Source organism: Bufo bufo, chromosome 2 (assembly GCF_905171765.1).
Source record: "Bufo bufo chromosome 2, aBufBuf1.1, whole genome shotgun sequence".
Taxonomy (NCBI): domain Eukaryota; kingdom Metazoa; phylum Chordata; class Amphibia; order Anura; family Bufonidae; genus Bufo; species Bufo bufo.
This window is the reverse complement of record NC_053390.1, coordinates 436,550,983-436,623,071: the sequence shown is the minus strand read 5'-3', so window position 1 is coordinate 436,623,071 and position 72,089 is coordinate 436,550,983. Positions and strand designations below refer to the sequence as shown.

The 72,089-nt window shown below is 43.8% G+C and overlaps 1 protein-coding gene across 2 annotated transcripts; it reads left to right on the top strand.

Moving 5' to 3' along the window:
• Positions 1-34,443: 34,443 nt before the first annotated feature.
• SLC35E1 (solute carrier family 35 member E1) lies at positions 34,444-65,681 on the top strand. Of its 2 annotated transcripts, none has more exons than XM_040417446.1 (6): positions 34,444-34,915; positions 50,416-50,486; positions 50,570-50,707; positions 51,755-51,880; positions 54,017-54,262; positions 64,563-65,681. In XM_040417446.1, the coding sequence occupies exons 1-6, from the start codon at positions 34,561-34,563 to the stop codon at positions 64,788-64,790; spliced, it is 1,164 nt and encodes a 387-aa protein (XP_040273380.1). In that variant the 5' UTR covers positions 34,444-34,560; the 3' UTR covers positions 64,791-65,681. The 2 variants fall into 2 exon arrangements, with proteins under 2 accessions (XP_040273380.1, XP_040273381.1); XM_040417447.1 differs by lacking the exon at positions 34,444-34,915 and adding an exon at positions 34,947-35,060.
• Positions 65,682-72,089: the final 6,408 nt, after the last annotated feature.

The following is a 72,089-nucleotide window of genomic DNA, read 5'->3' as shown; positions in this document are numbered from 1 at the left end:
TGCTCTGAGCGCGGCACACGCCATGTTCTCTTATAAGAGGAGATGCTAGGCCACCCCTGCCTTAGGGGTTGCTCATGACGCAAGATCAAAAGTACACAAGCACAAAGTACAATGTAATAGGGTGTGCTTCTCAACCTCCCTTTAGGAGGATAAATGGCCTAACAATGTACAGCATTACCTCCAACATTATATAGAAATATCAATAGAGGGCTTGTAATGGGTAATAAACAGAAGGTCACTCTGATTATAAAACGGTGTGCAATATAAGAAGAAATGCAGGTTCGGCAGTAGTGCAATAATGAGAAGAAGATACAACATTACCAGGTTACTGTCTACGAGCACCTGGCCTTCACACCATCCACTCCTCCGCTTCTGCAGGATCAGTGAAAAAGAGTACTCCTTCTCCATCCACTGCCCAAAGGAGGGCAGGATAGGCCATGGAGTAGTGTATATTACCCTCTGTAAGGTGGCATTTAACTGAAACAGATCTTCTTTTATGAAGGTCAGCAGAGAAAGCTGGAAATAAAGAAATTGATGCATTCCCATAACTGATTTCTTGCTTCTGCTGTGAGAGATCAAGTTCTTTCCAGTTCAACATTCTGGCAAGGAGCTGACCTAAGAGGAGATATTTTAGCAGGTACCCAATATGCCCTTTCCCTCGGCAAAGGCTAAAGAGAATGCAGCATCAGGGAACAGATCTTTAAACCATTTTTGTAGAAATTCACCTGGGTTGGATTCTTCTGCTCGCTCAGGAAATCGTATGATTCGTATGTATAAACAGAAAATCTGCACTACGCCCAGTAGGTCACACCCATTTTACAGCAGCTGTAGTCCATTCAGGTGTATATAATCACATCTAATAGTCAAAGGTGCTCAGCGGAACGAAGGCCAAACAAAGCATAATAGGTACCAAATGTTAGAACCAGTGGGTGTGGACTCACTGTGGCAACTAACCAATCTGGCTTTGGGCTAAACCTAGGGGCGTTGTCCTGGCGGTCCAGTGGTATTCACCCTTTAACCACTATACAGGGATCTGGACTTCTCTGCAGTGGATAAACCAGGCTGCTACCTACTGAAGTAGCCCTGGTGTAGTTGACAGCTAAGGCAGCAAGGGATCAGGCAAAACTCATGGTCAAACAACTAGCATAAGGTCATGGCAGGCAGGGTTTATGCGTATCTGAGAAACAGTCCAAGGTCAAGGCAGGCGGCAACACGCCAAAATCTTAGATCGGCAATAGGCCAAGACAGGAGATGTAGAGCAAGATCAGTAGTCAGACAGGGATTCAGTACATGAGTAGACAGATGGCAATTAACACCTTCACTTGTTCACTAGAGACTGGAAACCTAAAGCTTAGGCACCCTTCCATTGGGGATGCTGCCTAATATAGCACTAAACCTCCCCCAACTATTAGCTGGGGAACATTTTAGCTGTGCATGTGCGCCCTAAGGAGGACACAAGCAGGCAGAGCCTGCATTAACCAGCAGCATTGCAGTGGCCAGGAGCACCACTGGCAGAAGACCCAGAAAGGCGGCAGTAAGCAGTGTACCATCCATGCCCGCCAAGTGAAGCACGGCAGTGGCAGGCACGGATTGCCAGAGCAACATCAAGTATTTGTACATCCATGGCACTCCCCAATCTAAATTCAATTGCTTTATTGAGCTTGTTACATTGTATCCATAAAAAGTACAACTGAAAGGGGCATAAACCGCAGGCTCCTTCCCCAAAGATCCGGCACTATAATTCATTCATTATTGCGCCAGAGACGAGTCTCCAAATAGTCACACTTCTTTTTTTCTTCAATCTGGAAGTTTTCTCAGCAATTGGAGCAGTGATGTCTTTAAATGCAGATATGTGTGTGTCAGCCTTTTTAACTCTGTCACACATTTTGGAGGTCTTGATGGCAGAGACCTAAGTCAACTTTAATTTCAACAAAGTTCCCAGTAAGGGTACCTGTCCTGCACATGTTTCAGATTACGTATGGTTTTTTTTTCTGTGTGGATTTTCATGTAGAAAAATCACAGAGTAATACAGTACCAGCAGGAGGCGGGGCCTAGCCGTTCATGGAGCAGGACGTGTGAGCGCTGAGCTCCGCCACCAAGCGGCCATACCAGAGGCCCCGAGCTTACAGAACTGCTCCCCACATGGGCAAGGAACAGCCTAAGCAACCCCCACAAAGGGCCCTACCTCCTCCGGACTCCCTGCATCGCGGCACGCTCTGGGGCTTTGTCCTGCGCTCAGGATAGAGTGCGCCTCCACCTTCTCTGCCCGACCTGGCATCTCCGACAGACGCGCTCCCACAGAGCTGCAATGAGAGACGGGAGCAGGCGCTTATAGGTTCCCCTGCAACAGGGGCTCAGCCAGCCCTGATCAGTGTGGCCACAGAAGGCATTCAGCATCCAGCCTCTCCGCCTCCGTCCCAGGCGTGGACCCAGCATCCAAGATGGTGCCTGCATGTGCTGGCGCAACAGCTACTGGAGAGGTGCCCCCACAGTTCAGTGTCCAGAAGAATCACTCTGATCCCCCTCTGCCATTCTCCCCCCGGCTCTCTCTCCCTGCAGAAGGGACCCTCCAGATTTAAATAATACAGTTGCAGTGCTCCCTGCCCCCCTTTCCCTTTCGGAATTTGAAGAAGACATAGGGGCTACCTCCTCCATGCAGCGATATGCTGCCCCCACCCCCGCTCACTCCCTATTCTCTGACCGCGGAACCAGCGGTGGTCCCCCCCACATGGAATGGGCCTCCATACTCACCCAGTTGCCCACTAAAGGGGACTTCCAGGCCCTAGTCACAGAGGTCACTGCAACTTGCCGCTCTGAAATCTCCACGGTATGGAGTGACCTACACTCTATTGCCACCCGGGTGGGGACCCTGGAGAAGGATCACGAAGTTACGCGGTCCTGTGTATCTCAACTCCATACCTCAATGACCTCACAGGCAGTGGGGCTTCGTGACTTGCAGCGCCATTTGGAGGACAACCGAGGGAGGAGGAACAATATTAGGATCCATGGCATCCCGGAACCCCAGGGGGAGGAGGACATACAAGGAACTTTGGATGCGCTCTTCAACAAAATTATGGGGGGCCCCCCGTCCCATTCTACTAAGCTGGTTAGGGCTCATAGAGCTCTTCGGCCCAAAGGATCCACCTCCTAATCCAGGGACATTATTTGCTGCATCCATGACTTCACTCAGAAAGAGGTGATCATGATGAAAGCCAGGGACTTCCGATTTCTGGATTTCCAAGGGACCCAGGTCCAACTTTTCCAGGACTTGTCGTGGATCACACTGCAGAAACGACACTATCTTTGCCCCCTATTGGACACCCTGAGGGACCATAAGACAACAGGAGGCCATAAGAGACGTCGTCTATCCTCGCCCAACGTGCCATCTGCCGATCCTGGAGGAATGTTCCCTTCAGCAAGATCGTCGCTTCCCGAACCCGGAGGAACATCTCCCTATCACTGATGGCCTAGTTAGCGCATCCGGACACTCTACATAGCCTTTCTTTTGGGGACTCAACTGTTATCGCCCGCTCAGGGCATAGAAAGGTATAATGGTGGCGTAGTCGCCGCCTATCGACCAAGATTTGTTTTCTTTTCTTTTTACTGTTCTTGACTTATTGGTCTTGCTCAGGTTACCCCCCCTCTCTCGGGACGTGACTGGTTCGTTCCCCAGACAGCGGGATTCAGTAAGTCCGTCCTGCTGGCGGTTGGCCCAGCGGAATCTGTCCCTTTTCAGACTTTGTTAGACTGTTCACTTCACGGATAGAGTTAATTGTTTGTCTTTGTGAAGTCTTGTGGTGTCTACGTCTTTTCCTATCCCTTATTGTTTTATACCCTTATTTCTCCTCTCCCCCTCCGTGTCTTTCTCTCGTTTCCTCCCGTTTCCTCTTCTCTTACCCCACAGAGAGTAGCCTGGAAGAAGCCTCCCCCAGAGTGATCACCCCCCTGCTCTACTGATACTACCATCGCAGCTGGTAAGACACCTTGTTACTCTACGTTACCCTAATGGTTAGGTGTGTCACCTTGAATGTTAAGGGGCTGGGCTCCAATGCCAATGCTTGGTGCTTCGGGAACTCTGCATCCTAAGGGCAGGCGTGGCCCACTTCGTTCAGAGAGGATCTTTTAGTTTTGCCAAGCAACACTACCCCCATGCTTTCCTAGCTAATCCCAGTCGCCGAAAGGCTGGTGTTGCCATATTGCTGTCGGCCTCTTGCTCCATCTTAGTATCCTCCTCTCACATAGACCCTGCGGGCCGCTATGTCATTCTAGAAGAGATTTACCAAGGTCGCCCTATCGTGCTCTGTAATGTGTATAGCCCCAACTCCTGCCAGCTTCCGTTTCTGCGTCGAGTACTATGTAAACTTCAAGATCTGCCTCCAGCGGCAAGGATCCTGGATGAAGATTTTAATATGCTTTTCTCCGAGAATGCGGATCGATTGTCCCTCCTCTCTACCTCCCCACCCTTGACCCAGTGTCACCAGGCTAGGAATTTTCGCAGCACGATTCGGCGTTTTGCCCTATACGACCTCTGGAAAGTAGATAACCTTTTGAGTCGAATGTTCACCTTCTATTCCCCCCCCCCCCCATAAATTACACACCCGGATAGATTATTTATTTGGCAACGCTCTGACTTTAAAGATGATGTGTGATGTTTCCAATGGACTTATCTCCTGGTCAGATCACGCCCCATCATCCTCACCCTTTCCTCCCAGCCTGTAACACAGTGCACCTGTCACTGGCGCCTAAATGACTCCCTACTGAAATCTCCATCCACCCATGTGGACGTTGAGGGGCACATACGAACGTTCTTCAGCGAAAACATCGGCTCGGTCTTATCCCAGGCCAAGCTTTGGGAAGCCCATAAGGCAGTGTATTGCACTGGCCTCGCAACTTAAAAAACATAGAACACTTCAGGTTCGGGAGCTCACGGCTCAAATTAACTCGCTAAAATCCCGAATGAGCCTTAAGCCAAGCCTTTCCCTCTTCAGGGAGTTAGTGGAGGCCCGCGCAAAACTGAAGGATGCCTCCATACATAATGTGGAACTCATGCTGCTCTTCTCCAAGCAGAGATATTATGAGAAGGGAAAGAAAGCCCACACCATTTGGCCTGTAAGCCTGTAAGACTCTTCCCCCCAAACGTACTCCCCAGGCAGTGAAAGACACAACTGGCTGCCCCCAATACCACCCCGAAGCGATAGCCAGATGCTTTCTTGATTATTACTCTAAATTATATAACCTTGCCAGCAAACACCCGCACACTTCACCGCTACCCCACATACGGGATTACCTATCCTCTTGTAAATTGTTCAGGCTCTCCCCGGAGGCGACTGCCTCCCTGAACAGCCCCATATCAGCTAAGGAACTAGGGGATGTGATTAAAAATCTCCCCCCAGGCAAATCCCCAGGACCTTATGGATTCACAGAACTCTCCCCTCGCCTCTTGGTCTTACGTAACTCGTTTTTGCTAGGTTCCCCAATCCCGTCGTCCATGCTGTCATCCCACATTGTAGTCATCCACAAGACAGGTAAAGATCCCCAGGATTGCGCTAACTATAGACCGATCGCCCTTCTTAACACAGATCTTGAAATCTTTACTCGCATTCTCGCCGCTCGCTTGAATGTGTGGCTCCCCACCCTGGTTCATAAAGATCAGGTGGGGTTTATCCCTTACCGTCAAGGTGGAGATGACACTCGCCGGGTAATTAATTTAATTGACTCGCATTGCGACCCCCACAGTACTTTTTAGTCTTAATGCAGAGAAGGCCTTCGACCGGCTCGACTGGTCCCTCTTATTCTAAACCCTTCGAACCTACAGTATCACGGGACCCTTTTTATAAGCCATTTTAAGCCTCTACTCTTTCCCCTTGGCGCTTATCAAGCTGCCCTTCTGCTCCTCCACTCCGTTTAATATTTCTAATGGAACACGTCAGGGTTGCCCACTCTCACCGCTTATCTTTGCACTATGTATAGAACCCCTGGCAGCACACACACGGCTGAACTCTGACATCCAGGGACTTAAATAACAAGGAATTTAAGATTTCCCTTTATGCGGACGATGTCCTCTTTACCCTGACCAATCCCCATATAACATTTCCTAACCTACAAAAAGCTTTATCAGAATACGGTGCCCTCAAAGTCAATACTTCTAAAACAGAGGCCCTGCCCGTTTCTATACCCACCCGTGACCTTGCACTGCTTTGAAGTAACTTCCCTTACCATTGGTCGGATTCCGCGCTAAAGTACCTGGGGGTTTATATTACCCCTACGTACGCCTCCCTGTATTCCAGTAACTTCCCTCCCCTCTTTCGAGAGCTTAAATCCCTCCTCGCTAAATGGAAACCCCTGTACATATCACTGTTAGACCGCATAGCAGCAGTCAAGATGTCTCTCCTCCCAAAATTGCTCTACAACTTTGAGACCCTCCCAGTGCGGATCCCTATGTCAGAACTACGCCTCCTCCAACAGGCCATTTTCGATTTCATATGGCAAGGTAAACGCCACCGCATCCCCCGCAAGGTCATGTTTGCTGCCACGGACAGAGGCGGCCTATCGGTCCCCAATATCATGCATTATTACAGGGCTTCTCATCTACGTGTCATCCCATTTTGGCCGTCCCAACAGGCATACACTAAATGGGTGGAAGTTGAAAAGCTCTGGCTTTCTCCGATTCATCCGAACACACTACTATGGCAGCAGACTCCTGTTGCCCCCACACTCCCCTTCTGCACATATGGGACACCTGCCACAGCCGATTTGCCTTAGCTTCCCAGCACTCCTCTATGATCTCCTTGCTTTACAACCCAGCTATCCCCTCCAGCTTAACCACCTCTATGGTCCAGGTCTGGTCGTCGTTGGGTCTCTTTTTCTTAGCGGACATTGTAGATGCTGCTACTTTGACACTTAAATCCTTTGCGCAGCTCCAGGAGCAATCAAAAGTACCGATCACTGAGAAACTCCACTATCGGGGGTACGTGGCCTGATGTGGAGCTGAGCGGTCGCACACCGCGCTAGCTCCGGAACCTGCCATGAACAAAAGCGGCTCACAGCAGGGAAAGTGACCGATCATAGCATTGCTACAGAAGGGGGGCGCTGGCTACCCACCAGAAATCAGAAATGGGCTGCGTGAGAAAGAAGGAAGGACCGCCGAGCAGAATCGCGGCATTTAGAGCACCAGGAGAAATCCAAGATGGTGCCCACTCCCCGCGGCGCCCGAAGCTCTGCAGGAAGGTGAGCTCCCTACAACGCACCGCATACACTCCAGAAGGAGAAGTCCTGTAGAATCACTGGATTCTCCTCCCTCAGCAAATCCCTCTCCCTCCAAAAAGGCACAAGATCCAACCACCGCTATATATAAACATATGATGCAAGATACTGCACCGACCTATGAAGCTGGGAACCTTCTCCAGGAGAGAGAGACTCACTTAACCCATTCCTCCCCATTTCCTATTGATAGTGCCCAGTCTGCACCAGTCACTGAAGCCACCCTAAGGTCACTACTATATGACCTAAGGCACTCTATACAGAAAGATATAACTACAGCATTTTATGCTTTACAAAAAGATATCACTCAAATTGGAGAGAGAACATCTCATATTGAGGATAAAAAGGAAGAGTTTACCAACGCCCACAACCAGTTAGTGGATGCACATAATGATGCTGAAGACTAAATATCAGCCTTAAAACTCAAACTAGCAGACCTTGAGGATCGTTCAAGGCGCAACAACTTATGATTCAGAGGAATTATGGAAACCGTCGAACCTGACGCTATAAAGGACTTCCTTACAGATTACTTTGTTGCATTGGTCCCTAAAGCAGAACAAAGAGACCTATTAATTGATAGAGCGCACAGAATCCCCAAACCTAAAAGCGCTCCCAGAGATACGATCGCTAGGCTGCATTTCTGTCACCTCAAAGAAGCAATCCTTAAAGCGGCAAATTCCACACAGGAGCATATATTGATATTTTCTGACCTTTCTGCGGCCACATTGAATAGGCGCAGAGAATTTTCTACCGCTGCAAAAATCCTTAGGGATCATAATATCCAGTATAAATGGGGCTATCCGGTGAAACTTTTAATTTTCTTCTCCAAGCGACACCATGAAGCTGCTCCAGAAATGGTCTCTAGCTACAGTGGATGAAGATAGCACCTCACCCTTGAAGAAGAAACCTCCTACCCTAACTAAAGAGTGGACCTGAAGGAATACCGAACGAGAAAGAACACTCTCACCTTCCTTAAAGGATATATCCTTTTCATTATATAAGGGTCACTAGACTGAATCACCTGTCTATACTATTTGCTGCAGGTCTCATTGGAGATGCTGCATTTCTTTTATCTACCACTACCTCCACAGTTACCTGGATAATTTTGGTATCCGGGTAGTTCTCTTTGAACCAGACTAGTTTAAAAATTGTTTCAGGCACAGTTGTATTGTTCTGTTTAAATTCCCCTAATCCTCTTACCCTTCTTATCTTTTCTGTTTCTCCCCCTTACCTACCCATCTACCTTATTACCTTCTAAGTGACAAGCGAGCTCAATATATTTTGTGCTTGGAGTTGCGGAGCAACTTCCCCATCTTGGTGACGGTGCCGCACTTGCTCTGTAGCTCACTGTACAACACAACGTATTGCTGAACTGTTACTATTTTCACTACCAGGGATAGTTATAAAAATTTCCTCAATTAACGCAAACGGTCTAAATAGCCCTTTTAAGCATTCATTACTTTGGAAAGAAGTTAATTTTCTTAAATGTGACATGATTTGCATTCAAGAGACTTATCTGAATGAATTCGACACTTACAGACTTAAAAATATAAACATATGTAATGTATTTGCATCACCTGCAGTGAACAAGAAAAGAGGGGTAATCATTGCGGTGAAAGATTCCCTTTTTTTCCAATTAATTCAGTGCAAAATAGATGACAATGGAAGCTGTGTTATACTTGTATGCACCATTAACAATACACTTTTCACTTTGGTTTTTCTGTACGCGCCAAACATAAACCAATTAGTATTCATTAAAGAAGTAATGTCCACTGCTCAATCCGTTAAACAAGGTTCTCTGATTATTTGTGGAGACTTTAAATTACCCCCAGTGCCAACTATCGATAAATCTAACCATACAAAATCCCAATCCTCTAAGTAATTTGCACAATACTTATTAGCGGAAGATTTATATGATATTTGGAGATTATTGGACGCATCAGAACGCGATTATACCTTTTATTCACACCCCCATAAACAGTACTCTAGAATTGACTTGATAATTGCTGCCAAATGGACCTTGCAAAATGTCCAATCATCCAACATCGGACCCATTACCTGGTCTGACCACGCACCAATCTCATGTCAAATCTTAGAACGTTTTAACCAACCAGCACATACTCCCTGGAGAATTAACAATTACCACTTATCCTTACCCTCCACACAAGCTCAAATCAGCAAGGCACTTAAAGAATACTTCATGTACAACTACACTCTGGAAATACAACCAACTACAACTTGGTGTGCTCACAAGGCCTAATTAAGAGGCCATCTCATCCGAATTTCATCCTTCTTAAAAAAAACAAAGATGAATGCGTACAGAACAGCTATGCACCTCTATAACTAATTTAGAAATTAAAGATAAGACAAACCCCTCCCAGACCATTAAAAAACAACTTCGAGAACTTCGATATGAGTTATATCAACTCTATCAAAATAACTATGAACATAACTTAAGGAAATCAAAAGCAAAATACTACTCACAAGGCAATAAGGCGAGTAAGATCCTGGCTAATAATATTAAAGCTACACAAAATAGGAAAAAATTACCATTTATTTATAACTCCGGCGAAGAAAAAGTGATTAATCTGCAGGAAATCTCTAATACCTTTGCCGATTATATACAAACTACCGTAGTGCCCCAACCAACCCTGGATCTGATTGACAATTTCTTATCCGCGTATCCGACATTTCACTACCTAAATTGTCCCTAGAACAATTGGTGCAAATAAAAAAAACGATTGAGAGTAAAGAAATTTTGCATATTATCAAATTAACAAAAAACAATAAATAAATCCCCGGGACCTGATGGATTAACTAATGAATATTTTAAAACCTTTGGGGATATGTTATCTCCCCATCTAATTTCCACATTCTCTCATATAATGACTACAGGGAATATACCACCTGAAATGCTTCAAGCCACCATAGTGGCTCTCCCCAAACCGGGCAAATCCCCCGATTATCCAGAAAATTTCCGGACGATCTCTCCTAAATTCTGACCTAAAAATCTATTTTAAATTATTATCAAATAGGTTATCATCCATAGTTCCACACCTTGTTCAACATGACCAAGTAGGATTTATAAAATCGAGACAAACCTTGGATGGCACTAGACATATAATTGATCTCATTCATTTAGCGAAAACAGGACGAACGCCTTCCCTGCTCCTGTCTCTGGACGTGGAGAAGGTGTTCGACGAGTGCATTGGGGGTACTTGGAGGCAGTACTGTCAAAATTTGGAATACTGGGACAGTTTGCCAGGACTGTGGGTGCACTTTATTTTGCACCTTCAGCAAGAGTACTTATTAATGGAATGTTATCCAACCGATAAGGGAACAAGGCAGGGATGTCCCCTATCTCCCATTATATTTGTACTAATAATCGAACCTTTAGCTGAATGTATTAGAAATAACCCACAGATTACAGGCATACAAGTAGGAGAAATAACCCATAAAATTGGATTATTTGCTGATGATATTATCTTGGCATGAACTAACTCAATAACGTCTCTACCTACCGTGATGCAAATTTTAAAGTCCTTTAGCTCAGTGTCTTATTATAGCTTGAACGTAGCTAAATGCCAGGTTCTTAACATCTGATTGAAGGATCCCGATCTCACTTTATTGAAAACCAGTTACCCCTTTAAATGGGACTCTGAATACATTATGTATTTGGGAATCAAGTTAACTTCGTCAACCACCGAACTCCTACCAGTAAATATTAAAATTCTAAAAGAAAAATTTTAATCTGACCTAAATAAAATGAAACACCATGAAATTTCCTGGATGGGAAGGATATCGGTGGTGAAAATGTTCATTATACCTCAGATTCTTTACTTATTTCGCAACCTACCGATTCCTATGCCCATGAAACTGTCACGGCGGACGTGCACAGTATAACAGATAACACACCAACCAGGCTCTGGACGAGAGACAGGGGAAGGGTCACCTCCTAGTTAATCCCTGACCTCTTTCCCTGCACTGCTCAGCCCACAGACAGACCTTAAAGGTAGGTTTGCTGTGTCCTCCAGCCTGTACTGACAGAACCCTGAACTCCCTGAGATGGTGAAGTGGGGAGAAAGGAGCAGCCTGCTCGCACAGAACCTGGGTGGGATAGATGACATAAACAACCAAACAAGAAATGACACTTATCTGCTGAGAGCAGGAACTGACAGCCAACCTTCCCTCCAAACTTCCCAGACCAAAATGAACAGTATAATCCGCTCAGAGCACTTAGCTGGAGACCATTTAAACTAATGACTCTACCCAGTGCACCTGATGCGAGGCGGATCCAGCACGGCATCAAAACAAAAACTAAACTCGTGCTGCAATCCTGGCTGACCTCCGCACATCGTCAGAGTGGGGCATGACAGTACCCCCCCTTCTACGGGTGACCTCCGGACACCCTGGACAAACCTTATCCGGATGGGACCTATGAAAGGCCCTCACCAGTCGGCTGGCATTGACATCTGACGCCGGAACCCACATCCTCTCCTCAGGACTGTATCCCTTCCAGTGCACCAGGTACTGGAGGGAACCCCGCAGAACTCTCGAGTCGAGAATCCTGGAGATCTCGAACTCCAAGTTTCCATCGACTAGAACAGGAGGAGGAGGCAATGGCGATGGTACCACCGGTTTAACATATTTTTTTAGTAAAGACTTGTGGAAGACATCATGGATCCTCCAAGTCTGCGGCAGATCCAGTCGAAACGCCACAGGATTGATCACTGCAGAAATTTTATACGGACCAACAAATCTTGGACCCAGTTTCCAAGATGGCACTCTCAACTTGATATTCCTAGTGGACAACCACACCAGATCACCCACACACAGGTCCGGACCAGTCACACGTCTCCTGTCATTCGTCTATACCTCTCACCCATCCTCTCCAAATTCCCTTGAATCCTCCGCCAGATAGAGGATAAGGCAGAAGAGAATCTCTCCTCCTCTGGCATCCCGGAGGAACCAGACCCAGAAAAGGTACCAAACTGAGGATGGAAACTGTATGCGCCAAAAAATGGCGACTTACCCGTGGACTCCTGCCTACTGTTATTCAATGCAAATTCTGCTAAGGACAAGAATGAGGACCAGTCCTCCTGATTCTCAGCCACAAAGCACCTCAAGTAGGTCTCCAGGTTTTGATTGGTACGCTCCGTCTGACCATTCGACTGTGGATGAAAAGCCGACGAGAAAGAAAGTTGAATGCCAAGTCGAGAGCAGAACACCCTCCAAAACCTGGAGACAAACTGCGTGCCCCTATCAGAGACCACATCCGAAGGAATACCGTGCAATTTCACAATATTATCCACAAAAATCTGCGCAAGAGTCTTAGCGTTAGGCAGACTTGTTAGTGGTATAAAGTGAGCCATTTTACTGAAATGATCGACTACCACCAAAATCACTGTTCTCCCGGAGGAACTCGGTAGGTCCGTAATAAAGTCCATGGACAAATGCGTGCAAGGACGAGATGAAATAGACAATGGAAAAAGTGAACCAGGCGGTCGAGTATGAGCAACCTTAGACTGAGCGCAGGTTTCACAAGCTGTCACGTAATTCTCAATACTCTTACGCAACCCTGGCCACCAGAACCTCCGGGACACCAGATCACAGGTGGACTTACCACCAGGATGTCCAGCGAGAACAGTATCCTGATGTTCCTTGAACACCTTGTATCGTAGGCCCTCAGGAACAAACAACCTCCCTGGGGGACACGAACCAGGAGCCCCCTCCTGAGCTCCCAACACCTCCATCTCCAATTCAGGGTACAGAGCGGAGACCACCACTCCATCCGCCAAAATCGGCGCTGGATCTTCTGAATCACCTCCCCCAGGGAAGCTGCGAGACAAGGCATCTGCCTTGACGTTCTTGACCCCTGGGCGAAAGGTAACCACGAAATTGAACCTGGTAAAAAACAATGACCATCTGGCCTGTTTAGGGTTCAGACGCTTGGCAGATTGCAGGTAAGCCAAATTCTTATGGTCTGTATACACAGTAACGGGGTGAGAAGCCCCCTCTAACCAGTGACGCCATTCTTCAAAGGCCAACTTGATCGCCAACAACTCCCTATCTCCAACATCATAATTCCTCTCGGCGACCGAGAGCTTCCTGGAGAAGAAGGCACACGGGACCCACTTGCCAGGAGAAGGGCCCTGCGAAAGCACCGCCCCAACCCCCACCTCTGATGCATCAACCTCGACCACGAATGGCTGAGATACATCCGGCTGCACCAGAATGGGAGCAGACGCAAAACGCTCCTTAATAGCCGAAAAGGCCTGCAATGCCTCATCCGACCAAACAGAGACATCAGCGCCCTTCTTGGTCATATCAGTAAGAGGTTTGACTAGCGTGGAATAATTCGAAATAAATTTTCTATAATAATTCGTAAACCCCAAAAATCGCATCAAAGCTTTCTGATTCTCCGGTCGGTCCCACTCCAGAACCGCCCGGACCTTTTCAGGGTCCATACGAAAACCAGAATTAGAAAGCATGTATCCCAAGAATGGAAGCTCTTGCACCGCAAACAAACATTTCTCCAATTTGGCGTATAACTTATTCTCCTTAAGGATAGTCAAAACCTGTCTCACATGATCCTGATGGGTCTTCAGATCAGGAGAATAAATTAAAATGTCATCTAGGTAGACTACTACGAACCTCCCCACCAAATGATGAAAAATATCATTGACGAATTGCTGAAATACCGCTGGCGCATTCGTCAACCCAAAAGGCATTACCAGGTTCTCAAAATGACCCTTGTGCGTATTGAAGGCCGTTTTCCACTCATCCCCCTCCTTGATCCTGATCAGATTGTATGCTCCTCTCAAATCCAACTTGCAGAACACCTTGGCTCCAACAATCTGATCAAAAAGATCAGAGATCAAAGGCAGGGGATATGGATCCCGGACTGTAATACGGTTCAGCTCCCAGAAATCCAAACACGGTCTCAGTGATCCAGCTTTCTTCTTCACGAAGAACAAACCTACAGCCACTGGAGACTTAGATGGTCTAATATGACCCTTTGCCAAACTCTCGGCGACATACTTTCGCATGACCTCTCTCTCGGGTTGAGAGAGGTTGTACAGCCGAGACTTAGGCAACTTAGCCCCCGGAATGAGATTCACAGGACAATCATAGTCACGATGAGGGGGCAATTCCTGAGCCCCACCCTCCGAAAAAACGTCCGAAAAATCCGAGAGATACTGAGGCAAGGCCGTAACGGACACTTCAGAAATAGATGTGACAGGGGCGGAGCCTGACCTCGCTTCATGGCGGTTGCATCTGAATAGAGCTCCCGTCACCAAGCTCTCCATAAGCCTGTCTTCAGCACGTTCTGCCTACTATGGTGAAGATTCAGCCTAAAGAATTAGTAGCGAAGATGTCCAGCGTAAGTAAAAACGCTAAACAGGACAAATCTATGGAAAAATACCTGAATAAACCCAGACCTCGCACTGATACAGTGCAGCCTAAGATGGCGCAGGCTGGCGCAAAGCCGCGGGACGGAGAGGCCGGAGGCCTGATGGATAGTTCAGATGCAGAAGAGGATTATAATATTGTCTCTTCAGGGGCGATTGCCGAATCTCCGCTGACTGCAGCTTACCTAGACAAAGCCCTGTGCAAGGCCTTAGCCCCATTGGCTGCGGATCTCTCTCACATTAAAGCTGACATCCGCCATATTGGTGACAGGGTTGAAACCCTGGAACAACGTTGTGAGGATCAACAAATCTTCAATGTCGCGGTCAGACAATCTTTGACCTCATGTCAAACGGCTCTTAACGACTCCATCGCAATGATAGAAGACCAAGAAAATAGGAGTCGTAGGAAGAACTTGCGGATAAGAGGCTACCCAGAGGCCCCCGACAAAGAAAATTTGGTCAGCACTATGAAGGAACTTTTTACCTTTTTAGTAGGTGCCGATCGCGCCACTTCCATAATAGTGGAGCGCGTACATCGATCCCTCAGGTCCAAGCCCTTACCCTCGGAGAATCCGAGAGATATCATCTGTGGACTTCTTAGTTATAGAGATACGGAGGTCTTACTGAAGAAAGCGCGGGATCTCCCTGATATCTTTAGTGGAAGTGCAGAAGTCCAAGTGTTTCAAGATATCTCGCCCGCCACGTTACAAAAGAGAAGGGTGATGAAACCCCTAACTGCGGCACTGAGAGAAGCTGGGATTAACTACCGCTGGTTATTCCCATTCGGTCTCCTGATCACCGCAAGGAATAAGAGATATACCATTCGTACCCCAAGCGATCTGGAGAAAATATGGGAACCCTTGGGCCTAACTCCGATTAAGCTCCCTTCGTGGCTCCCAGTCTCTATAGTACCTGACTCACCTGCTGTCAAGATTCCGTCTAGCTGGTCCACGGTCAGGAGACAAAAGTCCCACAAACAACACTGCTCTTTCCAGCCTGACTCCAACGACTGAGAGGGGGACGGAGGTGACTTACATTCATCTTCTTACAAGTTCCAAGAGTTCCTGGGGACTGTTTTGCTTTACCTGGTTGGACTCTCATTTCTTTTGCATTTATGTGTTAGCTAATCTGCGGAGGTACTGGTGGCCTTAATATTTCTTGCCCATCGTATAGGTTTCTTCATGGATGGAGGTAATTGTGATTGGCCCATGTTTTTATGCTGGCTATAATTTAAACCCGCCTAAGTAGCTATCAGGTTCAGACGTGACAAGCTTATATGGTATAAGACAAGGTAGTTACTTAGCCTCTAACGTTTAAACTAAGGTTGATCTGTTTTAAACGCCTTTCTAAGTGCATTTTACATACACCATGGAGGTGAACTCTCCTTATGCCTAACATAAGCAGGCTTGTGTGTGGAGAGTTTGGGCGGATCAGGCGTCTTTTTTCTCTTTATTGTTTTATCTGCCCCAGCTCCAGCTCCATTGGAGCCTTGTAGATCTACTATTTGTTCATTTTATTGTTCATTATGTTTACTCATGTGTTAACACAACTCTGGATCATTTTTGGGGTGAGCGGGTCGCTAATAGGCGGACTTCCTCCTGAGAAACTATTATGGCCCCGGTGAACTTAACAATAACCTCCCTTAATGTGAAGGGTTGTAACCACCCCGTCAAAAGGAGCCGTATTATGCAGTTGCTCAGGAGGGAGTCAGCAGACATCCTGCTACTGCAGGAGACCCATTTCAAGAAAGGGCGCATCCCTAGTATGAACAAGTCAGGTTATTCCACTTGGTATCACGCCTGTTTTGATAAAGCTTCTAGAGGAGTCAGCATAGGTATACATAAAAACCTACCTTTTGTTATGGCCTCTATTATATCTGATCCGGAGGGGAGATATATTTTATTGAGAGGTAAATTGGGCACAAGAGATATTACAGTCTGCAATTTGTACGCACCAAATAGTGGTACGGCAAAGTGGCTGTGCAAAATGCTCACCATTATTTCGCAGTTTTCATCAGACCTTTTACTAATAGGAGGTGATATCAATCTCACCCTAAACCCGGCACTGGATTCCTCGACGGGGAGATCAGTTGTTCCAGCTTCATTACTGAGGAAATTAAATAAGCAATTGCTTGATATGGGGATGTGTGATGTATGGAGATCTACCCATGGGGACACTAAAGATTATACTTTCTATTCGGTCCCTCACAAGTCCTACCATAGGTTGGACTATATATTTATTCCTGACAGGTCACTTATCAATGTATGTAGGTCAGACATACTTGGGATCACGGTTTCTGATCATGCTCCTATAGTATGTGTAGTAGTTATTCCAGAATTAGAGGGGTTTGAGTGGACCTGGTGGATGAATCCCACGATTTTGGAATCCACCTCACAGGTCACAACTTTAAGCGAAAAATTGTCTGATTATTTTAGGATTAATGATACTCCCGAGGTCTCCCCAACTTCTGTTTGGGAGGCTCATAAGTCAGTTATTCGTGGAGAAATGATTTCGCTTAGCTCATATCTTAAAAAGAAGCAACAGGAGCAAGTCACCTCACTACTTACTAAAATAGCGGAATTAGAAGCAACCCACAAAAGTTCCTTGACTCCTGATATTTTCAAAAACTTGACTGATCTGAGGAATGAATTAAAATCTGTTCTGAACATGAAAGCAGCTCAAGCCTACTTATGACTCAGGCACAGACAATATGCCCTCGGCGATAAAGGCAATAAGCTCATGTCTATTCTAGTAAAAAAACAGATCCAACGCTCCTTCATCAGTCAAATGGTTGATGAAAAGGGCAAAAAACATACCTCTTCCTCAGGCATAGCAGGAATCTTTGCCAGATTCTACCAATCCCTCTATAACATTAGACCAGGAGAAAGAGAAGGGGAACCTACTCTTAGATCCCAATCAATAAAAACCTTTCTGTATGTTCTCGATTTGCCGGTAATTCCTGAGGAAGCCAAAACCTCTCTAGTAGCTCCAATCACTTTGGAAGAAGTGAGCAAAATTTTATCCACTGTCCCCAAGGGCAAAAGCCCGGGCCCTGACGGGCTACCTGTTAATTACTATAAGAAATTCTTCCCCACCATAGGCCCCTATCTAGTTAAGTATTTTAACTCATTGCTTTCAGGAGCCCTACCAGCGAAACAAAATTTAGAAGCTTATATAGTGGTCATACCGAAGCCTGATAAGAACCCTGAATCTCCAGCAAGCTATAGACCGATTTCTCTGCTAAATGCAGATTTGAAGTTATGGGCAAAGATCCTAGCTCATAGGGTGGCTCCGCTGTTGCCTGGATTGGTGTCTCCTGAGCAAACAGGCTTTGTAGGGGGTAGAGAGTGCAGAGACAGTACATTCCGAGTTTTGCAGGCAATTGATTATGCTCTGAAATATGGGACCCCTCTCGCTCTGCTCAGTACAGATGCTGAGAAAGCATTTGACAGAGTGGATTGGGGTTTTATGCAGGCCGCCCTAAAAAGGTTCGGCTTTCCCCAGATCTTCATTTCTGCTGTGCTCTCTCTGTACTCCTCCCCCCATGCAAGAGTATGCGTTAATGGGATATTATCCCCCTCATTCCCTATAACTAATGGGACTCGGCAAGGCTGCCCACTCTCCCCTTCACTTTTCATTCTATGCCTGGAGACACTGATCCAGGCAATACGGCAGGAGGAGACAGTGGCGGGACTACAAGTTGGACCGGTGCCACATAAAGTGGCGGCATTTGCAGACGACATGCTCCTGCTATTGTCTAAACCTACTGAAGCTTTCCCAGCTTTACTTAACTTGCTGGAGACATTTGGGGACATGTCCAATTTTAAAATAAACTTTGCCAAATGCAACGCTCTCGCCATTAATCTCCCCCAAAGTACCGTCTCAAACTTAGCCGCTAATTTCCCCTTTAAATGGGCTACTACACACATTAGTTATTTGGGAATAAATATCACCTCTAAGCCTTCGCAGCTTTGTGATCTCAATTATACCCCTATCCTGAAAGAGGTTAAAAAACAATTAGATGAACTGCGTATCCCCTTCATGTCCTGGCTAGGGAGGGTACACATGATAAAGACCTATGTTCTCCCTAAAATCCTTTATACTATACAGACACTCCCGGTGTATGTTCCCGAACAATTCTTCACAACTCTGCGCAAAACTCTCTCTTCCTTTATCTGAAAACAAACCAAACCCCGAATATCTCATAATATACTGATACGCCAGAAACATAAAGGTGGAATCGTATTGCCAGATTTTAAATACTCTATCCTCCTTCCTTCAGCTACATTCAGAAATATTAAACCCTAATAATCACAAATTAGGTTGTCAAATAGCGAGACAAGTTCTCACCCCTACTGAAATAGCTAACTTATGGAAGGTCAAGACGGCCACCGTCTTACTCACACAACGTCATCGCTGGGTCTTCTCGAATTCTTCACCCTTCTACCAAGGTGTACTTTCAGCATGGCAGAAGCTGTTGTATCTATTTGGTCTCCAGTCACACCCATCGCCTTTAATGCCGATTAATCTCCTCCCATATTATATGCTAAATGGTTACTCAGATACATATAACATGTGGTCGCGGCTAGGAAATCACACTACTGGTGACATACTGAAAGACAAATGTGTACCACATGAAGATGATATTCTGGTGTCACTCAAGTTGGATAGCTGGTCCACATTACATTATGCCCACTTTAGTTTTTTCTGTAGGCGATATTTGGATATGACCCGCACTAGCTACCTCCCCTCCTGGTATGATGTCCTTTTGACTTCAGTTTCACCAGTGAAGAAAGTTCTTTCATTAATATATAACAAAACTCTGGAGACTAACTCCGAGATCACTCCCTCTTTTATTTCTCGATGGGAAAAGGATATGGGTGCCCCTCTTATGGCATCGGACACAGTGGAAATTCTCTGTCATTCCCACAGCTATTCTAGATGTGTCTGTATCCAGGAGAACTCTTATAAACTAGTAACCCATTGGTACCGAGCACCCGCTATATTGCACAAAATGGACCCCACCGTCTCCCCATATTGCTGGAGATGCCACAGAGATTTGGGCACGAATTGCCACGTGTGGTGGACATGCTCGGGAATCACAGAGTTTTGGGGAATGGTGTCAAAGGACATACAGTCTATCTGTTCTATAAGTACTCCTTTAACTCCCAAAATAGTCCTCCTGAACCTACCAACTAAACATTACCCTCTTTCCAAAATTTCGCTGGTTCCACACCTAATAGCGGCAGCTAAAATCCTTGTCCCACGCCACTGGCTCTCGACAGAATCTCCGTCTAGAGGGGAGTGGATAGACAGAGTTAGAGAAATATGTAGATTTGAGGAGCTATCCAGCTGGGAAACTTTCACTCACGATAGATATCTTAAACAATGGGCGCCTTGGTTTACCTGGTGTGTCTCAAATGGGTAAAATTACTCGATGCCTCTAACTTCTCACCTAGACCCAGACCTCCCCAACTGCTATGGTCTTCCGACAGCTCTAACAAATAGGCCCCTTTATATTGACAACCGGCCTACCCCTTCTTTGTCTTAGGGACATTGCTCATCTAACTTCACCATACCAGATGCAGTGATTCTGCCTTGCCCATATATAATGTGATCCAGGTTATGTGTTTTTTGATTATTGTTTATTTTATGTTTGTTTGAATGCCTTTATGCATTATAGCCTTTCCAGATGTATCAGGCATATGATGTAAAGGGAAGTAACATTGTCTTGTGTGATGTTACATTGTTGTGCTGTATGTACACAAACTTGAATGTATACCCTGTACAAATTTGTCTTGCCTCAATAAACAAAGATTTGAAAGAAAGAAATAGATGTGACAAGACAATTATCCGAACAAAACTTGCTCCAACCAATGATTTGTCTCGCTTGCCAGTCTATAATTGGGTTATGTCTAGACAACCATGGCAACCCCAAAACTATTGGAGCTGGCAAATCCTTCATGACGAAACAGGAAATAATCTCAGCATGTGAATCACCCACCCTTAAATGAATACCATGAACAACGTGAGTAAGGCTCCCTTGAGAAAGAGGGGAAGAATCAATAGCAAAAACACGAATCTCGTTCTCTAACGTGCAAATACTTAGTCCCAAACCCTCAAGAAACAGAAAGTCAATTAAATTTACCCCAGCACCACAATCAAGAAAAACATCAACAAACACATTTCTAGACTCTAGCGCCACCATAGCTGAAAGGAGAAAATGGGAACTGCAGGGAACTTGCATACCAGTCTGCTCCACCAACACCATTCATACTACCAAGTGTGAGGGGAGTTTTTTTTTCTTTTTCTTTTTTCTTTATCACTTCCCCCTGTGGTTCAAAATACGGACAAGAAAAAACAAAATGACCCCTCTTCCCACAATAGAAACATAAATTGTGCACTTTTCGAAAGTCTCTACTATCGGAATGGAAAGATATCTGACCTAACTGCATGGGTTCCTCCCCTACCCCAGAGTAACAAGCAATATCACCCTGGGCAGCTGGTGAAACAAAACCACACGCGGGAGGAATCCCCTGCACAGAGGGACCCTTACACCTCTCTCTGATACGTCTATCCAAACGTATCGCCAAAGACATTGCGTTTTCCAAAGTATCTGGGTATTCATGAAAAGCCAGAGCATCTTTCAACCTTTCAGATAACCCCTGACAAAGCTGGCTACGTAACGCGGGGTCGTTCCACCCCGACTCAGTAGCCCACCTCCTAAACTCTGTGCAGTAAACCTCAGCAGTATGTTTACCCTGTAGTAAGTTACGTAATTTTGACTCTGCCATCGAAACTCGATCTGGGTCATCGTAAATCAATCCCAGGGCTTTAAAAAATTCCTCCACCGACCGGAGAGCCAGAGAACTGGGCGGCAGAGAAAAAGCCCAGGATTGTGCGTCCCCTTTTAGCAAAGACATGACGATACCCACCCTCTGATCCTCATTACCTGATAAAAATGGGCACAATCGAAAGTACAAATTACATGACTCTTTGAAACGGAAAAAATCATCAGTACCCCCTGAAAATTTCTCAGGAAGAGCGACTTTAGGCTCCCCAACAATTTGACCTGTACCTGAAGCCAACACCCTCTGACACTGTGTGACCGTACTACGCAGATCCGCAACCTCCAGGGACAAACCCTGCATGCGGTCAGCCAGTGCATCAATTGACGCCATCACATAAACGCTGAGCAATGGCCGTCACAGTATGGCGGATTATAATGTCACGGTGGACGTGCACAGTATAACAGATAACACACCAACCAGGCTCTGGACGAGAGACAGGGGAAGGGTCACCTCCTAGTTAATCCCTGACCTCTTTCCCTGCACTGCTCAGCCCACAGACAGACCTTAAAGGTAGGTTTGCTGTGTCCTCCAGCCTGTACTGACAGAACCCTGAACTCCCTGAGATGGTGAAGTGGGGAGAAAGGAGCAGCCTGCTCGCACAGAACCTGGATGGGATAGATGACATAAACAACCAAACAAGAAATGACACTTATCTGCTGAGAGCAGGAACTGACAGCCAACCTTCCCTCCAAACTTCCCAGACCAAAATGAACAGTATAATCCGCTCAGAGCACTTAGCTGGAGACCATTTAAACTAATGACTCCACCCAGTGCACCTGATGCGAGGCGGATCCAGCACGGCATCAAAACAAAAACTAAACTCGTGCTGCAATCCTGGCTGACCTCCGCACATCGTCAGAGTGGGGCATGACAGAAACACCTAAAAGAGATCCAGAAATTGTTGCTTAAATATATATGGCAAGATAAAAAACCTAGAGTTCAAGCGGATATACTTTATTTACCTATTTCCAAAGGGGAATTGGGATGTCCGTCAGTCATTAGGTATTATAGAGCTTGTATATTTGAACAGCTGAGATTTACATGGCTAAATCAGGCCAACAAAAATTGGATCACTATTGAGAACCACATCTTGGGGATTAATGATCCTCAGATATTTTTCTACTCAGTTTTATTAAAATCACACCTACAATCCAAGCAGCGCTGGACATTTGGACCCTTAAATTTAAGATCCCTCATAGGGAACTATATAAGTTCCTACAAATTAGGCACTTTTTGTCTGGGATGGGTTTCCCCATGACCTCTGAAACTTCTCATTTTAAGAAGGTACTACACAATCCTATGAATAATCTCAAAGCCCCGTATCTCGGTTACTACTTAATGACTGAGAGTCCGGACTCACCACTGAATCCATTATTGAAAAAATGGGAATCAACGCTAAATTTAAATGTATCCTCAGAACAATGGGAGTCTGCATTCTTTATCACATGTACCTCTTCCAGATGTGTCAACCATCTGGAAAATTCTATACAGATGGTATTATACTCCCCATAGATTATCCAAAATGTACCCCACATCATCTCAGGCCTACTGGAGATGTTCATCAGCAAAAGCCGATATGGAACATATTTGGTGGGAATGAAATTAAACCAATTTGGATCTCAATTAACCTTATGTTATCCCAAATTTGTAATACTTCCATTTCACTCTCATTGGCCCACAGCTTACTCTCCATAGATCTGGATCTTTTCCCCAAGACCTATAGACCTAACAGTTATTATTCACGTTATCATAGCAACTAGGATGAAAATTGCTCAGTATTGGAAAAACCCATCTCCTCCTCCATTAATGGAAATAATTGATTTGGTTAACAATAACTGTCTTTGTGAACTGATTAATGCTTCTGTAAATAATAATCGAGCCAAATCTAGAGTTACATGGCATTACTCGCTACAATCCCGATACAACAAAGTTTTACCAAATATATGATAGAGCTTGCTACCCCTTGTCACTTTTACCTTTTCCTGCCTTACCCCATACCCTGTTTTTCATGTTACCCTTTGTTATTGAAATAATGACAAACATTGCAAATTTTTGTATGAAAATTTGATTCTTTATTGAAAACAATAAATTACATGCTTTAAAAAGAGAGACTCCACTATCTCCAGGTTCGTCATTATGTAAGTACTGCTTTTGGTTCACTTAATAAGTACTGCTTTTGGTTCACTTAAGGTGTCACTCCCTACTTCATTTCAACGTCTATGCCGACTAGGCACCGGAACAAGGGGACTGATTTCCTTCATCTACCACCTCTTGGCCACGTGTGTGGAGGGCGAGATCCTCCACCATGAGTACATGGATAAATGGACCGCTGCCCTCGGATCACCTCTTTCTCGCAGTTCCTGGCAGACTATATTCAACAGGGCAGCCAAATCCTCTATTTGCACCACGTACAAGGAGACCCAGTATAAGTTGCTAATGCGCTGGTATCATACTCCTGCTCTCCTACATTGTATAAACCCCACTGTTCCGTCTGTCTGCTGGCGGTGCTTGAATGATGTAGGATCCTTGTACCACATTTTCTGGACATGCCCTAGCATTACCCCATTTTGGCAAGAGGTAAAAGATGTGTCTCACTCCCTTTTCGGATACCCTATACCGCTGGACCCAAAGGTCTACCTACTCAACTTACCACCTCCGGGGCTGAGCAAGTGCTCTTCCAGACTGTTCCTCTCCCTATGTACTGCAGCTAAAACCTTGATCACTAAATCCTGGAAACAGACTACCCCTCCCACCAAGTCCACGGTACTCGCCAGGGTCCATGACTTCAGGTCCATGGACTATCTCACGGGGTTCCTTAGCAACACTTCAGAACAGTTCCAAGCGATCTGGTTGCCATGGGATACCTACTCGACATTACCCTAAGGACCCCCCCCTTTCCCCCAACATCATTCCTGTTCTTACTTTACCCCATCCGTCCCTTTACCTTTGTGTTCTGTCAGTTGTCTTATCCCGTGTCCTGAATTTTCTGTGATACATTATTAGACATAGTCATGGTATTTATACTGCTGTATGCGCTGTCTCTGTGACTTTTTTACATCTCAATGGTCCACTGTGGACTCTGTACGAACTATGCTGTATCACTTTGTTTTTCTTCTTTATTTCTGTATTATTGAAAAATGTGCACGTAATGTGCTAATAAAAATCTACAGTTTAAAAATACAGTACAGGCAGAGCTCCAAGAGTCAAAGAGTACGCCTCACCTGAGGGCTCTACTGGGATGCACAAAATGTCTGTGGACCCAGACAAATGAAATGAAAGAAGAGAGCATCCAATTTCCAGATAAATGCGGTCTTTATTTCATCCAGTAAAAACAATCCAAAAAGCAAAGGTATACAGCACATGACCTAAGCGTTTCAGGCAAAATCAGAAAACCCCAGACAAATATCATGTTCACTTTGCCCTTTTTTTTTTTTCAAGCAGAAATTGACCTGCTGTATGGATTTGCAAATCTGCAGCATGTCAATTTTTTGTGTGGATTTCACCATTTGCAATGCAAAGATCTGTGGAAAATGCACAACAAAGACCACAAGTAACATATGCAGTTTTTGGTGTGGAAATGTACAGAAATCCACACAAAAGTATTCAGTGTGAATATTCTCTAAACCCGCACCTGTGTGCAAGTAGCCTTAGGGAGGTTTTACACGCTGTTATGGCATTCAAACGTTGTTCAGAGTCTTGCCGCAAAGTAGGTTCAGGTTCTAGAGGATGGTTTCTTACCAGTATTTGATTTGTCCTTCTCTAAAGAGAAAACTTTGTTAAAGGAAAACATGGAAAAAAACACAAATAAATTCCAACACGACCTCACTTAATATTCTCTTCTCTTTCGATCTTGTCATTGACAAATTGTTTCTAAAGTTGATGAGCACATCTGACAGTTCAGCAGGGGATAGCGTCCAATACTGTTAAGTGGGGTGCGCTGGCATGCTTCTAAGGTGACTGTCAATAAGTTCAAAAATAAAAATATACCCTTGTGGAATGTCATATTTTTCAACCACCAGAATTATACCCTCAAATGGTCAATGGTAGCTAAGGCCTGAACGTTGATAAAATGAGTGGAGATCCCTTGACTTCACAGGATGAAACCTAGAAACCTAGAATGTGTCGGCAGATAAGAACCATTTGGCCCATCTAGTCTGCCCAATATACTGAATACTATGAATAGCCCCTGGCCCTATCTTATATGAAGGATGGCCTTATGCCTATCCCATGTATGCTTAAACTCCTTCACTGTATTTGCAGCTACCACTTCTGCAGGAAGGCTATTCTATGCATCCACTACTCTCTCAGTAAAGTAATACTTCCTGATATTACTTTTAAACCTTTGCCCCTCTAATTTAAAACTATGTCCTCTTGTAGCAGTTTTTCTTCTTTTAAATATTCTCTCCTCTTTTACCTTGTTGATTCCCTTTATGTATTTAAAAGTTTCTATCATATCCCCTCTGTCTCGTCTTTCTTCCAAGCTATACGTGTTAAGGTCCTTTAATCTTTCCTTTTAAGTTTTATCTTGCAATCCATGTACCAGTTTAGTAGCTCTTCTCTGAACTCTCTCCAAAGTATCAATATCCTTCTGGAGATATGGTCTCCAGTACTGCGCACAATACTCCAAATGAGGTCTCACTAGTGCTCTGTAGAGCGGCATGAGCACCTCCCTCTTTCTTCTGGTAATGCCTCTCCCTATACATCCAAGCATTCTGCTAGCATTTCCTGCTGCTCTATGACATTGTCTGCCTACCTTTAAGTCTTCTGAAATAATGACCCCTAAATCCCTTTCCTCAGATACTGAGGTTAGGACTGTATCACTGATTTTATATTCTGCTCTTGGGTTTTTACACCCCAGGTGCATTATCTTGCACTTATCAACATTAAATTTTAGTTGCCAGATTTTTGACCATTCCTCTAGTTTTCCTAAATCCTTTTCCATTTGGTGTATCCCTCCAGGAACATCAACCCTGTTACAAATCTTTGTGTCATCAGCAAAAAGACACACCTTACCATCGAGGCCTTCTGCAATTTCACTGATAAAGATATTAAACAATATGGGTCCCAGAACAGATCCCTGAGGTACCCCACTGGTAACAAGACCTTGGTCTGAATATACTCCATTGACTACAACCCTCTGTTGCCTGTCCCTCAGCCACTGCCTAATCCATTCAACAATATGGGAGTCCAAGCCCAAAGACTGCAATTTATTGATAAGCCTTCTGTGTGGAACAGTATCAAAAGCCTTACTGAAGTCTAGATAAGCGATGTCTACTGCACCTCCTCCATCTATTATTTTAGTCACCCCATCAAAAAAATCAATAAGATTAGTTTGACATGATCTCCCTGAAGTAAACCCATGCTCTTTTTCATCTTTCAATCCATGGGATTTTAGATGTTCCACAATCCTCTCCTTAAGTATGGTTTCCATTAATTTCCCCACTATTGATGTCAGGCTTACTGGCCTATAGTTGCCCGATTCCTCCCTACTACCTTTCTTGTGAATGGGCACAACATTTGCTCATTTCCAATCTTCTGGGACGACTCCTGTTGCCAGTGATTGGTTAAATAAATCTGTTAATGGTTTTGCTAGTTCACAGCTGAGCTCTTTTAATAGCTTTGGGTGTATCTTATCAGGCCCCTGTGACTTATTTGTATTGATTTTAGACAGCTGACTTAGAACTTCTTCCTCTGTAAAGACACATGCATCAAAAGATTCATTAGTCTTCTGTCCTAACTGAGGTCCTTTTCCTTCATTTTCCTTTGTAAAGACTGAACAGAAATATTAATTGAGGCAGTCAGCTAGTTCTTTATCTTCTTCCATATACCTTCCTTCTTTTGTTTTTAATTTTGTAATTCCTTGTTTTAGTTTCCTTTTTTCATTTATGTATCTGAAGAATGCCTTATCGCCTTTTTTTCCTGACTGAGCTAATTTCTCTTCTGCCTGTGCTTTAGAAGCTCTTATAACTTGTTTGGCCTCTCTCTGCCTGATCTTATAAATTTGCCTGTCATCCTCGTTTTTTGTTTTTTTTATAATTCCTAAATGCTATCTTTTTGTTTTTAATGATTTTGGCCACTTCTGCTGAGTACCACAGTGGTCTCTTCCTTTTTTTGCTTTTACTGACAAGCCTAATGCAATTTTCTGTTGCCTTCAATAGTGCCTCTTTTAAGTAGTCCCATTTCTCCTGGACTCCAATGAAACTGTTCCAATCTGATAGTGACTCGTATACCACTAATCTAATTTTAGAAAAGTCCGTTTTTCTAAAATCTAAAACTTTTGTTTTTGTGTGGTGTGACTCAGTCACTGTACTTATAGTAAACCACACTGACTGGTGATCACTAGATCCCAAGCTTTCCCCTACAGTAATATCATATACCAAATTCTCATTTGTGAATACTAAATCTAAAATGGCCTCCTTCCGGGTTGGCTCCTCAACTACTTGCTGTAGAGATAATCCCAGTAGGGAATTTAGAATATCTATACTCCTGGCAGTACTAGCTATTTTGGTTTTCCAGTTTACATCTGGAAGATTGAAGTCTCCCATAATGATAACTTCCCCCTTCAATGTCATTTTAGCTATTTCCTCAACTAGTAGATCATCTAATTCTTTGACTTGGCTAGGTGGTCTATATATCACACCTACACGAGTTACCTTTTGATTATCAAGCTGCAAGGTAACCGAAACTGACTCTAAATTGTTCTCGCTACCTTGTATCAAATTCGATTTTATGCTGTCTTTCACATACAGGGCCACCCCTCCCCCTTCTTGACTTCTCTGTATTTCCTGTATAGAGAGAACCCTGGTATTGATATATCCCAGTCATTACTCCCCTTGAACCACGTCTCAGTAACAGCCACTACATCTATATTCTCAGATGCCATTATAGCCTCAAGTTCATTGATCTTATTCCCTAAACTGCAAGCATTTGTAGATAAGAATCTGAGCTTGTCATTTCTTAACCTTTGTGCTACTGGCATCTTCTGGCATTGTTCCGGGGGGCATCTGGACTGCTGGATTATCACTCTTTTGCCCCCCTTTCCTAGTTTAAATGCTCCTTAGCAAATACTTGGAACTGTTCACCGAGGACATTCGTTCCTTTGAGAGAAAGATGCAAACCATCTTTCTTGTACAGTTCTTTTCCATTCCAACAAGAGCTAACATGAGACACAAAGCCAAACCCTTGGTTCCGACACCATTCACCAAGCCATACATTGAATTCCTTAATGCGCATCTTCCTGTCATGCTGAAGGTTATGCACAGGCAAAACTGCAGAGAATGAAACAGTTGATGCAACCTCCCGTATATCCTTTCCAAGTGTGTGAAAAGCTTCTTTCACCTTTAAAACCTCATTACAAGCCAGATCGTTTGTCCCAAGATGGACAATAACATCCACTTCCTTTTCCTGCTTTGCTTGCCTAACAATATTAAGGATCCGTCGTCTATCCCTGCTAGCGGTAGCACCAGGGAGACATCTCACAACACCATTCTCCTCAAACTTCACCCCTCTTATGATGGAATCGCCCACTATCAGTCCTCACCTTCTCCTTTTTGTCTTTGGCTGCAGTCTTGCATACTTTAGGCATGGGAGATGATTGTTTCTCACCCACTGTGCTTGAGCCATCCACCATGTTGCTCTTGCACTCTGAAAGTGCTGCAAATGAATTATGGAGAGCCACAGACTGTGGGACATGTCTTCTATCCACAACTCTCAGTCTGCCAGAACCTACAGTAACCCATCTTCCATTTCTAGGGGGCCTCTGTGGCAGTGGCATTGCAATGTTCTCAGCCTGAGTTTGTTTAATGGTTAATTTACAAATCTCATATTTCAAAAAGGTAATTTCCTGTTGCATTATGGAGAGCTGTCTACAGATCAGACAGTATCCAAACCTCTGAAGAGTGGAACCTGAAATAAAAGCACAACAATTCCTGCACAGAACCAGGTCTGCCATTGCAAAGAGGGGAAAAAGTATTGCCATGCTGAGTATCCAGCTCAATAATTGAGGTATGGATCTAATGACCCAAAATAATAGCATCAATGTATAACACCATGGGCGACATTCTTCTGCACTAGGTTTGTGGTGTAAAAATGTCACAAACGACATCTGCATGCAATGTTTTGGTGAAATTTGTCACAGAGCCTTCACGCTTACACCACTACACAGAGCAGCGGAGCAGGCACAAGATTGTCAGGGCTGGGCAAGATGTCTGGCCCTGTCATTACAGGTGAAGAACTCATTCATACAAATCGATTCGCTTATCTTTTGGAAGCAAATTTCTACTTTATTCTATTGTTATATCTGATCATTTCCCAATTACTATAAGATAATAGACCATGATCCATTTCCCGGTAATTTTAGGTGTAGATTTGTAACAGGATTAACACAAGACCTTAATGTTAATTAAAGAATGGGCATTATTCCTAGAAGATAATACAAGTCCTGAAGTAGATAACAGGCTACTGTGGGAGACAGCAAAACAGTATTGAGAGGGAAATCATCTCATATATAGCAGCCCTAAACAGAAATACAGCTCCGTGAAGAGTATAAAAGGGCATATATAAATTATAAAATTAGATGGCTTGGATCACTGTGCAGTTTTTTCATTATTCAGAATTTTGTAAATTTCCCCCAATGACTTATAAATAATGTTAAGAATAAAAAAGCATTGATCTGTACTGAAAATATGCTTACAGAAATAGCTCTGCCGCTCCCACAAATCACATGTAAAAAGAGATACATAAAATAAAATATGGCCCCTGATTACCTCTGCAGGTTCACAATTTACGCAATATGAGAAAAATACAGTAGAATAATCTGTAGTCCAATCACAAGTACCATCTGTTTTTAACCCCTTCCTGGCAGCAATTTTCTTTTTCTTTTTCCTTCCAGGAGCCATAACTTTTTATTCTTCCGTTCACAAAGTCATATGAAGGCCCTTTTTGCACTTTCTAATGCAAAGCACAGGGAAGCTGGAAAAAAATTCTAAATGGGTGGAATTGAAAACACACAATTCTGCGATTGTTTTATGGGTTTAATTTTTACAATGTCCTTCACGTGGTGAAAATGTTTTAATACTTTTAAAAAATAAAAACTTTGAACAAAAATGTTCTTTGCATCACCATATTCTGACCCCCATGACTTTATTATATTTATGTCTACAAAACTAGGTTGGGGCTTATTTTTTGTGGGGAGATCTGTATTTGTCATTGATTTCATTTTTCGGGTGTGTATAACTTTTTGATCACTTTTTATTCAATTTGTTTTTTGGAGATGAAGACACCATTTTTTTTTCATTATGCTGTTCGATGTATGGGATAAATAGTTTTATATTTTAATAGTTCATCAGGCATTTTCAGACAAGGCAATTCCAGTGATCTTTATTATTTTTTTTATTGTTTTATTTGTAAAATGGAGGAAGGAAAGTGATTAATTTTTTAAAATATTTTTAAAAACTTTTATTTTTCTTTACATTTATTTTTAGTCCCCCTAGGGCAGTGATGGCAAACCTATGGCACAGGTGCCAGAGGCGGCACTCAGAGCCCTCTATGTGGGCACCCACGCCCTGGAAAAAGTCTATGGCATAGCAATATGCTTTAGACTTTTCCTGCCATTCATCATCCCCAGGACACACGATAAACAGCACAGGCAGCGCATTAAATGTAGGCTATTAATCTATTATAGATAAATGATAAAGGACATGAAAGATATATTATATTGGTATTTAGGTTAAATTGCCGTGTCGGCACTTTGCGATAAATAAGTGGGTATTTGGTTGCAGTTTTGGGCACTCGGTCTCTAAAAGGTTCACCATCACTGCCCTAGGGACTTTAACATGCAATTATCTGATCGCTTAACCCAGTGATGCCCAACCTACGGCCCGCGGACCAAATGCGGCCCGCGCAGTGACCGGACTTTATCAGCGCAGGGCGCGCTGCGAACGGCACAGGCAGCAAAGCGATGCTGCCTGTGCCTGCAATCTCCCTGCCCAGCCCCGCCTCCTACCTAATTTATTCACTGCACTTGCCTCTGTGAAATTGAGGAGAAGCGCCGTAATCTCGCACAGGCGCACTCGCAGAGGCATCGAAGTGCGCATGCACCGTCTTCCTGGCCTCTGCCAGTGCGCCTGTGCGAGATTACGGCGCTTCTCTTCAATTTCACAGAGGCAAATGCAGTGAATAAATTCGCTAGGAAGGGGCTGAGAGGGGGGGGGGGGCGGGGATATCTGTGAGGGGGACACTGAAGGGGGGGATCTGTGGAGGACACTGAAGGGGGGGATCTGTGGAGGACACTGAAGGGGGGGATCTGTGGAGGACACTGAAGGGGGAGATCTGTGGAGGACACTGAAGGGGGGATCTGTGGAGGACACTGAAGGGGGGGATCTGTGGAGGACACTGAAGGGGGGGATCTGTGGAGGACACTGAAGGGGGGGGATCTGTGGAGGACACTGAAGGGGGGATCTGTGGAGGACACTTAGGGGGATGTTGGGGTGGGAGGTCCTGGAGGGGTGTTTGGGTGGGAGCTCTGGAAGGGGTGGGAGGTCCGATAGGTATGTGGGGGTGGGAGATCCGGGAGGGGGGGGGGCCCATAATTTTTTTTGCTATGGGGCCCTGTCATTTCTAGCTACGCCCCTGATTGTTAAGATTGGGCGGGCACTGGAGCGATAGAGCGCCCTGCTGTAGGAGAAGCCGATGGGAGATGAAAGGAGGAGGGGCCAGCTCCTGGAGGTGTCGGGCACACGGCGCAAGCATGGTGGTGGAGGATCTGACTGAAGCCTAAAGACCATACATCAAGGTATGCAGAAGAAGGTGACAGCGCAGTATGTGATGTATACATGTAAAAAAAACACATCATGGGCATCGCCACGTGCGAAAACACCCGTACTATTAAAATATAACAATATTTATCCCATACGGACAATGGTGGAATGATTGGGTCTAAAGCCAGATTGCGTCTGGTCAAAAACTGAGTGGGATGAGAGGTGGGAGGACAGTTAGAGATGGACATGTTGTTCTATGAGTTTTTGATGCGAAATGGGAGTAGTGAGATGGGGCAATAGCTGGATAAAGAGGATGGGTCCAGGGAGAGTTTCTTGCGTATGGGTGTGATGGTTGCATACTTAAAAGCGGAAGGGAAGACACCAGTGGTTAGCGATAGGTTAAAGAGGTGGGTTAGGGCAGGGATAACGATAGGGGTTAGGTTAGGGGTGAGGTGGGATGGGATTGGATCAAGGGCACAAGTGGTGAGGTGGAAAGGTTTTCTTTTGTGACAGTGGTAAACTGGGTTATGTAGGAAAAGCACTGGACAGCTGTGTAGGGGGGAAGTCGGGGTAGTTTGAAGCTTTCACGGATTTTGTATCTTTGAAATATGAGGCAAAGTCTTCATAATGTAATTTTTTTATTTCACGTTTCAATTTACACTGTACTAGTACCTCAGAGGCTACAAATGTGACATGGCACCCAAGAACCATTCCAGTAAAACCTGCCCTCCAAAAGCCAATGGCAGTTCTTCCTTACCACATATGAGGTGCTGCTGTATTCAGGAGAAAATGTATAACATTGTGGTGTGCTTTTTGCCCTGTTACCCCTTGTGAAAATGATAAATGTGGGGCTACAGCAACATTTTATTGGAAAAATGTCATTTTTCCTTTTCACAGCCAAGAGTCTCTAAATTCTTTAAAATGCCTATTGCGTCAAAGCGCTCACTACATGCCTCTACAAATTCCTTGAGTGGTGTATTTTCCAAAATGTGGTCACTTTTTGGGGTTTCCAATGTAGGGGTACCTCTGGGTCTCTTCAAATGCAACATGGCACCTGAAAACCATTTCAGCAAAACCTGCCCTCCAAAAACCATACAACACTCCTCCTCTTCTGAGCCCTGCTATGTGCCCATACAGCTGTTTACCACATATTAGGTGTTGCCATATTCAGGAAAATATGCTTAACAAATTATGGGGTGCTTTTTCTCCTGTTACCCCTAATGAAAATGAAAAACTTGGCAACATAATGTGGTAAATGTGAATGAACAACTATTTTATAAGGTATCACTGCCTGTCTTAAAAGCAGATAATTTCAAATTTTAAAAATTGTGAATTTTTCTGTATTTTTTTATTTAAATAAAGGTAAACATATCCACTCAAATTTACCACTGTCATGAAGTACTATGTGTCATGAGAAAGCAGTATTCCAAATGTATTACCACATAAAGAGACACGTCAGATTTGCAAAATTACGCTCGGTCCTTAAAGGGATTATTGGACTCTGGGACACCTGCCAATCTCGTTTGAGAAGGACCTGGCGCTGCAGCCTTCTCTCGGCTTAACCTAACCCAGTGACATAACGACCATCCGTCACGTGGCATAGGAGCAGCTCAGCTCCATAGAAGGGAATCCAAGTGAGGGCCCATTCAGACGGCAAAACTTGGATACCGGCCGTGTGCGTTCCGCAATTTGCAGACCGCACATGGCCGCAACCATAATAGAAAATACCTATTTTTGTCCGCAATTGCGAACAAGAATAGGACAAGCTCTATCTTTTCCGCGGAGCCGAACCACGGATGCGGACGGCACACGGTGTGCTGTCAGCATCTTTTGCAGCCCCATTGAAATAAATAGGACTCATTTATTCTGAGCCCTAAAGGGAAGAAAGACAACTGTCCCTACAGAAGAATCTCCTCTTTCCCTCATGGTTTGAATATACAAATACTGGACCAGTAACACATGGAGACCAAATGAGTCAGTTCTTCCATAGTTTAAATTCTACTTAAAAAAAAAAGAAGAAGCTATTGGTTGGAGTAACCGGCGCACTAAAGGTACAATCTATACTCCTATTCAAGCCCAAACCGAAGGAACAGCAAACCAGGTAGTCAACGTCTACACCGGAAATGACTGCGGTGAGCAGCGGAAGTGAGGTCATTGTGAAAATGCTCTATCACCACCCATTCTCCTGACGTCTCTGCTTCCACGTCTCTCTTGTGTGTGTGTGTCCCGGTGAGGTGTGCAGCTTCCCCGGGGGGAAGGAGGAGGAGGAGGATCGGGGTCATGGCGGTGGTGTCCGGAGCAGGGGGCGGCGGACCAGTGGCGCCTGCTAGCGTACGAGATGGGGCCCGGATAGCCGTGCTATGCATTCTCTGGTACTCGGTGAGCTCTGGTGGCAACGTGGTGAACAAGATCATACTGAACGGCTTCCCATACCCAGTGACTGTGTCCCTCTTCCACATCCTGGCTATCTGCTGCTTCCTCCCACCGATGCTCCGGGCATGGGGGGTCCCGCACACCCAGCTGCCCGCCCGATACTACCGCTGGTACATAATCCCGCTGGCCTTCGGGAAGTACTTCGCCTCAGTGTCCGCGCATTTCAGCATCTGGAAAGTGCCCGTGTCTTATGCACATACCGGTGAGTAGTCCATAGGACCGTGCAGTGGCAGGCACTGGTGGAGAGCCCACTATCTTCTGCCCGGGCAGCTGCAGACCCCCCTGATGAGTTACCCACTTCCATCAGTGACCTATCAGATTTCAGCTTTCATTTTTTCCCACTGCTGGTGAGTATATTTGCAGTGATCTGATTGGTTGTTGGGGACTGCTCTGTCTGCATTGTGCTGAGACAATGGGCAGAATATGGGTCATAATTTCTCCACGTCAGTGTTCTGTCCTGTCTAGGCAACTGCAGTCAGCTCTATTGGCTAGTACATGGGTGTGTACAGTGGACATATCTGGTGCCCACCCCTTGCCACCCACAAGCCATTGGCCCACGTTTACTTATCCTAATGGTCAGTGCAAATATAACTGAAATTAAAGGGGCAGGTGGGGCATAAAAAACCCTCGCCTTTTGCGCTTCGTTCCAACACCATGGCACTTGGTGGTCCTTGCCAACCAGAAGTGATGGGTGCTCTCAGTGGTTATTTGTGTGCTATGACGTGCCATATCTGCACATGTGACCACTGAGGTCAGTGAGTGGCTGCAGAAGTCTTGTGACCAAGAATAGGTCCCCATCACTTCTGGTCCAGTGGGGACTGCAGCGCCGAAGCTGGCGCCGTTTTAAATGCTTTTTTTTTTTTTTTCACACACTTCTGCCTGCCCCTGGCGTTTCATTTTACCGGATAACCCCTTTAATCAAAGTAGTCCCAAGAGGCTCCAAATTTATCACAGTGGTGCCTGCTGTATGATAGATTTAGCACGTCTTGCATGCACTAATGCCAACTCTTAGCTACTTTCACACTGGCGTTTTGGTTTTCCGTTTGGGAGATCCGTTCAGGGATCTCACAAGCGGTCCAAAACGCCCTAATGCATTCTGAATGGATAAGGATCCGCTCAGAATGCATCAGTTTGCCTCCGTTCCGTCTCCATTCCGCTTTGGAGGCGGACACCAAAACGCTGCTTGCAGTAAACGGATCCGTCCTGACACACAATGTAAGTCAATGGGGACGGATCCGTTTTCACTGCCACAATATGGCACAATAGAAAATGGATCCGTCCCCCATAGACTTTCAATGGATCCGTTTGGCAATGGTAAAGATAATACAAACGGATCTGTTCTGAATGGATGCAGACGGTTGTATTATCAGAACGGATCAGTCTGTGCAGATCCATGACGGATCCGCACCAAACGCGAGTGTGAAAGTAGCTAGATGGCTTACTTTAGTCCAGGGGTGAGCAACCTCCGGCACTCCAACTGTTGTGAAACTACATCATCCTGCCAGCAGGCACACTTGCTTAGAAGTCCCATAGAAGTGAATGGTGCATGCTGGTAGTTGTAGTTTCACAATGGCTGACCTGAGTTTTAGGCCATTATTTTGTGCCAGAAATTTGGTGCATTTTTTTCAAACTAGGCCCCTTGTTTTAGTCACTTCTGAAAGATGTCTAGCAAGGCGCCCACATCTGTTTTTAGGAACAAATTAATAATCTATTTGTCTGATTTGAGGCACAACTTGCGCCAGACACACAAAATGTGGGCCGTTGTCTGAGAAAATCAAATATTCTAGCGATGCTGTAAAAATAAAGACGACATAGTCCCCTTTTTCCCCCGTGCCGCTGGTCCAGTCCCATCCCCACGGTCTGAGGTGCCGGTATAAAGAGCATGACTGCTGCTAGAGATGAGCGAATTTCATATTTTGAAATTCAGTGATGCTTCGTTTACTGGTACAAGGTGAATTGCGTTATGGATTCCGTTACCACGGACCATAACGCAATTCTGTAACGGAATGCCTTTAGAGGCATTCCATTATAAATTCCGTCATGATAGAAGTCTATGGGTTGCAAAACGAATCTGTGCCGTTTCCGTTATGCAGGGGAGTCCTCTAAAGGCATTCCGTTATATAATTGCGTTATGGTCCGTGGTAACAGAATCCATAACGCAATTCACCTTTTACCAGTAAACAAAGCGTCACTCATCTCTAATCGCTGCATTCTGTAAATGGCGGGAGAAGGACCGGACCAGTTGGTGGAGAAAGAGGTGACTATGTCAGGGGCATTTCTTTATCTCAGACAACCCTTTTAATGGTCCCCCTTGAAGCAATGTAGCATGCGCGGTTCTCCTGGCAGGGCTGACTGTTTTTAAAGACATCTGGCATTGGACATGTCACAATATAAAAGTGCTGCCATTGAAACTGTACGGTCAATATGCCCTCCGCTCCCTCGCCAGTGTTCAGATTACACCAAAAAAATCTTTGACTGGTTTGTTACAACCGCGGAGGTCTTTCTGCTATGTCAAGTCCCTCATTTACAGGAATTTGTGCTAATGTTCACAAAGCATCCATAATATTCCATAGCAAATACAATCACCCAAATCCATCTTTAGTGAATGGCAGTTTAGACAGAAATGTGTAAGAGGCCTGCGTATGTTGGGTATCTGTACCTAATACAGCGCCATTCGACTTCATAGGTCCATGCTCTATCTGTAGGGTATATGCACATGGTGCGGAAATCTGCAGCGTAATACACTACCAGCTAAGCAGATGAGATTTTCCTGTCAGAAATTGACATGCGCTGCAGATTTTTAAATCCAAAGCATGTCAATTGGAGGGTGAGATCTGGGGCAAATCTGCAAGTAACCTGTGGATTCGGTGTGGAAAATCTCATAAACCACACTGCCATGCATGCTGTATTACCAAGTTGTCCTAACTGAGCCACCATACAACAGCACGCACAGCGTCAGTAGGCCTCCTCCGTACCATGCGTGCCAACTGTAGTGCCCTTCACTAGAGGAAGAGCCCTGATGACTTCTGCACCTGGGAGTCAGCGGTATACTTCCCACAAGCTGCCTAATGGAAACTGAATATTTGCTTAGTCTACGTGTGTTCCATACTGATAGCCAGAGCAGCCTGCCGGATCTCCCGAACGCTGGTGTGAAACTAGCCTAATAACAGGTTCCGCGACTTGGTCTGTACAGATTACTTTCCAGCAGTCATCTCATTATCACAGGCAGGATTAGAATGACAGATATCACAGATGGGTAAAACCGCGTCCACCATTCACAACTGGTGATATCACAGCTTATCTTCTCCCTCCTGACCTCTGCACAGGTCACAGAATATGGATAGAAAGCTCCTGTAGAAGTCAATGAGGTCCCCTCCTGTCTTTGTGTCTATGGCCCATGTGGCTACTGTAAAGCATATCTCTGAATGCGGTTAACAGCTCAGGCAAGATGGCCACCTACATATATATGGTGAGGACATAGAATGTAAAAAAAATCTACAATCGGGAAGGGGTTCACTTGGAATGATTTGAAATTTCCCCAAAGCTTCAGCTTTCAGTGAATCCAAAATGTTTGGTGTCGGCCATTTTACTGATTATTCACAACTTCAGAAGACAGCAGGAAAGATGAAGAACAAAGATCACATGACCCTGGGCGGCACCATGGCCGGCGGGCTTGCCCATAATGCCTTGCAGTCAGCCTCCGCAAATCAGGAGGAACTACATTGACACTATGACATTCTACTTTGTCACAGACCCTATATAGGATCCCAGCCACGAAATACATGTGTTTTCTGGGGTTATACGTTGCTGTGATAGGACACATAGTCAGATAGAAAAGAAATCTCTTTAAACACAGAATACAGCTAGTTTAGTGAGACGATAGATTTAATTCATTGACAGGCCAAGACATGAGTTTTAGCTAGGGACAGAATAGGAGTCAGTGTAGTGTGTCACTGTGTAACCCAATCAGGCTGCCAGCCATTTTCACTGAGCGCTGCAGCAATATTAAAAAAAATAATAATAAATTGTGATATAGCTTTAATTTTTGATCAATGCATATCTCATAAATCACAAATACATATTTTTCACGTTATCCAAACCTGAAAAACCCACCCACAATGCCCGGGCTCCTCATGAAGAGAATACCTACCTGATCCCTGTGTCCTTCCAGATCCCGCCACGGCCATCGCTGCATCTCCCCGGCGTGCAGATCACAACATCTGTTGACAAGGGGGGTGCAGCCAATAGCAGGTCGAGCGGTTGACCTGTCCCCCTTGCGTCACATAGCCCCTTTAACCCTAGTGCTCATTGTATATTCCAGCAAAAAAAATTTTGCATCACCTTTGCTGTGTATTGTACTGAACTCTGTCCAACTGACCATTGTTTTAAATATTGCAAAGTTTCTTTTAAAAAGTCAGTCAAACCCAGACTAGTGTACTTGACATATTAGGCTAGTTTCACTTCTGTGGCACATCATTCTGGCAGGCTGTTCTGCCAGAGAGCAGCCTGTCTGAGTTTGAGTTCTCTGGATCCGGCATTGCAAATGTGGCAAGAATCGGCCAGACAAGAACCGCTACATGTATCGTGTTTCCCCCCCCCCCGTCTGATTCTCTGCATACTATGCTGGAAGGCTGTAGCGCACATGTGAAAGTAGCCATCGTCTGCGTCACAGTCGCCATATATTGTACTGAAGGCTGACCTTTTTTTTTTCTACAAAACTATGTCAAAGTTCAAAACAAGTCATTGCTGCCTCTGATACCACCGTGAGTGTATAAACACCGGCAGACATCTGCCCCCAAAAAGGGTAATTTTTGGATGTTTTTTTACTTTTAAAAGGTATTACAAATCTGACAGTATAGAGGTTTTTAAACAAGCTGTTTGTTACCACCAGCTGACATCCATTTACCCATATATGTCACTGTCGCTTTTTTTCTTATTACTATTGACGTCTTGGTTGAATACAGTCCTAGGAGACCTCAGTGTCATACACAACTTTTCCGAACAGTTGGGGCACGTTCGTTTCGGGTCATATTTATTCAGACCAAATCGAATCTCATGGCTAATTCATTCAAATTGGACCCCAAACATATTTTGGGAAAAACATGCATCTCTACTTATGATAAACCTGTACACACAGGAGCAGATTTCTCAAGGTCCTAGGTAAGTGGCAAGTGAATCCTGGTACACTTCCACCATTTATTGACACTGCTGCAGACACTTAGTGCTGGGTTTCCATAATCAGATTTTTCAAAGTCAAGTATAATGGAGATATTGAGTTTTCTACTCTTAATAAATCCACTCGTGGCTTTGGCTTAAAGTGTGTAAAAGGATAGGTCGTCAAAATTCGGACTCTGCACCAGCCCAGTTTTGCTAAGAGCCATGTTCTTCTCCTCCAGTGTGGCCCACAGAAACCTGCACTGTACGTCCGGTAACCAGTAGTGTGCTTTCAGACGAGGTCTACTTCCTGGAATGCTAGTTCAGACATCCTATAACCTAATGCTCTGATTAAGCCATGTCTTCTCCTTTTCAAGAAGCCCCTGTTAGTTCTGATGTATTGTTCCACAGTCCCAACATATACCCCTGGCGTTTGCCACTCTTCTGCAGACAGTAATTTTCAGATGCCACAGGTTCACGTGACATATCCCTTAGCCATAGTGTGTTTGCAGTGGTTAGTACTAGGGTTGCATGAAAACTTTGATGCCTCTATCAATACTGATATTGCCAGTATTTCAATGCTAAACCGTGCAGGTCCCAAGGACAGCCATTTTGCTCTGACTAGGAGTTCTACCTCAGTGCTGTGGAGTACGTCAGCTCTCTGACAATTAAGGGGATGCCCTACAGGGGGCTTTGCATTCTTAGTGTTTGGGGATACCCCTGTATATCTAACTTTTTATTTGGATTGTCACTGCTGTATTTCAAACCCATGAACTGTTATATGGAAGGCAGAAAGGATTTCCACTGACTAAAAACCTCCATAGTATTCTTCACATACAAAATGTACTGGTATCTACATATTTAGCGCTATATGCCGCTACATTGTATGGTTGTTTTTTTAAATGAATGTTGGGAAACCACTGGTACTCCCATTGGAATCAACTCGAGGTGGTGGTAGTTCTGTAATATCCATTTCCTATATATAGTATATTATACAAAGCGGATTGTATTGCCCTGTATAGAAGCGAGGTACTCCGATTAAAAAGCAGCTCAGGATGGTGGGGGTAGTAGTGATGTTTGTGTGTGATTAAAAAAAAAAATTATATATATTTAAAAAAAAATTTAACTGGCTTCTTCAGGGATTACATTAGAGGACCTTTCATGATTTTTTTTTTTAAATTCTAGATAAATTCCCTACTTGCAGGGTACCCCCGCTGATGCTGTCACCCTGAATGTTTTCTTTTTTTAAAAAAAATATCGCTCCTATGCCCCGCTGTTCCCCCTTGTATTTTTCCAGCTCAGTATGTTAATACCGAGCATCTCCCTACAGGGAGAAGGAGACACCAGGGTTTCTCAATGGGCATCTCCTTCTCCCTGGCCATGCCGTGATTTGGCTGTCACGCTCTCTGCTGTGAGAATGAGACGCCCATTGAGAAACTCTGGCGTCTCTTCCTCCCTGTACCGGTGCTCGATATTAACATACTGAGCGGGAAAAATACAGAGCACAGCTGGGTGCAGGAGTGATATTTACTTTTTTTTTTTGTAATGCGTAGAGGCAGTAACACATACCATTTTTGTAATATACTTTAATTACTGAAATTGTACCTTTCTATTAGAAAATTAGCTCTAAAGTGGCCCATTTAGAGCCTTCAACGCTCCTCTGTCTTCTGTTTACATAAGTCAGTTTCGAGCAAGTCTCCTCAGTTATGTAAACATCAGCTCCCGTGCCCTCAGCTACCCCCCCCCCCAGTGCCATCATGTCCCCTAGTGCCATCAGCCCCTCCGTGCCATGTCCCCAGTGCCATCAGCCACCCACCCCCGTAATACTTACCTTTCCTGGCAGGGTGCGCGGCTGGCCAATATGGAGTCCGCAGGAGAAGGACCGCAGCATCTTCTTCCCAACATGCCCTAGGACCTGATGTCACACAGCGTCAGGCAGTGCACGCTGACAATGTGTGCATGCCAGACCCAGGACAGTGCAGCACGGTGCCGACAGGAGACCACGGATCGTTGAGTGATAGCCGGCTTCACTTCACTCACTCTCCGTGGTCACATGATCAAAATGAATCCTCGATGCAGGAAAACTGCATAGAGGATTTTTTTGTGTCGATTACATCAAGTAATCGTTGCAGCCCTAACTCTGACTACTTTCGCTGAAAGGGCTTCCCAGCTGATGTTGCTGTCAGATGATGTTAACTCAATCAGTGATATAAGTACCTTCATTCTGGATGTCGTCAGGACTCCAGCTGAATTGTTGATATAATTGTTTATTATGTTCTTTATCCTTTGTCAGAATCAGCTTTATTCGTCAAACACTACACAATCGATTGTGCCCGGAATTGGGTTAGGCACAGGTACAGGCATAGTACTAGTGGTTGACAAGAGGCGGTGGGGAACACGGGGGGGGGGGTAAGGTTCTGCGATGGGCACAGCAGGGGCGAGGGATTATGAGCGGGTGATGGGGCATGGTGAGTTCAGCAGTCTGACGGCCGTTGGGAAGAAAGTGTTCAGCTTCCTCGATGTCCTTGCAGGGATGGCCTGATACCTGCGGCCGGACTTTAGCCGTCTGACGAGATGATGGCCCGGATGGGAGTGGTCATTGGATATTTTCAGTGCCCTGGAGCGCAGTCTGTCGGAGAAAATAGAGTCAAGGGGTGGTAGTGGCAGTCGGGTAGTTCTCTCCGCCGAGCTGATGACCCTTTGTAATTTGCGCTTGTCACTGGCTGATGAGACGGCATACCATACCGAGCACAGGACCGACTCGATGGTGCAGGAGTAGAAGGACTTCAGTAGGTCCTGTGCCATGCTGAACTTCTTCAGTTGTCGAAGGAAGAAGAGCCGCTGGTGAGCCTTCTTTATGATAGACGAGATGTTGGGACGCCAGGATAGGTCCTCAGAGATTGTCGTGCCTAGGAGGCGGGCGCTGGGTACCCTTGCGACTTCAGATCCGTCAATGTAGGTCGGGGGCGGATTTGACCTTCTCTTCCTGAAGTCGATGACCAGCTCGACCGTCTTTGTGGTGTTTAGGACCAGATTGTGCGCGCCACACCAGTTGCTGACCCTGTCGATTTCCTTACGGTAGGCCTGCTCATCGTTGTCGCTAATCGGGCCCACGAGTGTGGTGTCATCTGCGAACTTGATGACTTTAACCGAGGCCTCAGCCGATCTGCACTCGTTCGTGTACAGAGAGAACAGGAACGGCGATAGTGCACAACCCTGAGGGGCGCCAGTGTTGGTGACCCTCGGTTTGGAGGACAGATTGCCTAAACTGACGACCTGGGACCTGTTAGTGAGGAAGTCCATGATCCAATGTCTTAGTGTTGGGTGGACATCAAGCGCCGTGAGGTTCCTCTGCAGGATGTATATGGATAAGTGCAAAATAAGGACAATGTATATCGCTATATATTATTATATATTATTTTTTTGGTTTTAATAAACCTTCCTTTGAAGTGAAGCTGTAGTTCAGTCAAGAGTCTCTCCAAACCTGAAGTCTTGCTCTTATCAGCAAAACATGGAGAAGTTGGAGTCAGAACTTTGGCTTACTGACTCCACCGCCCTGGGCAGCAGTGATGACATCCAGAAATTATGAATGCCAGACTTGCTTTCTAGTGATGTCACATGGAGAGCTTTCACTCTGGAAGTGTCTAACATTAAAGGGGTGTTCTTTTTTAAGTAAGGGGCAGAATAGGTTAACCACTTTCCGTCCGATATAAACGTCCTATGGGTGGACCTCTATTTCTGAAAGCACGTTTTAAAACGTCCTTTCAGAAATCGCAGCTGCACGCTAATTGTGCAGCTGCTGATCGGGTTGCCCGCTGTCAGTGATAGCAGGGCAACCCAGAGAGAAGGCAGGGACAGTGCCCAGGTGTCCCTGCCTTCTGGATCGCTGCAGACACAGCGCTCACCGAGCGCTGTGTATGCAGAGCAGGAAGCGCTGTGCGCTTCCTGTTCCGGCCCGGCGGTCATGTGTCAAAACAAGCAATTTTTGTCACCTTACATCACAAAAGGTGCAACACCAAGTGATCAAAAACGCGTATGTCCCACAAAATGGTACCAATTAAACTGTCACCTCATCCCGCAAAAAATGAGCCCCTACATAAGAAAATCTCTCAAAAAATAAAAAAAACTATAGCTCTTAGAACATGGAGACACTAAAACATCATTTTTTTGGTTTCAAAAATGCTATTATTGTGTTAGTGAAACAAATAAAAAAAAGTATACATATTAGGTATTGCCGCGTCCGTAAAAACCAGCTCTATAAAAATATCACATGAGCTAACCCCTCAGGTGAACACCGTAAAAACAAACAAAAAAAAAAACCTGTCAAAACAAGCAATTTTTGTCACCTTGCATCACAAAAGGTGCAACACCAAGTGATCAAAAACGCGTATGTCCCACAAAATAGTACCAGTAAAACCGTCACCTCATCCCGCAAAAAATGAGCCCCTACATAAGAAAATCTCTCAAAAAATAAAAAAACTATAGCTCTCAGAACATGGACACATTAAAACATAATTTTTTTGTTTCAAAAATGCTATTATTGTGTAAAATTTTAATAAATGAGAAAAAGTCCACATATTGGGTATCGCCACGTCCGTAACAATCTGCTCTATAAAAATGTCACTTGACTGAACCCCTCAGGTGAACGCTGTAAAAATAAATAAATAGAAACTGTGCTAAAACAACCAATTTTTTGGTCACCTTGCCCCATAAAGTGTTATAATGAATGATCAAAAAATCATATGTACCCAAAAATAGTACTAATAAAACTGGCACCTTATCCCCTAGTTTCCAAAATGGGGTCACTTCTTGGGAGTTTCTACTGTAAGGGTGCATCAGGGGGCTTCAAATGGTCAAAAATTTATTAAAATGGAAAATCTGCCCAAAAAGTGAAATTTTTAAATTTGATCTCCATTTTCCTTTTAATTCTTGTGGAACGCCTAAAGGGTTAACAAAGTTTGTAAAATCGGTTTTGAATACCTTGAGGGGTGTAGTTTCTACAATGGGGTCATTTATGGGGGTATCCACTATGTAAGCCCCCACAAAGTGACTTCAGACCTGAACTGGTCCTTTAAAAAGTGGGTTTTGTCAATTTTCTTAAAAATTTGAAGAATTGCTTCTAAACTTCTAAGCCTTCTAACGTCCTAAAAAAATAAAATGACATTTCCAAAATGATGCCAACATAAAGTAGACATATGGGGAATGTTAAGTAATAAGTATTTTATGAGATATCACTTTCTGTTTTAAAAGCAGAGAAATTGAAATTTAGAAAATTGCAAATTTTTCAAATTTTGAAGTAAATTTGGGATTTTTTCATAAATAAAGGTGAAATATTTTGACTCAAATTTATGACTATCATGAAGTACAATGTGTCACGAGAAAACAATCTCTGAATGACTTGGATAAGTAAAGGCGTTCCAAAGTTATTACCACATAAAGTGAGATATGTCAGTTTTGCAAAATTTGGCCTGGTCAGGAAGGGGGCAAATGGCCCAGATGGCAGGTGGTTAAAGAAAAAAAAAAGCAGTACTCGCCCTCACCAGTTCGACTTCTCTGTGGTCTAACAGCTGTGTGGTCCCCGCTAATCTGCTTTCTGGTCCTAGCTCGACACACTGGAGAACCCCACTCAGTGACCTAACTCAGCAAGTGAGTGGCTAAGCCAGGAGCAGGACATGAGGACGTCAGTGGTGGGGAATTCAGATGAATGGCGCAGTCACAGAAAGTTCTGCTAGAAATCTGCCATGTGTAAATATACCCTGGTAGTTTTTCCCACACTGGACACACATAGTAAGCAACCAACATCAACTCTTCCAACCCCAGGCCGTACACCTTTGACATTCAAGTGACCACAACAGATGTTATCCCTGGAACAAACAATAAGGATCTTTTTTTTTTTTTTTAACTCGTTTTATTGAAGTTTAACAAGTAAGGCATGTTACATCAGGACAAAGCAGGGGTAAATCCCACGCAGGGGATACATTGACATCATAATATAACTCAAGAATCTTGCATCAGTTCTAAAGAGGAATCTTTTCTCGATCAGACATAAGGAAACAGCGGGAGTATTGAGGCATTAATCTAGAGCCCGAAATCCACATATTATCATACAGCAGGAATATGGACGATATCGGCCCCCGAATACATACATGCGTTGTGCAATGTCAAAGGAGATGGGCACCACTCTCCGCATACCTTGTGAAACTTTTGTGGACATTTTCTGTGAATAAATACAATTTTTTCCATACTCACAGCGTGATTGACCAATAATTTCCATTGACCTAGTGTAGGTGCTCTATCAGCCATCCACCTCAGAGCAATGGCTTTTCTAGCAAAGAATAAAGTCTCACTAAAGAATACCCTGTGGTGATGCCCCCAAACCTCTTCATCTAATATCCCCAGAACACAAATTTTGGGGCATAACGGCACTGCAGTGGGAACCATAGTTGTCAGCACCTATTACTGCATTCCAGAAGCCTTTTAAGTACATGCAATCCCGCATGAGATGCCAGAAGTCAGCACCATCCTGCGAGCACCTATGGCATCTATTGTGTGATATCCTGCCCATTTTGTGTAGTCTAGTGGGCGTTAGGTAACTTCTGTGCAGAATAAACAGCTGAATCAGCCGGTTATTAATTGATGGAGAGACCTTTACTGGAGCCATCAGGGCTTCATTCCAGTCATCAGCCGTTAGAGAAGGTATTAAGTTCCTCCACCTTCCCTCAACAGCAAGAGTGTTCATCAGCATTCGGTTGTTGAGCAGATGCGTATAAAGCACAGAGATGATACCTCTCGGACCCTGTGATCTTAGAACACCTATTAGGGGGTATTTTGAAATTTTCCGACCTCCTGCCCCGAATTGAACGGTTAACGCGTGCCTCAGTTGCAGATACCTAAAGAAAAAGTTACGAGGTAGTTCAAATTTCTCCTGCATCTGCAAAAAGGAGCATAGAGTGCCCCCAACATATAGGTCTCTCAGGGTAAGAACCCCGTGGGCCACAGATTCACTCCCTCCAATTCTTTCAGATGGGCAAACATAGGGTTATCCCATATCGGTATATCATCCGGGAGATCCTTAAATGATTGCATCTTGGCAGCACTCCATACCTGGTGAGCCAATTTGTGTATAGGGAGCAAGCGCATAGGAACAGAACGTGATCTTTCCAGCACTGGCCACAGGGAGGACATGCTTAAATATTCCCTGAGATAATATTCCGCATTTGGCAATTCTGATGTTAGAATCCAGGGGGTTAAGAATTTCAGCTGACCAGCTAAATAGTATAGGAAGAAATCGGGCAGGGCGGCACCACCCTCTAGCTTGGATCTCTGCAGAACATTAAGGGAAAGTTTCCGTCTAGACTCCCCCCAAATGAAATTAGCCACCAGTGACTGGATGTGACCAAAGAATCCCTGTGATACCGGTGTGCATGCATGCGCTAGGAGGTATAGCTCTTTGGCTAGGAGGATCATTTTGACCAGATTTAATCTCCCCATGGTTGATAACGGTAGGGTCTTCCATATTCTGAATTTATCGACGAACAGGGGTTCCAGGGATGCTATATTTAATGAATACACCAATTGTGGGTCCCTGGTGATCACAATTCCCAGATACTTGAAGTGGTCTACAACCGGCAAGTTACAGTATTGCGAGTGTCCATAGGGGCATAATTGCTGATTTCATCCAATTTATGTGCAAACCCGAGTATTCCCCGAACCTTTCTATTATGTCAATCGCTCTGGGGAGCGTAGTGTCAGGTTCATCCATAAAAAGGAGATCATCCGCGTATAATCCAACTTTATCTGCTCTGTCTCCCATGCACACCCCTTTAAAGACCTGGTCCTGCCTGATCCTTAGGGCAAGATGTTCTATCGCTATGGCGAACAAGAGCGGCAACAGGGGGCATCCTTGCCTAGTGCCTCTATGAAGTTTGAAGGACTCTGAGAGCGACCCGTTCACCAGTATATTAGCTTTGGGAATTTGGTATAGAATCTCCACCCACTTGACGAACTTAGGGCCAAATCCAAAACTCTGCAGCACTTCTATTAAGTACACCCACTCCACTGAATCAAAGGCTTTGGCTGTGTCCAGCGAAGCCAGAGCCCAGTGCTTGTCCCTTGTCACACCTATCTGCACGATGGCCTGGGCTCTCCTAATGTTATCAGATGTCAACCTACCCGGTATAAATCCTGACTGATCTTTATGCACTATAGTGGTGATTACCTTGTTTAATCTAGTAGCCAGTAGTCTTGTGAGTATTTTAGAATCTAGGTTCAGGAGCGAGATCTGTCTAGAAGACCCACACTCCAAAGGGTCTTTATCTGGCTTCAGGATTACCACTATAGTAGCATCATACATAGATTCTGGTAGCCGATGTCTTTGCTGAGAAGCTAAATATAGTTTAAGAAGTTCGGGCCCCAATACATCAGCATATTGAGTGTACACTTCTACCGGAATTCCGTCCGGACCAGGCGCTTTGCCCACTGGCAGATCCGTTTATTGCCATTTGAATTTCGTCTAGTGAAATATCGGCCTCTAGTAAGTTCCTGTCCTCATCGCTAAGCTGGGGGTGTGCTACCTGCGCTAAATAAAGCCCTAACTCAAGGGTGGTGTAGTGAGCCGCGGACTTGTAGAGATCTTGGTAGAACCCCTTAAAGCATTCCAGTATATCGCCGACTGATTCTACCACCGCGCCCTCAGAGTTCTTTATTCTGATGACCGGAGGGGACATACTAGTGCAACGCACAATGTGAGCAAGTAATTTACCCGCCTGATTACCCGACTCAAAGGATTGTTGCTTTAGAAAAAATAATTTACGCTCACTCTTTTCCCTCAGATGCATCATATAAAGCGTTCACTTAAGCATCCAGTCCTGCCAGTCACCTCAGAGGGATTAGACCTGAAGGAGTTCTCTACCTCCTTGCAATTCGCATGTAGTTCCAGTTCTTTGCGTGCCGAATCTCTTTTGATATAGGATATGGATGATTTGAGGCATCCCCTCAAGTAGGCTTTCAATGTCTCCCAAAGTAACAAATCGTCCGTCATCTCATCCTGCACTTCCAGAAATATCTGAAGCTGATCAGGAATTCTATCATTCGTGGTCATAAGAGACAACCAGAATGGATGAACACGCATTTTGACACTCTGTTTGATACCATCATAAAGTCTAAATTGAGCAAAAAACGGTGCATGGTCCGAGGGCCCCTGTGATCCATACCTAATATCTTTGAGATCTGTGTATACTGATCAATTCTGGACAGTGCGCCCCTGGCTGGAGTGAAGCAGGAGTACTCCCTCTGAAGTGGATGCCGCAGTCTCCACATAGTCAGGTCCATAAATATTGGGACATCGACATATTTCAAAAATTTTTTCTCTATACACCACCACAATGGATTTGAAATGAAACGAACAAGATGTGCTTTAACTGCAGACTGTCAGCTTTAATTTGAGGGTATTGACCTCCAAATCAGGTGAACGGTGTAGGAATTACAACAGTTTGCATATGTGCCTCCCACTTGCCCAGGCCCCTTGTCGCTTTTCATACAAAACCCCTCCCCTTTCACCCCTCTGGCCCACCCTAGGTTCTTCTGATCATTTCCTCCTCTTAGTGAGAAATCCAGCGCTGTTCAACAGATTCACTGCGCCTGCACACTTCATTCCCCATTATGGGCAGAGGCACAAGAGCATTTAATGCGCATGTGCCGGCCGGTACATCCCGATTTAGCCGGCCTTGTGCCTCTGCCCGTAATGGGAATGAAGTGCGTAGGCGCAGCGAATCTGTTGAATGAAGCTGTATTTCTCACTAAAAGGAGGATGTAATCAGAAGAGGGCAGAGCAAAGGGTGAAAGGGGAGGAGTTTCATATGAAAAGTGACGAGGGCCCTGGGCAACGGCCGCATGAACGCCGCCCCTGGGCACCTTCAGAAGCTAAGTGTTTTTCAGAGAAAATCGGCGATGGACAGCAATATGGAAGGTAGCATTCTAATATGGGGAATGTAATGGAAATCCTGATGTTAGTGTTCTATAATGGTGATTTTAGGTGAAAGACCTTTTAATCATGAGGAGTTTCTGCAGAAAGCACAGAACAAGCCTTTCATTATACAATGTATACATTTCATTTGCTGAAAATATATGACCTGCTTATGCATTTTATTGAAAAAAAATGTATAGTCTCAGTCTTGAACTTTCAACATTCTGGCACCATTGCTCCATCCTCCCTGATGTGTTTTGATTCCTTGAGTACAGTGGTAGCATGCCCATATACCACATGTGACCTCTGCAGCCTCTAAGGCTAGTAATTGGCTGCAGCAGTCACATGTGTTATATGAGCAGTTGCAGCAGTGAGGATTTGAGCGGTGGCACTGGAACAGAGGGTGTTCACAATGGTGAGTATAACATTTTTATATTATTGTAGTAGATTTCCTGTCATTTTTAATTTAATATGGGCAACCCCCCTTTTTACGTATTTACCACTGCCCATAGAATGAACTTTTTCTGGCGTCTTGTGGTGGCTTTTGTTATTTCGATGCTATTATTTTTGCTCTTTCATTTCAGTGAAGGCCACTATGCCAATATGGGTGGTGCTTCTTTCAAGGATAATAATGAAGGAAAAACAGTCTACTAAGGTCAGTATTGACTGGACTCTACATTACTGAATAGATACTGTATGTCTATAGCACGTTTAACATGTCTGGCTCCTTTATTACAGGTGTACGTCTCCCTGATTCCAATCATAGGAGGGGTCCTGCTGGCCACCGTTACAGAGATCTCCTTTGACATGTGGGGTCTGATCAGTGCATTGGCTGCAACGCTCTGCTTTTCTCTGCAGAACATCTTCTCCAAAAAGGTAGGTGTCGGTGACTTTATACTTTAGGCTCTGTTCACATCTGTGCTGGGGGCTTTTATCAAACACCAGACACCTTGGTGAAACCAATCAGCCTTTATTTTAAGTCACTGGGTCCACATGATGCCACTGGTGTCAATTAGGGATGAGCGAATCGACTTCAGATGAAACATCCGAAGTCGATTCCCATAAAACTTCGTTCCAATACTCTACGGAGCAGGAGCTCAGTACAGTATTAGAATGTATTGTCTCTGATGAGCCGAAGTTATTGCTTCGCGAGACTTTGCGTAATTTCATAAATGAATTTCTACTGTAAAAAAGCATTTTCCGAACTCTGGCTCGGTTCTAAGGTACCGCTTGGAACCGAACCTGAGTTCGGGAAATGTTTTTTTTTACAGTACAAATTAATTAATGAAGTTATTACGCGAAGTCTCGCAAGACTTTGAGAAGCAATAACTTTGGCTCATTAAAGCCAATACATTCTAATACTGTATGGAGCTCCTGCTCCGTACAGTATTGGAACAAAGTTTTATGCGAATCGACTTTGGATGTTTCATGTAGCAAATCCTTGGTCCTCTGCCTGTGGAAGGAGTTCTGGACTTTAGAGCTTGTTTTAGGCTTTGTGACCAACCAAGTTCACTTCATGCAGCTGTTTTTTTCCATATGGAAGAAACATATTCAGCAGTACAAAGTTGCCAGTGTAAGTATCTGTAAACCACTGAGCCTCTTAATTGATGGTGTCTCATTACTAGTAGGTGGGGATAGCAGCATCTTCACCCATTTCTTTCAGTACCAGTTGCTCCCTAACTGGATAGGAGCGACTTCAGGGATACCGTACAGTACCTGATGTCCAAAGGAACAGCTCATCATGGAATAGCTATATAGCAGTACGGTAAAAGTAGCTCTGCATTGAGGCACAGCTAGACATAGAAAAGATGTAAACGGGTATAGGGTAATTTGGTGCTTAAACAACTGATGATTATGATGTTTGCTAGTGTAGTCATGAAAATGTCAATACTGCTTATGTAAGAAGTTCTCTTATTTCTACAGGTGCTCCGAGACTCTCGGATTCATCATCTGCGCTTACTCAACCTCCTAGGTTGTCATGCTGTGTTTTTCATGATCCCCACATGGGTGTTATTAGACCTGTCATCCTTTTTAGTGGATAATGATCTGGTGAGTTGATGGGTATTTGCTGAGCATTTCACTGACATTTAAAGAATATATACTATAATACATGAGTTTATGACAAGCTATCCTTTATTTTGGCAGCTAAGAAGTACTGTGAACAAACTAATATCTGTGATTAGTAATATAGCAGTATAATATACTTTAAACCAATATATGAATGATTAGAACACCGCTGTTATCAAAATGTCTTTACAGAAATCATTTTGTACTAATCTAATAAATATACCGTATTTTCCGTACTATAAGACGCACCAGCCCATAAGGTGCACCTAGGTTTTAGAGGATGACAATAAGAAAAAAATATTTTTCATTAAACCTCAGATCAGACCACCCACCAGACCCCTAATGTTAAGACCTCATATCAGAGCCCAATATAAAGACCCCCCCCCTCCCCCCGCCCCATGACTCATATCAGCCCCCTGCCATATTTCATCACCCTCAGGCTACTTTCATACTAGGTTTTTTTTTTGCAGATCCGTCATGGCTCTGCAAAAAACGCTTTTGTTACAATAATACAATCGCATGCATCCGTCATGAACGGATCCAGTTGTATTATGTGGGGGATGGATCCGTTTTCTATTGTCAGAGAAAACTGATCCATCCCCATTGACTTACATTGTGTGCCAGGATCAGTTTGGCTCTGTTTAGTCAGGTGGACAGCAAAACGCTGTAAGCAGCATTTTGGTGTCCGCCTCCAAATCGCAATGGACACGGAACAGAGACAAACTGATGCATTCTGAGCAGATCCTTTTCCATTCAGAATGCATTAGGGCAAAACTAATTTGTTTTGGACCGCTTGTGAGAGCCGTGAACGGATCTCTCAAACGGAAAGCCAAAACGCTAGTGTGAAAGTAGCCTCAGTCGTATATGAGCAGCTCCCAGCCATGTTTGTGCAGCCCCCAGCCTCAGATCACAAAATAAAAAATCCACTTACCTCTCCTGCTCTGAACGGCACCGCTCCATACCTCCAGCATGCTGTCTATCTTCTTCATGCTGCGGCTTTACTTTGACCCGACGCACAGAGCGCCCTCACACTGTGCGCAGCCACAGTACAGCCGAGGACCAGGAAGCAGAGAGGACAGAGCCTTCACCGCTTCCCGGTCATCTGGTACTAATGAGAGCTTCCATAATGGGAGCACTCATTAGTATTCACCCTATAAGACGCAGTGATGTTTCCCCCCACTTTGGGGGGGGGAAGTTTGTCTTATGGGGCGAAAAATACTGTACTTGGCACCATGTGATGACTGGTTAATGTATCTTGTAAATCTCCTGAATTTCACATTTCTTTATTAAATAAAAAGTCCTCTGCCATCCTTGTCCATCCTTTTAATGGCTTGTCATGTCATGAATACACATAAGCAATGATTGCTCAGAGACTTGGAGGCATGCAACTTTGCCTCATTTTTACCAAATGTTCATTAAAGTGCATGATAACCCTCAATAGTAATACACATTACATTGACTTCTCCCGAAAGAAACATTGTAAGATGACATTAAAGGGGGTTGTCTTTCCTCAGGATAAGCCATCACCACTCAGATACCATACACCCCCACTGATCAGCTGTTTTGGTGTAGTCCGCACTGGGATTACACTGCACAGTCAACATTGTAGTGGACTGCACTCGTCTTATTGAAGTCAATGGGAGAAGCATTGCAGTGATGTGCACAGTCCACTGCAATGTTGACAGTGCTCTGTAGCCAACTTCCTTAAAGTGTGGACAACGCCTTTAATTATTCATCTGAAATGATGGCAGATGCACTAGAAATTTTAGCTGCTAAAAGACCTAAACTAGTTTGGGGTAAAATAGCTCACTTTATGGCACTTAGAACCGTTGTAGCAGGAAACTGTTCACATTGTTACAAAACCCTCCTTGAGCCCTTCTACCCATATGACCAAATCTTGACATCCGAAATGGCATCGCCTCAAAAGTGTCTGCTCTGCTGTAGGTGCTCTTGGCTAACACTATATCAACCTGTGCTTGTCACACTGACTACTTTTCAGGGGACCTTTAGATCCAAGAAGCAGATTCATCAGAAATGAAGACCTAGGTAAATGAAGTCAATATTTAGGTTTATTAATTTGTGTCCTTTTTGCCATTCTCTTCTGTTTTTCATCTTCAGGCTTCTGTTTCCCAATGGTCATGGACGCTCCTCCTCCTCGTGATCAGTGGAACATGCAACTTTGCCCAGAATCTCATTGCTTTCAGCATTTTGAACCTTATTAGTCCGCTCAGTTATTCTGTGGCAAATGCCACCAAAAGGATCATGGTCATCACAGTATCTCTCATTTTGCTTCGTAATCCTGTGACTTTAACCAATGTTCTTGGAATGTTGACTGCAATTCTTGGAGTATTTCTTTATAACAAGGTGAGTGGAGAACAAAAGTGTGGCTTTCATACTTAATATAATAGACAGGCACACTTCATCTGGAATAACCCAGAGGCCACAATATTCTCAAGTTATTTATTAGATATCCCCCTAAACAGAATAACATGAAACAAAATAAAAATATCCCAAAAATATCTCTCCTAATGCATATAATCTAAAATCATTTTAAAACCTGATCTATACACAATTTGAAAAATAACAAACAATAATATCAACTTCAATATTAGATACTCCTCTCTCTATCCATATCCAATATGGCTGTATCAATATCGCTGTTATATATGCTTCAGTAGTTGTTGATATCTATATGAATATCTGTTATACTGAAGCATATATTTCCATATAAAGTGTAGCTATTGGATATATATGGTTACGGGGCACTCATAGTTGTCATCTTATATGTTATCACACAGTGGATATAAAAAGTATACACACCCCTGTTAAAATGTCAGGTTTCTGTGATGTAAAAAAAATGAGACAAAGATAAATCATTTCAGAACTTTTTCCACCTTTTAATGTGACCTATAAACTGTACAACTCAATTAAAAAAGAAACAGAAATTTTTTAGGTAGAGGGAACAAAAAATATAAAAATAAAATATGGTTGCATAGGTGTGCACACCCTTAAACTAATACTTTGAAGCACCATTTTATTACAGCACTTAGTCTTTTTGGGTGTGAGTCTATCAGCATGGCACATTTTGACTTGGCAAGATTTGACCACTCTTCTTTGCAAAAACACTCCAAATCTGTCAGATTGCGAGGGCATCTCCTGTGCACAGCCCTCTTCAGATCACCCCACAGATTTCCAATCTGATTCAGGTCTGGGCTCTGGCTGGGCCATTCCAAAACTTTAATCTTCTTCTGGTGAAGCCATTCCTTTGTTGATTTGGATGTATGCTTTGTGTCGTTGTCATGCTGAAAGATTCATGTTCAGCTTTTTAGCAGAAGCCTGAAGGTTTTGTGCCAATATTGACTGGCATTTGAAACTGTTCATAATTCTCTCTAGCTTAACTAAGGCCCCAGTTCCAACTGAAGAAAAACAGCCCCAAAGCATGATGCTGCCACCACCATGCTTCACTGTGGGTATGGTGTTCTTTTGGTGATGTGCAGTGTTGTTTTTGCGCCAAATATATCTTTTTGAATTATGACCAAAAAGTTCAACCTTGGGTTCATCAGACCATAACACCTTTTCCCACATGCTTTTGGGAGACTTCAGATGTGTTTTTGAAAAATATAGCCTGGCTTGGATGTTTTTCTTCGTAAGAAAAGGCTTTCGTCTTGCCACTCTACCCCATAGCCCAGACATATGAAGAGTATGGGAGATTGTTGTCACATGTACCACACAGCCAGTTCTTGCCAGATATTCCCGCAGCTCCTTTAATGTTGCTGTAGGGCTCTTGGTAGCCTCCCAGACCAGTTTTCTTCTCATCTTTTCATCAATTTTGGAGGGATGTCCAGTTCTTGGTAATGTCACTGTTGTGCCATATTTTCTCCACTTGATGATGACTGTCTCCACTGTGTTCCATGGTATATCTAATGCCTTGGAAATTCTTTCGTACCCTTCTCCTAAATGATACCTTTTAACAATGAGATCCCTCTGATGCTTTGGAAGCTCTCTGTGGACCATGGCTTTTGGAAAGACCAACTAGAGCAGCTGAACTTTATTTGGGGTTAATCAGATGGCAGGTGTATGCTGACTCCTATTTAACTTTATTTTTTTTTTTTTTTAAACATCTTTTTATTGAAGTGGAAGATTACATACAAAACAAATATTTGTATCATACAGAAAATAATGACATTTTCACTTGATAATACATATCGTTGATCATAACTCAAGTCCATCTTTCCACATCATTTTCAATTTTTTCCTCCCCTCCCCTCAACAATCCATCCCCCTCCACCCCCCCCACCCCCCAAAACTCCCCCAACCCCCCAAAACTCCCCCAACCAGGAACACTGATTTGAGACACTAATGCTTTCTGTTTGCTTTACATGTGTATCGGAAGCTCCCTCCATCCCAATTATGTTTCCAATTTCCCTAGTCTATTAGCCAGTTGCTCTTCCAGGTACCATTTTGTCAACCTGAACGGGTCCATAAGCTCCTTAATCTCGCTACATGACAGCAGCTTCTCTGCAAAGGTCCTCCATTTTTTGATAAACTTCTTGACCAAACGCTCCTTATCCTGTTCTACCTCAAGCCTCTCCAAATAAAGGACCGCCTTCATCATACCCAACACCTCTTCCCGAGACGGCACTTCTTTTTCCAACCAATGCCTTAAAAGGGCTTTCTTTACAGCCATCAACATAAGATGTACCCCTCCTTTGGTGACTACTGTACCCATTTCCTCATCCTGATTTATGGGTATATAGTGAAAAATGCACTGTTGGGGTGATAATCCCACCGTTTCCCCCCAAACTTCTTTTATTGTATCTACCAATTTTTGCCACAAGGGGTTCACTTTCGGGCATTCCCATATAGCATGTAAAAGCCCAGCTCTTGGGAGATTGCACTTGGGGCATTTCCGCAGGTAATGAGCAGTAGCGTCTCGATATGACAAATTATAGGCATACGTCGCCCTATGCATAAGTCTTAATTGCGTTTCTCTCCACTGTTCATTATATGTGGCCCGCCTTACCAAGTCAAGACCCACTCTCATTTTTTTTGCAATGTTTTGGTCCTGCAGCTCTCTTTCCCAGGGCTTGTATGCCCCCTTCACCAAACCTATTGTTTGGATATTATGAATCCTATTGTGCAGCTCTGACAAAGACATGCGGGAACCACTTCTGCCTAGCAAAGCTGAAAACCATGCCAGATTCTCCAAGTCTCCTAAAGAGCTCGCCTGCGCTTTACAATAACTTTTGATCTGTTGGTAAGGGAGATAGTGTGCGTCTCGCATGTCATATTTCTGTTTGAACTGTTCCCATGATTGCCATTGGACCGTATTATCCAGCAGCAGATCACGAAGTCTGGTGATGTTTTTGTCCCTCCATCCCTGAAATAAGGTATTCTCCCTACCTTGGGGAAAAGCCGGGAGTGTCCACAGCGGCATCCTAGGAGAAATGTAGTAAGGGAGCCCATAGATCTTTTAACTTTATTTTAAATGTGATTGCTTAATTCTGAACACAGCTACATCCCCAGTTATATTATATTATTTTAGTTATTTTTATATATTTTTTTTCCCTCTACCTAAAAGATTTCAGTTTGTTTTTCAATTGAGTTGTACAGTTTATAGGTCACATTAAAGGTGGAAAAAGTTCTGAAATGATTTATCTTTCTCATTTTTTTACATCACAGAAACCTGACATTTTAACAGCGGTGTGTAGACTTTTTATATCCACTGTATATTTTCTACTACCAAAATCCACTGATAAGATTCAAATTGTCTGTGTTTATAGCTGTGTAATTTATACACTTCAGATATTTGGCAGCCCACTTTTATGAGTATACACAATATGAGTTTCTGTTCACTGATGGGAGTTTGACCACTCCTAATGACGCTTATATTATGTCCGTAACTTGTGTTTTGATTATGCACATCCCTCCATTAGTAATATGTTTGCAAAGTTTATGTACTTACTGTTGGTGGATAGTGGTGTTCCGACAGTGGCGTCCCACGTGGCTATTACTGCCGTTTACCACGTACCTCCACTTCCTTCAGTTGTATACTCATAAAAGTGGACTACCAGATATCAGAAGTGTATAAATTACACAGCTATAAACATGGACAATTTTGAATCTTATCAGTGGATTTTGGCAGTAGAAAATATACCGTAGATAGAATCTAGATTATATACTGTGTGATAACATATAAGATAACTGAGTGGCCCATAACCATATATATCCAATAGCTACACTTTATATTGAAATATATGCTTCAGTATAACAGATATTAACCTCTTCCCGACCGCAATCTGTATATATACGTGATAGCTGCACATACCCCGTGCAGCTATCACGTGTATAAACGTCAAACCAGCTCTTTAATCCAAGCGCTGCAAAGCGCTTGGATTAAAGCTTCTGCCCAAGCCCTGCTGCTGTCACGGACAGCATACAGTGCAGTAATGCCGGCAAGGGACCAATCAGAGCGGCCCCTTGCCGACAATCGATCCGATTGGTTAGTCTGTGCAGACTAACCAATCGGATCGCGGCAGTGAAAAAAATGCCGGTTTCATACTCTGATCTGCGCTCTGCAGATCAGAGCATGAAATCAGGTAGGGTCCTCATAATACCCCCCCATCTGTGCCCCCGATCTGTGGCTGTGCCCCTCCAAGCCCCCCCTTGTGTCCGTCTGCAGATCATCTAGAGGCAGGCAGCTGCCCTGATGCGGTCCGCCCCCTCCCCGCCCCATGCTTTCATTCTGACCCGCCCATCCTGCCCCAGCCTCCCTCAATATTGGCGGCCATACCCCCCCCCCCCTTTCCAGCGCTGCCCCCGAACCCCCCAATCCCCCTGCTGTTTGTGATCGCGGCGGCTCCATTACTGAGCCGCCGCCATCTGCAGAGCCCCTGCAACCCCATAGATGCCGCGATTGCAGCATTTATGGGGTTAATAGAGGGAGGGAGCTCCCTCTCTCAACCATCGGGGCTGCAGCGCTGTGATTGCGGCACCCGATAATGCCACCTACAGGGCATTACAGGGCATCTAATAGTATTATACTTTGCAATGCAAGAGCATTGCAAAGTATAGTACAGCCATCAGCTTCACTGGATCTTCATGATCCAAGTGGGACTTGATAAAAAAAGAAAGTGAAAATAATAAAAATGAAAAAAAAAAATGTAAATTAAAAAAATAAATTGCCTTTTTCTATATAAAAAATGAAATAAACTACACATATTAGGTGTCACCGCGTCCGTAACAACCGTCTCTATAAATATATCACATGATAGACCCCGTCCGATAAACACCATAAAAATAAAATAAAAAAAAGTGTCAAAAAAGCTATTTTTGTCACCTTACATCACAAAAAGTGCAACAGCAAGCAATCAAAAGGGTTTATGACCCCCAAAATAGTACCAATCAAACCGTCACCTCGTTCCGCAAAAAATGATACCCTATTTAAGACAATCGCCCAAAAAATAAAAAAGCTATGGCTCAGACTATAGAGACACTAAAACATCATTTTTTTGGTTTCAGAAATGCTATTATTGTGTAAAACTTAAATAAATAAGAAAAAGTATACATATTAGGTATTGCCACGTCCGTAACGATCTTTTCTATAAAACTATCACATGACCTAACTTATCAGATGAACGCTGTAAAAATAAATAAATGAAAACTGTTCCAAAACAGCCAATTTTTGGGTCACCTTGCCCCATAAAGTGTAATAATTAATCAAAAAATCCTATGTACCCAAAAATGGTACCAATAAAAACCAACACTTTCTGCAAAAAACGAGCCCCTGCGCAAGACGATCGGCAGAAAAATAAAAAACATATGGCGTTCAGAAAACCAATCCAGCACAATCTACCTTCCAAAAACCGTATGGCATTCCTTTCTTTCTGCGCCCTGCCGTGTGCCCGTACAGCAGTTTACGACCACATGTGGGGTGTTTCTGTAAACCGCGGAATCAGGGTAATAAATATTGAGTTTTGTTTGGCTGTTAACCCTCAATGTGTTAAAGAAAAAAAATTATAAAATGGAAAATCTGCCAAAAAAGTGAAATTTAGAAATTTCATCTCCATTTTCCTTTAATTCTTGTGGAACGCCTAAAGGGTTAACAAAGTTTGTAAAATCAGTTTTGAGTAACTTGAGGGGTGTAGTTTCTACAATGGGGTCATTTATGGGGGTATCCACTATGTAGGCCCCACAAAGTGACTTCAGACCTGAACTGGTTCTTAAAAAGTGGGTTTTGGAAATTTTCTTAAAAATTGTAAGAATTGCTTCTAAACTTCTAAGCCTTGTAACGTCCTAAAAAAATAAAATGACATTTCCAAAATGATGCCAACATAAAGTAGACATATGGGGAATGTTAAGTAATAAATATTTTATTAGGTATCACTTTCTGTTTTAGAAGCAGAGAAATTGAAATTTGGAAAATTGTGAATTTTTCAAAATTTTTGCTAAATTTGTGATTTTTTCATAAATAAAGGTGAAATATATTGACTCAAATTTATTACTATCATGAAGTACAATGTGTCACGAGAAAACAATCTCAGAATGGCGTGGATAAGTAAAAGTGTTCCAAAGCTATTACCACATAAAGTAACGCATGTCAGATTTGTAAATTTTGACCTGGACACTGGGGCATCAATGACCCTTGGTCATGAAAGGGTTAATATAGATAACAACTACCGAAGCATATATAACAGTGATATTGATACAGCCATATTGGATATGGCTAGAGAGAGGAGTATCTAATATTGAAATTGATAGTTATTTTTCATATTGTGTATAGATCAGGTTTTAAATTTATTTTAGATTATATGTATTAGGAGATATACACTGCTCAAAAAAATAAAGGGAACACAAAAATAACACATCCTAGATCTGAATTAATTAAATATTATTTTGAAATACTTTGTTCTTTACATAGTTGAATGTGCTGACAACAAAATCACACAAAAATAAAAAAATGGAAATCAAATTTTTCAACCCATGGAGGTCTGGATTTGGAGTCACACTCAAAATTAAAGTGGAAAAACACACTACAGGCTGATCCAACTTTGATGTAATGTCCTTAAAACAATGCAAAATGAGGCTCAGTAGTGTGTGTGGCCTCCACGTGCCTGTATGACCTCCCTACAATGCCTGTGCATGCTCCTGATGAGGTGGCGGACGGTCTCCTGAGGGATCTCCTCCCAGACCGGGACTAAAGCATCTGCCAACTCCTGGACAGTCTGTGGTGCAACGTGACGTTGGTGGATAGAGCGAGACATGATGTCCCAGATGTGCTCAATTGGATTCAGGTCTGGGGAACGGGCGGGCCAGTCCATAGCATCAATGCCTTCGTCTTGCAGGAACTGCTGACACACTCCAGCCACATTAGGTCTAGCATTGTCTTGCATTAGGAGGAACCCAGGGCCAACCGCACCAGCATATGGTTTCATAAGGGGTCTGAGGATCTCATCTCGGTACCTAATGGCAGTCAGGCTACCTCTGGCGAGCACATGGAGGGCTGTGCGGCCCTCAAAAGAAATGCCACCCCACACCATTAATGACCCAATGCCAAACCGCATGCTGGAGGATGTTGCAGGCAGCAGAACGTTTTCCACGGCGTCTCCAGACTCTGTCACGTCTGTCACATGTGCTCAGTGTGAACCTGCTTTCATCTGTGAAGAGCACAGGGCGCCAGTGGCGAATTTGCCAATCTTGGTGTTCTCTGGCAAATGCCAAACGTCCTGCACGGTGTTGGGCTGTAAGCACAACCCTCACCTGTGGACGTCGGGCCCTCATATCACCCTCATGGAGTCTGTTTCTGACCGTTTGAGCAGACACATGCACATTTGTGGCCTGCTGGAGGTCATTTTGCAGGGCTCTGGCAGTGCTCCTCCTGTTCCTCCTTGCACAAAGGCGGAGGTAGCGGTTCTGCTGCTGGGTTGTTGCCCTCCTACGGCCTCCTCCACATCTCCTGATGTACTGGCCTGTCTCCTGGTAGCGCCTCCTTGCTCTGTACACTACGCTGACAGACACAGCTAACCTTCTTGCCACAGCTCGCATTGATGTGCCATCCTGGATAAGCTGCACTACGTGAGCCACTTGTGTGGGTTGTAGACTCCGTCTCATGCTACCACTAGAGTGAAAGCACCGCCAGCATTCAAAAGTGACCAAAACATCAGCCAGAAAGCATAGGAACTGAGAAGTGTTCTGTGGTTACCACCTGCAGAACCACTCCTTTATTGGGGGTGTCTTGCTAATTGCCTATAATTTCCACCTGTTGTCTATCCCATTTGCACAACAGCATGTGAAATTGATTGTCACTCAGTGTTGCTTCCTAAGTGGACAGTTTGATTTCACAGAAGTGTGATTGACTTGGAGTTACATTAAGTGTTCCCTTTATTTTTTTTGAGCAGTGTATTTTTATGTTATTCTGTTTAGGGGGATATCTAATAAATAACTTGAGAATATTGTGGTCTCTGGGTTATTCCACATGAAGTGTGCCTGTCTATTATATTAATTTATTACATTGTGACTGGGTGAAGTCACATAGATAGAGCACCTTATCCAACATAATCAGTGGGTGAGCCGCTATTCCATATATACTGGCTTTCATACTTATTATACTGTAGAAACATGCTATGGTTGGGAATCAGTATTTTCTTGTGTATGTGTAGTCACAATATATTAGCATATCTATACAGTTTTCTGGGACTACAACATTGTTGTCCTGTCCTTATGATAGGCTTTTAGCATCAGATCATGGGGACTCAATTCCTGGCGCTTGCGTCCGTTAGTTAACTGAAGGGACTGCAGTGCTTCACCAAGTGCCTCACTTGCTTTGCTGTTTACCAGACACGGTGCCATACTTTTTGTAATGGTTATGTCTGGTATTGCAGCTCAGTGCTTTTTAAGTTAAAGGGGTATTCCCTTTAGGATATGCCCCCATTGTCTGATAGGTGCGGGTCCCACCGCTGGGACCCGCACCTAGAACGAAGCGGGGAGTGCTGTGGCTGGAGGACCCCGGATTTCCCGGGGTCCGTCCACCACCAAGCGCTGCTCCCATAGAAGTCAATGGGAGCGCACCTCGCATGCGCGGTCCAGGCTCCTATTCATTTCTATGGGGCAGACTGCAATAGCTGAGCCAGTGTTTGGCTATTTTCGGCAGCCCCATAGAAATTAATGGAGGGCGGCTGCGTATGATGTGTTCATTTCCCCGGCTCCGTTCTCATTGTAAGTATGGGACCTGCACCTATCAGACAATGGGGGCATATCCTAGAGATATGCCCCCATTGTCTGAGATGGGACAACCCCTTTAATGGTACTAAGCTGCAGTACCAAGCATCGAGTTGTACACTGGAGTGCTGCAGCCCTTTTAGTCAGATGATCAGTGTATGTGCAGAGAGTTGGACCCCCACCAATCTGAAATGAATTGCTTATTCTAGGGATAGGACATCAGTTTTGTAGTTGGAGATACCCATTTTAAGATTGCAACTTGAAATAAGATATGAAAATTGTCCCCACCCCAAGAGTCACAATAACAGCCTAAGAAATGGCAATCAGTATGAATGATGTTCATTCAAAACAGTTTTGTCCTTTCCTGCCTGCACAAGCTCTGTTCTGCATGATCAGTGGTGGGGGTTGTGGTCTTGGGGGGGAGGGGGTTAAAGGGTTTTATGGGACTGTAATATTGATGACATAAACTGCAGTCATATCATATCAGTTGGGTTCCTACTCCCAGCACCCAGTTGGCCATTTAGTGGGCTGCTGCACTGTGTAACAGGCACAGAACATCGTAGCTCCATATACTGGGTAGTGGCTGTGAATGGCACTACAGTACTGCTCCTATTCACTTAAAAGGAGTCTGTCACCACTTTTGACCATACTAAACTGTCGACAGCACTAGGTAAGGGCTGTGGAGAGCAGTATAAACATATCTTTTATGGACCTTTTTTCACCAAAAGTAGTGTGAATATGAAGTTCTGCTCAGGGCAGGGGTTCACCACGAAGTGCCCTCTACATTGAGCTGCTTGACAGCCGTCCCCTCTGATCTGAATGACAGTTATAGTAGCCAGCCAGGAGATCAATATGGCTGTCACTCAGAGCAGAGGCGGGCTGTGAGTCAGCGCAATGCAGGGAGTACTTAAAGGGAACCTGTCACTGGGATTTTGTGAATAGAGCTGAGGACATGGGTTGCTAGATGGCAAATGCAAATTAACCTGAGATGAGTCCTGTACGTGAGATGAGTCAGGTTAATTTGCATATATATCAAATAGTTTTATTTTACACAATAAAAGCACACAGAGCTATGGGGACTGGGTATTGAGGACATCTAGCAACCCATGTCCTCAGCTCTATACCCAAAATCCCGGTGACGGGTTCCCTTTAACAGTGAAGCCCTGCCTTGGGCACTTGAGAGGGCAGATTTATGGCAGAATAAAACTTCATATTCGCGCTACTTTTGGTAAGAAAAGCTTCCCAAAAGGTGTCCTTGTACTGCTCTCCCCATGCCCTGACTACTGCTGTCAGCAGTTTAGCATGGTCAAACCTGATGACAGACTCCCTTTAAATATGAGCAGCGCTGCAGTACCTTTTACGGTCCCCCTTCAATGTATTTGTGAATATTATTATTAGCTGCTATTAATCATTTATGTTGATCAGTTATTTTGTGTGCTTGTTTCAGGCCAAGTATGATGCTAACAAAGAGGCAAAGAAGCAGTTACTTCCTCTTGAAAGTTCTGAAATTCAGGGACTGGATCACCACCGTGATCTTCCTGAAAAGCTGCAGAATGGAATACCCTCCTTTACCCCTGGAAGGGACTATCAGTATGGTCGGACCAGTGTACTGACTGATCACTTTCAGTACAGTCGACAGAATCATCCCAACACACACAACAGATATGATGTCTGAAGCATCTTTCCTAACAAGCATTCCCTCCTTATCCCAGCTTCATTCCCCTTATTCCGAATGCAGCAAGGCAGATTGTGTTCTGCACCGTTGGCCAACTCGCCGATCATTGTCTCCTTTTAGAATATGACGTGTTGCTTGCTCACTGGAAGCAGAGGAATGACGACGAGGAATTTTATCGGCCATGGTCAAATGTGATCCAATCCTCAATTGAATTGTTCCGTTACTCCCACATCTTCAGAAGTATCTCAAGGCTGCTGCATGCAATTCTGTGACCTTTTAAGAAGTGGAATCCGTTTTTTGTTTTTCCTTGTAAGCCTTTTTTTTATTTTTTATCCCCCCCGCAAATCAATTGTATAAAAAGACTTGATGCCAAATGTGGCTCATTCTTGGATTTTAGAACTGTACATTGGAGTGTAAAATAGTTGTGAGTATACCTTACCCATTTCTTCAGATTTAGAAGGGATCGTTGAAATTGATGCTCTCTATATTGAGGGTATTTTTCTGTGATAAGCAAGAAGAGGGCATTGATGAAGAGTAAAGAAGTTGCTCTATCCCGTAGCTGTATGTAGGAAACAAATCTGATTGCTAGGAGTTGGTTTTTGCACAGTTTACTACACACCTAAAACGTTTTGCACATAAAACAGCACAATTGTTGCATCAGAATAATGGTTATAGGATATAAACATAGAACTGGCACAACTGTGTTGTGACCTGTAGTAAAAATGTGATTTTGGAGAAGTAAACCATTAAGGCAAGTATCCACCGCCAGTCTAAATGTAAGACCGCTTCCTTGCTGGCTTAAATTTAGACCATTTTCTACGACTAAAATAGGCATAGAAAATGATGAGAGATGGGCCTGTTGGCCTGTCCCCTTCACTGCCCACACCTGGTGTCAGCTGGAGAAAAGTCGTAGGTTGTGGCGCAAATGACCTTTGCGCCACAATCTGCCCCAGAAATATGCTTAATATAGGTGTATTTCTGATAGTAAATGGCCCCCATAGACCTTTAAAATACTGAGCCTCAGTTGACTATAGTATCAAATAGGCCACATGCACATGACCATGTCCGTATTGCAGTCTGCAAACTACAGATACCTTCCGTGTGCACTCCGACTCGGCATTTTGCTCACTCCTATCACTAGAAATGACTATTCTCATCAACGGACAAGAATAGGACATGTTCTATAATTTACGGAATGGACATACCGATGCAGACAGCACCAGGACCCATAGAAATGAATGGGTCCGTGTGCTATCCACAAAAAATAAGGCTCAGACGTGGATGCAATATACAGTTGTGTGCATGAGCCCACAGCATCAATTCGGATCACTCCTAGTGTTTTCCAGCCTGTGCTTGGAAATCAAGAGGTGCAGTCTGGTTAGCCGCTATGGACAAATGCTGCGCTATTGTAAATACGTAAGGTATATTTCCAAATATTTTTTATGTTCCTTAACCTGGTATTTATTAAAACTGCCTTTTATTTTGTAAAAAGTAGAAGATTATAGTCCCCAAACAACCTAGCAAATAGTTCTTGCAGATGTCCCCCCTTGTAAAATAAGAACACTTTACAAATGTAAGATAGGAAGCATACACATACTGTACATCGCACAATAAATATGTTCATAGTGTGTAAATAAATCCCTTTTAAACTGGGCCTGTCATTGACAAAATCCCATCATTAAACAGCTGTTGCAAGCCAATTTGACTTGGGTTCCTATTGTTAAGTAAACTCTTAGGGCTATGTAATTCATCAACAGAGGTTAACCCTATGAGGACCATAAGATTACCGTCATCAATATAAAAAGAATTATATTTTTTTCCCTTTAAGAATGTATTTGAACAATAAATAAAGCTAGATACATTTGTTGATAAGAACTAATATTTTGACTCAAACAAATAAAGTATTTTAAGTTCTTAATAAGATGATACAGGCAATTAAAAACATGGGATAAATACGTCCCTTGGTCGGTCCTCAAAGGGTTAAAGGGTACACCCTATCCACAGGATAGGGGAGAAGTGCCTAATGGGCAGTGGGCCGCCGCCGATCACAAGAACAGGAGCCCATGCTCCTCTGTTTGAATTGAGAGAAGTCACACACATGCACTCCATTCAAGACCACGGGCCCCTGTTCATGTGATCGGTGGTGGCCACAGTGATCTGATGCTTATCCCCTGTCCTGTGATTGGAAATAACTTGTCTTAATGGGACACCCCTTTCAAGGGTTGTTCAGGGTTAGATAAACATGGCTGCTTTCAGGGCCACACCTATCCATGGGTTGTGACTGGTGTTGCAGCTCTACGCCACTAAATTGAATGGGGATGCGCTGTAATACCACACAGTATCTGTGGGCAGATGTGGCGCTATTTGTGGAAGACTTCTAATCCTGGACATCCTCTTTATTAGCTATTAAACTCTGTATATTTCAGCATGAAAAAATGGCAAAGGTTTAGAAGGTTTACCAGTCATATTAGACCTACTGTTGTTGATCCAGAGAAAGGCAGCCGCCATTTATTGTCTTGTTGGGGCTTCCCTGACCCAATCGGTGGTATTTAGGATTTCTTGATGAGAGGCCCACTTTACATTTTGATATAGTAAGTGCTCGGGAGAGAAGAATTCCTTCTCGTCTCCCCTGTAGAGCAGTATGTACAAATTAGTCTGGTTTTACATGTACTATTGTAAGGTGTACATAAGAATTTCATGCAAATATTGAGGACCTTCTGCTTGCACTTTTTAAGGCTAGATTTTATGTGTAAGTAAAGTTCTGACCAGGCCAAAACGGCAGTGCAGCTAATAATGAAACAATGAATGAAAAGCTATGTAACAAGCATGGGCCAGTATTATAAAGGTAACCTGCCGCAGACCAGTCCTCTACGTTATTACATCTTCTAATGATCTAATGGCCATACTTGCATCCACGAAATGACTTCTCAAGATGCTAATTGAGGAGGCTGCAAAATAGAAGTGCTTTTGTGCAGTGAGAAGGCAGTCACAGTATTCTCCTGCTGGTGAAAGTCCTAAATAGATTACTGGTAACTGCTCAATAGAACCTGCCTGAATGCGCTGGGTCTCTCTGGTGACGTCTCTTTAAGGGTTCTTGCACACAAGCAATTTTAATCTTGTGAGTTGACGTTTTCCCCTTAGTTTTGCTTCAGTGTTAGCTGGAATACCCCTTTAACAGATTCACAGAAAATGCCCCCTACTGCCATTTTGACAGTGCCCAGGTCCCTACTGCACTCAACTTACTGCTCTCGACATGGCTGGGAATTGGCTGAGTGGCATTGCCAGCCATTTCCTGCTATGTTGAGTACAGTAGGCACCTGGGCTCCGTTGGAATGGCAGCGGTGTGGTAAGTAATTTTTTTTTTTTTTAACCACTTGCAGACCGTTGAGTATGGTTTTAATTGCAATGGAATGCCGCTTTAGGTTCTTGGTTTTTATTTCAGTTTTCATGTGTTTTTTCACGCGCATTACAAAAAATAAAAAATCCTGAAGAATAACATACAGCATCTCCTAGCAAACTTCAGTGAAAAACAGACCACCCTCAGTATAGTCCATTCTTTTGTCATTGGACCATTGACCAACACAAAATTCGAATATTCTGCATTTTTCACGGAGAGCGGTCGTGCACAAACCCATTTACTTTAAGGCCAATCGCACACGAGCGAGTTCAATGGGATGAACTTGCAGCGTGTGTCAGTACGAGGTCCCTTAGAGTCCTGAAATCTACTGAATTACACTGACCTAATGCTGTCTGTGTAATACCATCCATTCCATGACCCACAGGTTATACAGCATTAGAAATCATTATAATTCTGTGTGATCCTGTCAGAGGCCAGAACGGGACCTCTCACTGACACTCTACACTTTATCGCAGTTAATTCGCTTGTGTGTGTCTGGCCTAATGGGTTAGTTATTCGGTTTGGTGCTTGCCATTTTACGCGCTGTGGAACACATGCATGCCAACCCGATGTGCTTTCTGATTCTTTGCCAAAATACCGGTGGTGTCAGTCTCCCATTATTTTCAGTGGGAGGCTGCACAGCTGTTCGCACAGCTGGCATTTTATAGCTGCGAGTTCTGGGCCTGGTGTCTGTACAGATGCCGCTGGAAGCCATAACGGGTGTCCGTTTTTAGTTTGGCACTATTCAATGCATCTAAATCATGAGCAAGACCGTGGCATTCAAAGTAAAAGCATTGGTTAGTGCCGCAGAATAGACAGCAGATTTTTCAGCTGTAAGGTCCGCTATGTGTAAACGGGCCCATGAAGTCCATTTGAAAACTGATGGGGAATAACAGTCATAGCTCCCTTATGAACTATGCCGCTAGTGTGAACACAGCTGTAATCTTCAGATAGTGTTCTTCATTTTTACCTAGAAAACGATAGAAATAAGACTTTCGAAAAACTGAAGCTGTTTTTTTCAAGTAACAACCTTCATATTTGGTAACCAACAAAAAAAAAATACGTAGAGGAAGGTGAATGTTAAAATTCTATAATTTGTAATATTGTTTGGGCAGGAACCTGTTGATGACACGGGTGAATTCAATGTGGTTAAACGTCTTGGTTTCATAGAACTTGCCAAAGGGGTCTCTGATCAGTGATGTTCCCATCTATGTAGGCTGCAAGCACTGGTATAAGGTTTCTATGACTGCCATCTATATTCAGTTATTTTACCGATCCAGTGTAGTGTAATTGAAATATAATGGGGGCGATTTATCAAAATTGGTGTAAAGTAGAACTGGCTTAGTTGCCCATAGTAATCCGATTTCACCTTTCATTTTCCAAAGGAGCTCTAAAAGGGGGAATCTGATTGGTTGCTATGGGCAGCTAAGCCCGTTTTCCTTTGAACCAATTTTGATAAATCTCCTCTAATGCTCTGGACTTTTCTGTTAAAGTAGGGCTTTGTGTGTGACCCTTGATTTGTGACAGGATGTAATACATTTGACACCATGCAGTATGACCATGACAACCTTATTTGTGGTTATCAACAGGTCAGCCTTCAACAAATACCATCACTGTGCTAGTAGAGCATGCTGCTGTGTAGGCGAGGTGGATCTGCTTATCCTATGGTTTACTAATAAGTGTGCATGTGCTTTTGTATGAGATCCAAATACATACAGATGAGTATGATGTACAGCTCTAAAGTAAATTGTGTTTGACCTGGCACAGGAACTGTCCAATTATTAGGGTGCAGGCCAAAAGTAGGTTTTTCAGGACATGGCGGTGGATTGAATGTTGACTGTAAACTTTAATTACATACATTTAAGGGCCAATTCACACGACCGTATATTTACATCTGCATCCATTCTGCAATTTTGCAGGTCTGATGCGGACCCATTCATTTCAATGGGGCCGTAAAAGATGCGGACAGCACACAGTGTGCTGTCCGCATCCGTTCTTCCGTTCCGTGGCCCCGCAAAAAAAGATGGAATATGTCCTATTCTTGTCCGCAATTGCTAGTGGAAGGCAATGGCTGCCTTTCTATTTCGCAAAATGCGGAAGGCGTGCGGCCGGTATCCAGGGTTGCCAACCGTCCGGAAATTTCTGAGTAGTCCGTAAAAATAGGCAACTTTTTTCCTGTGTCTGTGAAAAAAAAAAATAGATCCGTGATTTTTTTTTTTTTTTTTTTTAGCCTGGTGGTTCTTGATTATTTTGGTGCTAATTATCATCATTTTACATCTCACAGCAAATGCTGGTAATAATGTTTATCAGTATATTGAGCTATATACATGTATTACTAATAATCTTACATTCCTTGGTTTTCCAATTTGTCCATAATAAATGTTGGCTGTCCGTGATTTAGGGATACGTTTTTCCAGAAAAAAATCTGGTTGGCAACCCTGCCGATATTTGTGTTTTACGGACCGCAAAAACTGCTACGGTCGTCTGAATGAGCCTTTAAGGCAATGTATTTCAAACATAAAGGCATATAAAAAGCTTGGAGAGTTTTTACAGTTATGTCCTTTTGTAGAATAGAATTCTCCTTTTAAATTGGGGTTAAAGCACCCACAGTTAGTTCTAAGCTGCTTTGGACAAGCTATAACGCTGACCAGCCCCTGTTCACATATTTTGTGTGTGCAGACTTTCTCTCTATGGAGCAGTTATATAAGACTGTGCACAGATCTTGTCAGGGTAGACATCTGCAGATATGCATTTCGGCACCAACTAAACTATAGCAATATGTGTTATGGTTGTTTCAGCCTGTACTTTTTTATTTTTTTTGTTAGTTTTGTTCCTTCAAAACGGTTCTTTATTTAAAAAAAAAAAAAAAAATGTTTAAATCATATTTGAATGCTAGAAAATTGATGTACATATGGTTCTACTGTGAATCTGTCTATGAACTATGGTAATGTCCACTGGGAGCAATGCTCCTAGGGCAGATCATCGCTACTATATGGCATGTCATGGAGCATGCCACAATTATAATTTTTTTTTACTCTGAGATACAGTAAGAACCCCGAGCAGTATTACAGATCTGTAAAGTACTGATCTACGATATTTGCTGTGTGTGAGGCCTTATTATCATAGTTGAAACTTTTTTGGGGGGAGCTATTAAATGTTTAGTTTTTTTAAATAAACCCTTCCCAACCCAGCATCGATGCTCATGTGTTTGTGTTTTGCAGATGAATGCTCTTGTGGGCATACCCTAAAATAAATGTTAAAGATTTTCCCAAAACTGCAAGCAAATAATACACCAAACAGAATTTCTGAATCCCCACAAAGAGTATGGTAGTTCACTGTACTTTAGAGGTCCGTCCTATTTTTTAAATAACTTTAAGCCTAGTTTTACTTTTTTGTGGTGGGGGGTTATTTTTTTTTTCCTGCATTTTATTATGGAAAAAATGCCATGTCCAGATGTTGGCTGTAAGTCTATAGGCATTTCGAAAAGCATTACAAACATGCTTTTTTTTGGGGGGGGGTTCAAGTCCCCAAAAAGCTTCACAAAAAATGTGTGTGAAGGAGGCCTAATGAAATAAATGTGAAATTCCAGTGTACTTGTTAACAAGAAATAATCCTGCTGATAAGTGGTAATATCAAAGCACCAGTAGCAAAACGCATGTCTATATTGAATACATTGAAAAGTGCATTTGTCTACCCTAGCGTGAACCCTGCGAAAGGCCAGATCATGTAACAGTTTCAGTTCTAGTTGCAAAACGTTTCAGTTTTAGGCTTAGTTCACGCGTTTCGGTATTATAGTGCATGGTAATGTGATTATTGAGGATTTGGCTTTCACAGGTCAAAGGTTTTTTAAAACATGTTTCACCTGTGAAAGAGAAATGTAAATGACTACTTTCTACATTGCC

Excerpts from the sequence above, each read along its gene's own strand:
- SLC35E1 (XM_040417446.1), top strand. The coding sequence starts at position 34,561 with ATGGCGGTGGTGTCCGGAGCAGGGGGCGGCGGACCAGTGGCGCCTGCT. Across the intron at positions 50,487-50,569 it reads AGGAAAAACAGTCTACTAAG|GTGTACGTCTCCCTGATTCC; the intron begins GTCAGTATTGAC and ends CCTTTATTACAG. Across the intron at positions 50,708-51,754 it reads AGAACATCTTCTCCAAAAAG|GTGCTCCGAGACTCTCGGAT; the intron begins GTAGGTGTCGGT and ends TTATTTCTACAG.